This window comes from Quercus lobata, chromosome 12 (genome assembly GCF_001633185.2).
Source record: "Quercus lobata isolate SW786 chromosome 12, ValleyOak3.0 Primary Assembly, whole genome shotgun sequence".
Lineage (NCBI taxonomy): Eukaryota > Viridiplantae > Streptophyta > Magnoliopsida > Fagales > Fagaceae > Quercus > Quercus lobata.
Window position 1 is genome coordinate 5,143,746 of NC_044915.1, and position 59,251 is coordinate 5,202,996.

At 32.8% G+C, this 59,251-nt stretch overlaps 2 protein-coding genes, 1 long non-coding RNA gene and 1 other non-coding gene across 7 annotated transcripts; 3 read left to right on the forward strand and 1 right to left on the reverse strand.

Moving 5' to 3' along the window:
• The first annotated feature begins 24,391 nt into the window (after window positions 1-24,391).
• On the forward strand, window positions 24,392-27,118 carry LOC115971198 (transcription factor MYC2-like). The gene has a single exon (XM_031090954.1). The coding sequence runs from the start codon at window positions 24,606-24,608 to the stop codon at window positions 26,691-26,693; it is 2,088 nt and encodes a 695-aa protein (XP_030946814.1). The 5' UTR covers window positions 24,392-24,605; the 3' UTR covers window positions 26,694-27,118.
• A 6,651-nt stretch (window positions 27,119-33,769) lies between these two features.
• LOC115972392 lies at window positions 33,770-37,567 on the reverse strand. 3 transcript variants are annotated; one of them, XR_004087475.1, is made up of 4 exons: window positions 37,377-37,567; window positions 35,893-35,993; window positions 34,843-34,908; window positions 33,770-34,758 (listed from the first exon to the last, which is right to left on the reverse strand). It is a non-coding gene; the product is annotated as an uncharacterized LOC115972392 (long non-coding RNA). The 3 variants fall into 3 exon arrangements; XR_004087474.1 differs by having other exon boundaries at window positions 33,770-34,699; window positions 34,843-34,915; XR_004087473.1 differs by having other exon boundaries at window positions 34,843-34,915.
• Window positions 37,568-37,703: 136 nt separating this feature from the next.
• Window positions 37,704-37,788, forward strand: TRNAM-CAU. The gene is given in 2 exon segments: window positions 37,704-37,741; window positions 37,753-37,788. It is a non-coding gene; the product is annotated as a tRNA-Met (tRNA).
• A 14,886-nt stretch (window positions 37,789-52,674) lies between these two features.
• Window positions 52,675-54,710, forward strand: LOC115971999 (protein HAIKU1-like). 2 transcript variants are annotated; one of them, XM_031092131.1, is made up of 2 exons: window positions 52,675-54,344; window positions 54,443-54,710. In XM_031092131.1, the coding sequence occupies exon 1, from the start codon at window positions 53,325-53,327 to the stop codon at window positions 54,237-54,239; it is 915 nt and encodes a 304-aa protein (XP_030947991.1). In that variant the 5' UTR covers window positions 52,675-53,324; the 3' UTR covers window positions 54,240-54,344; window positions 54,443-54,710. The 2 variants fall into 2 exon arrangements, with proteins under 2 accessions (XP_030947991.1, XP_030947992.1); XM_031092132.1 differs by having other exon boundaries at window positions 52,675-54,323.
• Window positions 54,711-59,251: the final 4,541 nt, after the last annotated feature.

Sequence of the window (59,251 nt, forward strand, 5' to 3'; positions counted from 1 at the left end):
TTTGTACTTGGTTTCCCCATAGGCTTGAGTCCGAGGACCATGCAAGGCCTTGGTTCTGTCCAAAACTTATGATCTTTTTATGTACTTGGTTTCCCCATAGGCTTGAGTCCGAGGACCATGCAAGGCCTTGGTTCTGTCCAAAACTTATGATCTTTTTATGTACTTGGTTTCCCCATAGGCTTGAGTCCGAGGACCATGCAAGGCCTTGGTTCTGTCCAAAACTTATGATCTTTTTATGTACTTGGTTTCCCCATAGGCTTGAGTCCGAGGACCATGCAAGACCTTGGTTCTGTCCAAAACTTATAAGATTTTCTTTTTTGTACTTGATTTTTTTTTTTTCGACCATAAGCCCCTACACCAGGGCGGGGAAAGTTGGCTCGAGGCTGGAAGCCCCTAGAGATGCCCGCGCCCTTAGTACTGCGAGGCGTAGCCCCTAGCAGAAGTTTTCGTCGGAGCGACAACTATATGTCGCCGGAGACGGAGGAGATCCCAGAAATTTCTGCTTGCCAATGAGTTGATTCCACCGCCACCTGCGCCAACGCGCAAGCTTCCCACAGACGGCGCCAATTGTAAGGACACGATTCCTTTGCGGCCCATTAACATTTTTGGGCTCACACACGAAAGATCCCTCACAATATGATTTGTAGAGAGTGGGCTTGAAAAGCTTGGGTTTGGTCGCGGGGCGATGTTCCGATCCTGATTTTAGAGGGATTCCTATAGGAAAAAGAGTTGGGCTTGAACATTTAAGCCCTAAGGCGTCGCACCCTATGGGATGGGACTCCTCGGAGTTGATCCGAGGACCATTGAGGCCTTATCCCGGTTACCCAACGACGGACTTTCTTCAGTGAGGTCCGGTGTTGTTGAGAGGTTCTCCCCCATGTAGTCTTTCTTTTTCGGAGGTGGTATGGGGCTCCCCTTAGATTTACTTACTTTCTTCTTTTATACTCGTCTGCGTTAATTGTCCTTCGTCCACGTGTAGGGTCAATCTTTACAAGACTGATATTTGTCCCATCAGTCTAATCCCAGAATTGTTGGGGATGGTTGATAAGGCTGCAGAGTACGGCTCTGTCAGGTGTTGGGTCTTATCTGGAAGGGTAGTAAGGATAACTTCCCCAAGATATTTTGGATCTCCTTACAAATTCGTCCCTATACCAGTTTTACCCCTTTATTCCGGTGGGATTCAGGATCTGTCGAGGACTGAACTGTCCTCGACTGCCTCCCAAAATTGTTTTGTGCTCTGTATTGTAGAGCTTGGGCCACAGTTCTCTTCGGCTCGGGCCTTTGGACTCTCTAAGGGCAAATGGGCCTGGTCCATGAATTATTGGGCCCCACAGGAAACATTGTTGGTAGTAGAACTGTTTTCTGGATTAAGATAGGGTATTGCACCTGATATAATTCCCTTTGAATGGTTGAGATTGATAGTTGTAAAAAGTAACTTTCAGTCTCAACCATTGATTCAAAAAAGTTAAGAAAAAAGTTTGAAGAAGAAAAAAATGAAAGTTAAAAATGTGAAAAGTGAAAAAAAAAAAATTATGAGTGGAAATGGTGAATTGCACCCGGTGCAATACCCTAGATATTACACGGAACCCTAATCCCTATTTTCTAAGGGTCTATTTGAATACTACGTATTTTGCTGAAAACTGAAAATTTATTGCTGAAAACACTGTAGCAAAATAATTTCTAAAACACAAAACACTGTAGTAGTGAGTGATTGCTACATTTTTCATGGGTTTGGTGGTCCATGAACAGTGTCGTGGGACCCCAAAAAAAATGCAAGACGCAACTTAATTGTTGGGAAAATGTACGCTAAAAGTCTATTTGGATACTACTTATTTTGCTGAAAACTAAAAACTTATTATTGAAAATATTGTAGTAAAATATTTTTTAAAAGACAAAACATTGTTCACACATTTTTCAAGCATTGGCTGGTCCATGAATGAAAGAACAAAAAAAAATAAAAAACGTAAAACGCAAAAACATCTCTCCGCAAACGCACGCTAAGTACTAGTTTGGATATAGCTGCCAGCGTCTAAGTTTTGGCGTTTTTTTTTTTTTTTTTTTTAGAAGAGCATTTCACGGGATTATACACTGTTCAAAATAGGTCCCATGATACTATTCACATATTTAAAAATTATTTTGTTATAATATTTTTAGTTTTTAGTTTTTAGGGAGCGTTTGGTATAATAGTTTGAGAATTGTTGTTTGAAGTTTTTTGAAATACGTGTGGGTAAAAAAGTGTGTAGAAATATGTGTAATATTGTTTAAAATGTGAAAATTATTGTTTGAACTTGATGGCCAAACAGACCCATTTTTCAACAAAATAAACAGTATTCAATCACACCCTAAATATAAGGCGGTGGTGATTCATAACTGTAGCCGTAGTACCTCTAAATAGGACTCCTTTGGACTTGTACCCTAGAACCAACCACGTGGTACTACTCTGCAACCTGATTTTTATGAACACCCACTTGTTGACTCTTGTTTGTACATTCGTGTGATAAAAATGAATATTCACATATTTAAAAATTATTTTGTTATAATATTTTTAGTTTTCAGTTTTTAGGGAGCGTTTGGTAGAATAGTTTGAGAATTGTTGTTTGAAGTTTTTTGAAATACGTATGAATGAAAAAGTGCGTAGAAATATGTGTAATATTGTTTAAAATGTAAAAATTATTGTTTGAACTTGATAGCCAAATAGACCCATTTTTCAACAAAATAAACAGTATTCAATCACACCTAAACCTGTAGCCGTAGTACCTCTAAATAGGACTCCTTTGGACTTGTACCCTAGAACCAACCACGTGGTACTACTCTGCAACCTGATTTTTATGAACACCCACTTGTTGACTCTTGTTTGTACGTTCGTGTGATAAAAATGAATATTCACATATTTAAAAATTATTTTGTTATAATATTTTTAGTTTTCAATTTTTAGGGAGCGTTTGGTAGAATAATTTGAGAATTGTTATTTGAAGTTTTTTAAAATACGTGTGGATGAAAAAGTGTGTAGAAATATATGTAATATTGTTTAAAATGTGAAAATTATTATTTGAACTTGATAGCCAAATAGACCATTTTTCAACAAAATAAACAGTATTCAATCCCACCCTAGATATAAGGCGGTGGTGATTCATAACTGTAGCCGTAGTACCTCCAAATGGGACTCTTTCGGACTTGTACCCTAGAAGGCTAGAACCAACCACATGGTACTACTGCAACCTGATTTTTATGAACACCCACTTGTTGACTCTTGTTTGTACGTTCGCGTGATAAAAATGAATTCGCTGACTGCATTGGTGGCCCAAGTGGTGGGGTTTACTGTTCATTGGTCATTTCCTGTTCTCACTTCACATCGTGTTAGCCCACACATTCAATTTTTTTTGCCAATGAAAAAGGTATTTCTGGTGTGGGTTTAATACGACTAATATTATGTGTACGGTGTACCACACATTTGTTAGGGTTATTATTTGAATCGCTCCTCCCTAAGTATTAGGATAAGAACTCTTACCATCAATCCTCCTTGTGGTAGCCTACACATTTAAATGTAAAAACATATTTTCCTAAAAACATTTACATTACCGCTTTAATCTTTTTGTTCTAGAAGAAGGGGTTACCTTTAATATTTCCATAATGTTGCAAATATGTTTCATGGTTTACTGAGCTTAAACCAAATTCCATTATTAAGTTAAGTAATACTATGTATAAGTTGCCTTTGTTAGCTAACTTCACAAATGGACATGAATCCTCTGGAAAAATCTCAGGTTGATTTGTTTTTGTCGAAGCCGTCAATCAAGATTAAATGGTCGTTAATCCACCTGTATAAATATATTTTCATGGACAGAGTCACATGTATAAAATCATTTCTCAATGACCATATGAGCCTAATGATGATATGTCCAACTAAAATCAAATTATCAAGAATCAATAGCCAAAAGCGTACCTTAGTTTTTCAAAAAATAAGTTCAAGGATATATCCAATTTCATAACATTTTAAGGTGTTAAATTGTAATTGGTCTATAATAAAAATAATGTTAATGGTGAACTTACATAAAAGTAATATCGTTGAGTTGCTCCAATCACAACTTAACACCTTAACCTATTATAAAATTGGTGATGACATGTCAACAATCATTAATTCTTTATGGACAGAGTCACGGACATAAAAAGCCCTTCCCAATGGCCACATGACTATCATAGTGTCATGATAATTAGCCACTAGAATATGTTCAACTAAAAGCAAATTATCAAAGATCAAAATTCAAAAGCCGTGCCTTATTTAATGATTCTGCTTAGCCACCAATTACTATTTATATATGGGTCTGATTAACAAGAACCCTTGAGGTATTTGTTAATGGATCATTTTAGAAATGACAAAATTTAATTACAAAATTGGTTTAACTACAATCTTACTTAATATTTTTCACATTATTACATATTTTGGAAATCTAATAATTGAATTGCATGTTCTTTATGTTTTTGATACATATCAAATTTTGTGTTAATTGGATATTATTTTCTATATGATCTATAAACTTACATTTTATGCATAATTTTAAACTATAAAAATTTGCAATTTAAAAAACTTATTGATAACACAGTTATTGATCTTTAATTTTATAAAAATTTTGCAAATATTGAGGATATAAGAAGAAAATATAATCCAACGGTAGATTTGTCAAAATTCACTCCCAATAAAAAGATATTCAGCAATTTTATAACCTTAGGCTACAACCAATTTTGTAGCCAAATTTTGTCCTTTTAGAAAAGTGTTAATACAATTTTCATGAGAAATATAATAAGCTTTCAAAAAATTAGTTTTTTTTTTTCATAAAAAGCTTTTAAAATATTTCATAAACTAATGCTTTTAAGAAATTCATTAATTTTTTACTTTATATTAATCAACAAGGGAAGATCTCTATTTTTAATTAGCAAGCTAATAGAGATCACAAAATAATAATAATAATAATAATAATAATAATAATAATAATAATAATAATAATAATAATAATAAAAGCTATTATAAAACTAATACGAGTGGATCGTATATGAAAAGACATATAATTAGTGTGTGTTTGAGTTTAACTTAAAAAAATAAATTGAGTAAAAATATAACTATATCTAAAAAGAGTAACCTTTAAAATACTGTAACTAAAAAAAAAAAAAGCGCTAAAGAAAGGATTAAAATTTTCTTGATTTATTAAAATAACTCCTTTATAATTTTTTTTTTTTAAGAGAGTTTCAATCTATGACGTCCGTTCTTGATAATAGCTATTTATTATCAAACCAAGACACTAATCGGTTTTTGGTGTAGGTGGGGATTGAACTTCAGATCTCTTATTCAACTATCAAAAACTTTACTAATTAAGCTAACAGAAACCCACCCTTTGTAGTGTCTTTGAAATCGAGTTAGAGATATTATTCCCATGTCTAATGCCTAAGAAACTTAAACTAATTGCAGTTGCAGGTCCATGTATTTGTAGAATAAACAAATAAATTCTGAATTAATTTAAGATTAGAGTAGGTTCCTCTAATGTATAATCACTGCATTAAGTTCATTGTAAATGCAGTATAAAAAAATATATCCACCATAAACTTTCTGATGTTGATATGGACCGTTCCTCCGAATCGCATAAATTTTTTACTTTTACTGTTATTTTTTATTTTCTCCATTATAGTTTTACTCAAACACTCAACAACTTCAACAAGATGCTTGAACTTTGTCATCTTAACAAAAAGGCATTAAAATAACATATCATGATTGAGAAGAGATTGAAAGTCAAGAGAAAAAGAGGAGACGCATCCGAAATCAATGACCGCGTACCAGACCGCGGAGTCCATTGACTCGTCTTTTGTGTTTGGCAGGCAGAGTGGAACGCTACCTTTTTCTAGTTTTCTTCTCTAATCTTCTAGTAGAGTAATACATGGCGGCTAAAGCTAAAGCTATTTTAGTATATTTTACAAAAGAGAGTTACTTGTATCATGTAACTTGCTCGTTGCTATAGTCTAGCCGTTAGAAAAGAAAAAGGCAATATACAATATTTTTCACACCATATGAATGGGTAAATTTTTATTTTTATTTTTTAAAATTTTGTTCTTTAACATTAAATCAAGATATCAATTAATTTTGAGTATAAACAAAAATTAAATTTTAGATTTCTTATTCATTCATCAAAGAGTTATCAATACTTTGTCAATTTTTATAGGTTTTATAGACTTTAGAATAAGTTTTATATAATTTCTTTCATTTATTCAATTTTCTTATTAAATAAGTCTCACATTATTTTAACCTCAAGATGTTTGTTAACATTTTTCTCTTTTTTTTTTTTTTTCCTTTTGTATTTATAAACTTTGCCATTAAAAAGAGGAAAAAGAAAAAGAAAAAAAAAGGTAGAGAGTGACACGGACGAGTGGTGATGTGACGACAAATTGAAGAGGGGGCATGAATCACGTGGAGTTGCCGCCCCCAAGATAAAATATAAAAATATAGAGAAATAAAAAAAGAGGGAAGACATGATTGGGTTTGTTTTTATTTTCCCCACCACTACTTTGGTCTTTGGTTTCACGTTTATCTCCTGTGCGTGTGCCACTCTGATTTTTTGTATGGTACACGCATTTTGTTCATCTATCCTATCCCACCGGGCCCTACCTCTACCTGCAATCTCTTTTTCAATTCCAGCAAAGCACAAGCATGACATTTTCTCGAAGACCCACTTTCGTCATTCTAAGAAATGGATGGATCATGCATGCATGTTGATTTTTCAATGGCCTTTTCTCTTAAAAGTCAGTATACATAGCATAACAAAAAGATAAAGACAAATTACCTTTTAAAAGGTTTTAAACAGTTTCGTGAATGAATGATTAGTGAGGAGGCTCGCTTGATCAAGATTTTTTTATATGGATAAATTTTGTGTTTGGTCTCTATTTTTTACATCAGATTTCAATTTGATTCATAATATTTCAATTATGTCAGTTTAGTCATTAACATTTTAGTATTGTGTCAATTTAGTCCCTGTTATTATTTTTTGAATGGAAATTATTGACATGACTAATAGTCCAAATAAAAAATTAGTTTCCATTGATATGGTAATAAACTAATTTTTTATTTCGGTTGTTTGCCACATCATCAATTTTCATCCAAAAGATAACAGAGGGAAGTAAATTGATATAACACTGAAATGTTAGGGATCAAATTGACATAACTGAAAAGTTATGAATCAAATTGAAATATAGTGTAAATGATAGAGACCCAATACGTAGTTTACCCTTTTTATTTTAAACATCTACTAATTTAGAACTTGGATTATTATCGATGTAACAAAAAATTGTCAGTTGAGTCACTACTCATTCAATCTAGAACTTTTGATGAGTTTTTAAGATTTGTAAGGAAAAACAGAGTTGATCAAAGAAACCATAGGATTGTGTCCGGTGGGAGCCAGTGGGAGAGCCTCCAATACTTGAGTCAGTATCAACCCATATATTTTGTATATAGATGGTGTTTTGTAGTTTCTTTGATGTATCTTAACAAGTTTACTACAGTAATCATGTAAATTGATAGTAGATGATAGTTATTATATGTGAAAAAAGAGAAACTATTAAAAAAACAAGAAAAATTGATATTTTAATGAAATATAGAATAATCTAATATAAGGTGTTTTGAAAAATGAATGTGTAAAATAGAAAAAAGTAAGCTATTATGCTTAAATAAACAAAAAATTTTGCACGAACTGATATGAATGCACTTATTTGCTTTATAATAACTTCTCTATTATATTTTGCCAATTCCTAATAGCTTTACCAATTAAAAATAGAGATCGTCTCTTGCTGATTACATATAAACAGCTAATTAGTGACCAACTGAAATGATTAACCAAGGTACGACTTTTGACTATTGATCTTTGATAATCCGATTTTAGTTGAGCAGATTCTACTGGCTAATAATCATGAGGCTCATGTTGCCATTGGGAAAGGATTTTATGTCTGTGACGCAAACTATAAAGAATAATGAAGAATCCATTAATTAATGGCCATTTAACCTTCATTGACTAAGCTAATCAAATAATCAACCTGAGATTTGTTTGAAGAGGGTCCGTGTTCATTTGTAGAGGATATATTTTCAGTTTATTCAACTTATTTGGTTTATGTATAGTTAAAGTTATATTATTTAATTTATTTCTTGGTAGAGTTATACTTTTACTCAACCTAAGGCTAAGTTCAATGAACTAGAGAGTAAAGACAATACGTTTTTCTCAAACCATAAAAGATAGTAATATTTAATAGGAAATAAATTTTCATTATAAATCAATTTACAAGTTATTATTCTGGGGGCGAGGTGGGGAAGACAACCTAATGGTACGATCGATTCTGGTGACTGTTCTGATTTCCTTTTCCTCTGAACTGTGGATATAATTTGAGTTCATTGCATGAAGAACAACTTAGAATGATAAGCTTTTTTTATATATATTAAACTTAGAATGATAAGCTAAAATTGACTTTAAATGTGGGCAAACGTCCTTCTCTCTCACACATAAGCTCCATACTTTTTATTTTATTTTATAAAGTTTCAATCTATGGCGTCTGCTTCTGATGATTGTATTTTTTATTATCAGACCAAGATATCAATCAATTTTTTGTTTAAGCGGGAATTGAATTCTAAATCTCTTATTCAACCATTAGAGACTTTACAAGTTGAGCTAACTATAACCCACTAAACCATACTTATATATATATATAAAAAGGAAAAAAAGAAATGAACTAATAAAGTTAGACGGTAGCAGGACGATAAAAGAAGGCTTCTCAGCAAAATCCTAAAAAACAAAAGACATGTTTATCAAAAAAGAAAAAGTCATGAGAAGGTGCCAAAGTTCTTTTACTGCGTATCTCTTGCCTCCATGTGCAATACTAGCTATATCACTAATTAATTATACACACATTTGAAGCATCCCCACTTGCCGTCCATTCAAACAAACAAATTGTATGTAATGACGTATAAATGATGACACTTTGTCTTTCTTCTTGACCCATACAAGAAATCTAATCTCTTGTAATCACGATATGAAATATGACCGACACTTTTTAATGTTTTAAATGAAGACATATATGTTAAAATATAATTCTTTGTGATCATGATATGAAATACGACCGATACTTCTTAATGTTTTAAATGAAGATATATAGGTCTAAATCTAATCTTTTGTGATCACGATATTGTAATCGCCACTTTTTAGTGTTTTAAATTGAGACATATAGGTCCAAATCCTTATTTTCAACAATTGAATTATAAAAAAAATATATATCATTTTTTTTTTAAAGAAAAAAAAAATATATATATATATATATATATATATATATATATCATTTACCAACTGATATATAGAAATACTAATATATTGCTTCTTTGCAGGATGAAAAATGGCGTTGCTCATTGTTAATGTGCAAGTTGATGCCCTTATATTATAAAACTGAGGTTCAATTTCAGAATAAGGATTAAGAGAAAAAAGAAGACTGCAATTTTCTATTAGAATATTATAGGAAGTTCAAGTAAGATAAGTCTGCAAGAAGATCTGATATCTCAAACTATTTATAGACCACTTTTTTTTTTTTTAATCAATTGAAGTTAAGTCAAAAATAATGAAACCGCTTCGAGAAAATTTCATCTTCCATCAGGCTGACCTCACTGCTTATCTTTTTTAACTTCAAATACCTCAATCGGAACACATATTTGAAAGCTGTGAAAGCAATTTCTGTATGTTGACGCCTAAAAATATTTGAAGGCCTCAAATTAAGATGCAATTAAATATCGGGCTTGCTTTTTCTTTACTTGGCCCGATTAATAATTGTGTTCAGATTCTTTAGTAGATATAGTTTAAAGGTCTATATATATGTGTGTGATTGAAGGTTTAGATATGGAATTGGCTTGAATGAGTGCCACTTAAATTAGTTTTTTCTCTTCTGGCTTTGTCCGTACGTAGCAAAGAACAAAGATGAGAGAGTATATGGATAAATTAGTTCAACATTAGTTTGATTTCTAGCAGAATAAGGTTATTATTATTATTATTATTATTATTTGGTAAATCAGAATTGAGGCCCATAGCATCATGTGGTTTGGCATGATGCATAAATTAAAGTTTTGAGATCATATATACTAATAAAAATTTTATAATATGGACATTTAGACAGTATAAAATATAAATTGAGGTGCCAGTATATACTATAAAATTAGTGATAACCTCAAAACGGTAGATCAAAATAGATTAGTACCGAAATATTTTGTTTTAATTAAAAAAAAAACTAAACGAAAACAAATTCTCCTAAACCAATTCCCAATTACCTACAAAAAATAAAAAATAAAAAATAAAATAAAATTTAACCACCCCCAACGAAAAAAGAAGAAGTTATAAATAGTTTTTTTTTTTTTGGTATAAGTAGACATGGTTTTGGAAATATTCCCCCTTAAATAGACCATAAAATATTATCTATTGCTATTTTATTTTTATTTTTTTAAAATCAATTAGAAACGAAATCAAGGTTACCTATTTTCATTTTTTTTTTTTCTTTTTTTTTTTTTATGAAATTAAAGAATGGGCATACTTTAATTAGTAAACAATGACCACGTAATTCCAATCACATGACTAAATTGTAAAAATCCTTGTCTTGGCACTAAAATATAAAAAAGGTCTTTATCTCCTCCGAAACTGATATAAAAGTTTGCGGCATCTTTAATGTCAATTGACTTAAATTAATAGGTGGGATCCATATTCTATCTTCTGCTTTCTCACCAAAAATAAAATTATAGTGACATGATATTTGTTATAATTTGCGTTCATATCTATGGTCAACTTAATACAGTTTGAGCCTTGTGACTATTTTAAGTTAATTTAAAATTTTCTTTTTTTATATATTAATATATCACGTAAATAATATTTAGTTAATGTTCTATCTTTTAATTTTTTTTTATAATTTAAAATTCATTATTATTACTACTAGAATGACCGGATTTGAGTTCTTGGTCCAAAAGATGGATGGACTCAGGCCCAACAAGTCAAAAACAATGAATTTTTAGAGAGTTGATTGAAAAACTGGGTTAAAATGAGTTGGACAACAAATAAAGTAAGCTCAAATGACAATAACAAAAAGATATATTGATTTAAAGTAAAGAAAACCCTCCTCAACACAGTTCGAGGAGATCACTTCTTATATGCTTCTCACAAATTTGATTACAACTTTGGTTCCTGATTGCTGCAGTGTTTCTTTCTTGATTTCAATCCCTCTCTCTTAGTGCCTCTCTCTCTTTTTATACTATCTTCCCCTTTCATCCCCACCTTCCACATGCAGATCAGATTGTAAATGTTGGTCTTTGTTCTATCAGCACCTTCATAAAGTATTTAGGTAGTAGCTGTAAGGCTGGAAATTACTGTTTAGGTATCACTTCCTTATCAATGCGGCCAGAGAGTTAGCTGCAGAGCATTTAATACGGTGGTAGCAGCTTCCCTTGAGATATTTCATGATCTTTCTCTATCCTGTTACTCTCTGATACTTATCTCCAGTTATAGAATGATCCAGAATGTTACTCTTGATGGCAGACCACACCTTCTGACCTCGGCTTAGCTCAGTCGAGGAGGGATATTTCCTCAGACCACCCCTCTGAATGACCTTAAACGGGTTTCTCCTCTTCACTTACTAACATGGATCCTTATGAAAGTGTTTACCCGTCCTCGGATTACTTAACGTCCTCGGATACATAAATGTGGGCTCTTGGGCCTAACACCTCTACAACTACTTTTTAATATGACTAATTCATTCAATAGTGATTTGATTGAAAATCTACTAATCAAGAATTTTTTTTGTCATTTTTAAAAGTGGGGGAAAAATACACAAATCACATACATATTTTTAAGTTAAAATATATATATATATATATATATAGATGGGTTCAAGTAACACCTTTTTTTAACCATTGATTTCAATTAGATCTAATGGTTAATAACACGTAAGTAGCCATTTCATCAACTTCTAAAAATAAATAATCTAATGCATTAAAAGTCATCAATTCTCTTTAAAAAAATCATTAACTCCTTCCACCTTTCCCACATTCTTCTTCTTCTTCTCTCTCTAGACCACTCACATCCTTCTCCTCCACTGACCCACACAACTCATTGGAGCTGTATGTAGAATTTAGTTTGTTAAATCTAGGAGTATAATTTAGTTTTAGATATCAATGTAAAACCGATTGAGGCCAAAAATTTAAATATTTAACTAGTCAGACTTGTTAGAGTCCTATCCCTTGGCAATAAAGTGAGATAGTTCTGATCTAAATGTCAATTTAGTAATCCAAAATATATATATATATATATATATCTATATTTCTTGAATCTCATCACTAAAGAGTCCTTTTATTTGGTTTCTCTTAAGTGAGAATACGTCTAAAACTGAAGAAAACTACAAATCAATCATATAACTACAGCCAAGCCAAATATTATCTCTCGGAATTGATACACTTGTGTAATCTGAACTTTCAAAATAACTGTAATCTACATATTTAAATCTCATGTAAATCTGTGCATATATAAAATACATCCCAAAAGAAATTAAAGGGAAGCAAATTAACTTTGCCTTTGTATCAATTATTTGTAGATCTTATAATTGTTGCCAAAAAAAACTCTCCCTCAGAGCATTAATAGAAAAGGACTAAAACTAATAAAATCTCATGTAATCACAAGGATTAAAGCTCACTATTAAATAACAATGAAAACCATTAGAAATAGTTCTTATATTAAAAACCAATATTGGAAACTACGCAAAAGAACAAACAAACAAAAAAAGACGTGGATATTGGCTAGCTGTGGAGATCAGGGAAGAGAGAAGCCGTAAGTTGGAGAAGAATGTGAAGAGAGTGAGAGAGTGAGAGAGAAAAACTGAAAAAGTAAAAAATCAAGAGAATTAATTTTCTCTCACTGCACTAAAAATGTTTTGGAATTAATGACAAAAGAGAGAGAAAATATATTCTTAATTAGACAAGCTGACGTAGACAATAGAATTTTTTTAGCCATTAGATCTAATTGAAATCAATGGTTAGAAAAATGTATAATTCTAAAAGAGTTACACTAAGTGTAACTTGAACCCATTTCATAATATATATATATATATATATATATCGTTTGTCCCCTTTAATTTGGGGGCCATCTATAGTAGGGCATAGGCCATGGCCTATTTGGCCAAGGCTTAGGACCAATCTTGGTCCATAAGAAATGGTTTGATTGGAGTAATATTTTCTTCATTTAGATATCAAGACAGTTTTTATTATACACCAATTACAATAATCATTGAAAAAATAAATTAAAAAAGAGATATATTTCTAGTTCTATTTTTTCTTTTTCTTTCTATGATTTCATTTTATAGAGACATGGTATTGGTATTTCATTCCATAATTTTCCAATTTTATGAGCTTGAAACTGTTTTTTTTTTTTTTTTCTCAGTTAGAACACACACATACAAAGGAGAGAGAATGTGGTTCTAAATAACACAAATGCACACTACAAATTCTATTCAAATGGATGTTTGTCAACACATATGAGTTTGAAACTTAATAGTCTAAAAAATGGACTTTGCCAACACATATATGACCGAAGTTTGACGTCATTGGTGATAATTTAATAGGTTAAGTTCCGACCAAAATTGGAAGCCAACCTTGCTTTTTATCTTTGCCTTTGGTGAGTGTAGCTTGTAATTGTAGTACTATTGCTGGTTTTTTTTTTAACAAGGAACCAGAGCGTAATTGGAGCAAAATACTATGTTTGTACGGAAAGTCCTGCACTTAATTAAGTCTTATAATTAGTACCAATGTTGAAGAAATTGCAAAATAGACTTAGTAGTGTGACTTTGAACTCCAACAAAACAAGCATGTGCAAATTGGAGGAAACGCGGTGTGTAGGGAAGTATAGGATCAAGTCGGATTATAGGAAAGCACAGTCAAAGTTGGTCTGTACGTACTAGAGTGCTGCTCTACAATTTCAAGATTTTGATTGAAAGTCATTAGTCATTTACTTAGAATAGAGTTTTTTTTTTTTTTTTTGAGAAACACCTAGAATAGAGTTTGTTGAATGGAAAGTCTAGGTGATATAAGAATGGTGGTGCTGGGTAGTGAGTACTTTTCGACCAAGGTACTTTTATTTATTTATTTTTTTGATAGGTACTTTTATTTTTATATGGCATGAAAAGCTGCTTTTTAAGTCACTGGAGGTTGTGTTGCTCTTGTTAAGAAGCTTTCATTTGTATTTGCAAACTTTTTTATTTTTATTTTTTGCTGGCATCCATAAAGATTGACATAATTTCCCAAGTGCCCCTAAGGAATTATTCTTTTCTTTTTCCTTTTTTTTTTTTTTCCTTTTTTTGGGAACTCCTTGGCAGTACTCTTTGTAGAAAAATTATTTTTATTTTGTAGTACTTTGTAATTTATAGGTTTTTTAATAGGGTTTTATTTCCTTATTTTAAAATTAAAAGTATTTTAATTTAAAATAAGGGGAAATATAAGAAACCCGCTGGGGTTTTCACTTAAAACATGAAATTTCCTTGAGAATTTGAGTGCAAAACACTCATGTGACATCGTATTAAAAAATGTAACTCTAAAATTTTCACATAAAATAAACTACAAAGGAATTACGAGTTACATTCAAACACCTTAGGGGTTTAAGAGTGATACAATTGATGATTTACACATAAAAGAAGACTACAAAAGAGTTAAATGTTACATTCAAAACTTACATTAATGTAAGCCTTTTAGTGAGATCAGATATTCCTCCAAACTTTTCCCCTCCCAGGTTAAAAAAACAACCGGACAATGTTTATTAAACCCTCCCCTTCTCCTTCCCTCTACTCCCCTCTCCTCCCTCTTCACTGTAACATTGTGTAAATTATGTAATACTTCATTTTGGGAGAGGTAGATTAATTCCTCTATTTGGAAAAAAAAATGCACACTTGTTCTCCTATTGAAAAATCCAGCATACTTGTATTACAGTAAGAACTGACAATTAATCAATTGTTATTAGATGAGCAAAACTAATATAATATTTGACATGTTTTAGTGGTAAAAAAATTAGATGAAAAATTATTTGCACTCAATTTTTATTTTATTTTAGCTTTCTTTCAATTGAATTAAAACCTCGTCATGTCCTAATTTACATTATTTGAAATTCACAAAATTCTCAAAGTTGGGTTATAGATTAGGAAAAAAGAAAACGAATGGAACGTACCTTATTATTTTGAAAAAGACGAGTGACTGCGAAGAAAAACAGAATACAGAAGTAATAAAAAAATAGGATAAATGATGGGTGGGTTTTTTTCACATGGGAAAGTGGTATATACACGTGCTTGGTGCCCCCAACAAAAAAAAAGAAAAAAGATATATAATATAATATAAGGACATTATTTTCACGACACGCATCAAGCAAAACGTGCATTAATAATTAATTCTATATTTTATTACTACAGTTTAAAGTAAAAAATAATTGTTTAAAACAAGTTGTGGGAATATCTTAATTTGACTATTTTTATAATAGGACAAAAAAGGACGAACAACTCAAGGGTCAGGATTATTTCTCGTGACGCCAACGCGTCCCTTACTTTTCTTTTTTTTAATATACTTTGTTCTCACTTTCTTTTTGATTTTTTGATTTTTTTTATTATATTCTGTCTCTTTGTGATAATTTTAACTTTTTTTTTCTTTATTTTTTAATTCTTGGAATCTAGAAAATAACACACACTGAAGAGAGTGGAAGTGTTAAGTTTAGTTTAGAGGGCCCCAACTTTTAGGTCAAATGGGCTGGCGATTATTTGGGAAAGTGGACGCCGAGTTTTTTGGTTTTATCGGCTGCCGTGTGGCGGCTCTTTCATGGAAGTCTCCAAAGATGAAAATGATGAGAAGTGACCGGGTGGGGAGTAGGATTATTACTTTGTACTATTAGTACTATGGCAGTGATAAAGAGATGGTATCACTCTTAGTGGGTTTGCGTGTGTCAACCTTCAATTAGATCGCTTGTATAATAATAAAAGGTTTTTATTTTTTTATTATTTTAAGAAAATAATAATAATAGAATTTTACTCATGTATGTGGCATATGTTTGTAAATTATTTTAATTTCTTTTAATGAAAATGTGAAAAAATGATTCATTATTCTCACAGTTTTTTCAATTTCTTAATAATTTTTTTAAATAAATTATTAAAGTATGCCCTAAGGGCATATGTTAACCAAACTCATAATAAAATAAGGTTTTACTAACATATATTTTTAAGACATATATTAATAAATCTTTTTAAAAAACTTTTTATGGAAAAATTAAAAAAGTTATTCATTATTTTGACAGTTTTTTCAATTTTTCATAAAATGTTTTTAAAAATAGATGATTAATGTGTGCTCTAAGGACATACATCAATTGGACCTATTACAAAAAAAAAAAAAAAGTAACATTTTAGCCCATTAAGATTAAAGTTTACTGACTCATGTAAAATTGTGTAAAAATGCATGGTTGTTACAATAGTTGTGTAAATTTATACTAAGACTATTTATTTTGCATTTATTCTTTCTTTACGTATCTCGATGATAAAAAAAGAGAATAGATGATAGTTATTGTGTGTGAAAGAAGAGAAACAATTTTAAAAAAGTCAAATTTTTTTGATATTTTAATGAAGTGTAGCGTAAAATAAATAATCTTATGTGTAGTGTTTTGAAAAGTAAGTATGTAAAATAAAAATAAAAAAGTAAATAATTATGTTAAAATAGACGTGAATTTTTACATGAGTTGACGTGAATGCATGTTATTAGAATTTGATTAGAGATCAAATTTATAAGTAACATTTCTATATACATAAAGATATGTACTTTATAGTTTATACACCTTATAAAGGAGTATAACAAATGCACGTTATATTTAAAAATACTGAAGATTGATATATATAGATTATATGTCACTTGTGGATTTCAGTTATCTTAACTAGTAAATTTTTTTTTTTTTTGGTAAAATAAGAGATTTAAGATTTAATCTCTACTTATATTAAATAACAATTGGTGTCTTGATTTGATGATAAATAGTAATTATCATAGTGAATACTAAAGATTTAAAATACTATTGTATCTATAAAAAATGCCATTCAAACTAATATTAAATAGTATTTTAATATTAAAAACCCATAAAAAAGATAGCATACCTGTTATATTATATCTATTTACTAGGCTTTTTTTATATCTCTTTTGTTAGACTCATTAAATGGTTAAATATTAGTAATTTTAAAACATTATGGTAACCATTTGGGTATCACGTTTTTTTAATGAATAAAAGACTTTATTAAAAGTGAAAATAAGCTACAAGCAGCCTAGGTTGCCATTTGTGGAGTCCAAATCTTCTGTCATTTTTTTCCTACTCCACTCTATACTCCACCAATAAAAACTTATCACATGTTTACCTAATTAATTATATCCTACCATTATTGCCTTATTATTTTTATTTTAACTACTACATAAAATAAAATAAAATAAAATAAAAACCCAAACATCTCCTAGCACCTCCAAACTTGGCCGGCACTATCAACCGCCACCCTTGGCTTCTCCAGTCACGAAAACCTCCATCACCTGATCTATACCTCACCGGACATCCAAGCCATCACTACCCCTCACTAACCACCACCACTCCACCAAAAAAACCAACAGATCTATAATCACAATCATTCAAACCAAGACTTTGTCTTTCTCAAATCCAAATCTTTTAGATCTCTCTATCTTTCTTGTTAAATTTTCAAATAATATATTAATTTTGGAAATTTTTGTACTAAATGTGTTGGATTGTTCATGGGTTTTACATCTGTTGGGTTTTTTGGTGATGGAGTGATGGTGGTTGGAGGGATTGAGAGGGGCGGTGGGATTCGCTTGGATGTCCAGTGGTGTCAATGGTGGTGATCGGCAATGTCTATGATAGAGGCTTTTGGTGCTGGCCAAGTTTGGTGTTGGACTTGGTGGTACTGGCAGGTTGTTGGATTTTTTCTATATTTAATTTAGGTAGTTAAACTAGAAAAAGTCAATAATTGTAGTATTTAATTAATGAGGTGAATATGTGGCAAATTTTTATTGGTAGAGTATAAAGTGGAGCAGGAAGTAAGACAGAAAATTTGAACTCCTATTTGTGCGACCAAAATTATAAAGCTCAACTTGAAAAAATAGTATCAATTCACAAGGTTTATATGATATAATTATTTTCAAAATTTTTGTACTTTACACGTTTTTTTTGTTTTTTTATTTTTATTATGAAAAGCAACAAGTTACTGTCTAAAGAATTTAAACTCACAAGTCATAACTCTTTTGAAAAGGTAACAATATTTAAAAAAAAAAAAAATTGAATTATAGCTTTTGCTTCTTTTTTTTTTTACTTATTTTTTTGCTATTTATATTTTTCTTTTATAAATTTAGACCCTATAAAAATTGTAATATAATAGAATATATTTATATATCAAATAAACCTGGACATATATAAAAAAGTTATACGAATGTAAAAATAAAATTAATATTATTACAGGAAATTGTCTTTTGTCGGCAAACTTACTAGAAGCTAATAATCAATGTGCAATCATCATGGAAAGTATCCTTCCTCTTGAAGGTTAAAAGTATTTGGCCCATAAGCTGTAAGATTTTCAGATTGATGAATCTAAAATTACCTTTTAATTTTGAGAATCTATTCTAAATGTTGTATTTTGTGAATGAATTAATGTTACGAGAAAATGTCTAATCGATCACTGAACTAAATTGATCGGTTATAATGCCAAGAATAACGCGTGGGGTCCACCCTTAAAATGGTATCATTGTGTCTGGACCCGACGTAAGTCCCATGTGGCGGCAAATTTAGAGAACTCCCATACTACTTTTGCCCATTGGTTTCAAGACCGGTCCGGTCAAACAGTCGCGTGGAGTAAGGTGCGGCCCCACCCCACCCAATTTGCTTTGTCCTGTTCTGGTATTTGAGATAAGTTGCAATTGAACCGTGAATTCACCACATTCCTCTCATAACATTTTTTTTTTACTTTTACTTTTTTTTTAATTAATATTTAATAGTTAAGATTTAAAATTGTTTTTCACAACTTTATATCTCAACTATTTATATCAATTCCATTAGGCTGGGTATTTCACCTTATCTCAATTCTTTGTCCTATTCTTCCATTTGACATTGATTTTTTTTAGTTTTTTTACTTGGGTTTTTTAATGTATACTCTTAGAACATACAATAATCATCCATTTTATAAAAAAATTTATGGAGAATTGAAAAAGTTATAAAAACAGTTAATCACTTTTACATTTTTTTCATAAAAAGTTTATTGAAATTGTTTACTAATATATGTTCAAAGGGCACATATTAGTAAAACTCTTTTTACTTTTATTGTTCTTGTGAACTTGCTTAATGTTAGCCAAAAATATCAATTGGTTTTTCTAATAACAGAATATCATTTGATTTTTTTACACATGATATGAGATTGAATCCAATTTATAAATTGGATGACCAAAGGCTTTTGGTTGAAGTAATTGGAATTCACGAGAATAGATTTTGTTGGTCTCATTTTAGGAAAATGATTAATGATCTCCTTCAAATCCCTCCCATTTTAGGTGGATAAAACATTTATTTTATTTTTAAATATTATATGTGTTGAGCATTTTAATATTATTTAATTAAAATGAATTCATGTGATAATATAAATGTAAAGATGTAGGAGTTAATACGTAGGATAAAAAATTAGTGAAAATGTATAATCTCACATTAAAAATAAAAGAGACTATTTTTTTTTAATTGTAGTAATTAATGAATTAATATGTATTGATTCATATATTGTGCTAAATACGTGTGCAAGGGGGAAGTGAAGGGCGGAGGTGTCAACAATGGAAATGAATCAGCCTCTTTGATCCTCCTACTTGAGTCTATAAATAGACAATTCATACCTGTACGGCACCGAGATCCCTGGCCCATACGGGCCCTGGGCCCAACCTCATGCCGTCCTTGGGCACAGGCCCATACAGGCCCTAGGCCCGGTCCTATGCCGGCCTTAGGCACGGGCCCATCAGAAAGGGCCAATTCTCCTGAGCCCTTCTTGAAGCTTCCTTGATGAACAAACAAGTGTAAGGTATTGGGGTCCAAGTGGTGGTCGGACAAAAGTTCCCGGCCATGTATATAACCCGTCCCCGGGAAGATGTGATTTGCACAGGAAACTGAATTGCCGAACATACTCGGGCAAGATGGAGCCAAGTTCCAAGATCATAAATGCCGCACCGCCTTCCCACCTGAACCTCCACTTTAATCAGAAAGTATTGGACCTTCAGTAGCACTAACGGTGGCTGTAATCATAATCTCCCCACTAACCTTGGCTATAAATAGAAGAAAGTTAGGAGAAGAAAGGGGTTCAGAAAATTTGAGGGAAAAGAGTTAAGGAGTGAATATCCACAGGGCGTTGTTTTGAGTCTCTCTGCCGAGAACGACCCATAGTAGGAAATCTTCAAACCCACCACAAATAGATTGTGAGCCCAAAGTCATCTAAGGCCCATAGGTCTTATACTTGGTTCTTACAATACCCAATACAAATTACAGCATTACAACAACTTTGGGCTATATGACATTTGTTGGACTTTTGTATCCTGAGGGAGACAAGTTAGAGAAGGCCTACACCGGTTACAAAGTTTAGCCAACCAAAGACTGGAATCTCTTTAAAGAGAGCAAGTGTCACACCTCAGTCCAAATAGTATTATGTATTTTTTTAATCTCAAATATATAATATTTAGAAGTATTATTTAGTTTTTTTTTTTTTTGGTTATTCCCATTATTATTATGTTTGCACCAACAATAGGTCTTATATTTTAAATAATAATTGAAGGATTCAGTTGAAACATATATTTTTCTCTTATCTTAAGAGTGTGTGTGTATATATATATTATTAAATATGTATTTAAATTTGTTATAAATAGAATTTAATATATATCTTATTTATAATTTCAATTTCAATTTTTTAAAAATAAGCCATTTTTTAGCATTTTGTCTCACATTATGTAAATAAGTTATTGAAAATAAACAACTACTAAACAGACACTTTCTTTTAGCTTTTAATTTTTATGTATAGTTTTTTAAAATCCCTTTTTTTGAAGTACAAGTATACTTTACGGTATTTTCAACAAAAAATAGGTAAGTTGTTCTTAAATGGACATGACACGACATGAGATATAGCTACATGTCAAAGCATGAAAAATAAAAACACGACATGTGCAAGTCCATTTGAGCGAGTAGAGGCCAATATTTTTAACCAACCCGCCAATAGTAGGTTGAAAAAATTTCAATCCATTGAAACCAATCTTTAAATCCGGCGGGTCAGTTGAATATCTTAGCAATTTTGACTTAGCTATTTGAGCTGGTTCGGCAGGTTAACAAATTCAATTGATTAAATGAAATTATTTCAAATAAATTGAATAATTTTTTATTCCTCAAATAAAAATGGAAAGAAAAATTAAATTTTTTATTAATTTAATTACAAATACTATATTATTTTTTATAAGAATGGCTGAAATATTTTCACATTGAAAAGAAAAACATCTCAAAATCTAAAATTAGACTACTACATACTGTACGATCAATAACAAAATCTTAGAGAGAGCAGCTAGAGTTTATTAGGGAAGAGAAAGATGAAAATGAAAAAATAAAAGGAAAGAGATAAAGTGAATGGGTAAGTGACGTAGAGTTTGCAACATAACGAAGTATATAAAAATATATAATATAGGTGGGCGGGTCGGATTGTGGTGGGTTAGAAATATCTTAACTCGCTATCCAGCCTGACCCACCTCACTTAATAGATACTCACGGATTAGGTTGGGCGGGTTTGGCAGATTTGGCGATTTTTTTGCACAACCCTATTAGGTATATTTTATTTATTTATAAGAATATTTTGTATTTATTTATAACTTTTCAAACCAAAAAACGAATATCTAAATCTTTATAAACATATTTGAAATTAAAAAAGACTTCTTTCTATAAAAAAATGTTTTTTTTCACTTAACATAACGATGATACGCATGCAAAAGTGTCTAGAAATGTCAAGGTTTTTGAAGTGTTTGTACTTTGTAGTAAGGCACCAACAATTTGACCCATTTTGTTCACATCCTTCCTTGGAGTGGTATCCGCTTTCTCAAGAAACAATTATTATCTCATACACCAATTAATTTTACAAACATGTGAGTTTTACCTTGTGTGAAACTAACTTGCACATTATAAAAAACTAGGTTGTAATTTGTGCTAATGCTAAAAAAACATTCAGAAGTAGTGAATTATGAGGTAGTTTCACATAAATAAGTAAGGGGGTCATCTCAAATTTCACACTATGTATCATGAATAAGTCATTAAGTACAAAAATTAAAGGAAAAAAAAGTACGTGGTACAAAATTAGATAATATTTAGAAATTAATCTATATTTAATTTGAATTCTAATTCAACTTTCATTTTAATATAATATTATGGTATAATGCAGACATATACGCAAAATACTTGTATCTACAGCTTCTAAATTTGTACTCCCATCAAAACTCTCTCCAATAATATATATATATATATATATATACACACATATATATATGTTTGTAGGTTGTATATTTGAGAACTCACTATTCATGGTTACTAAAAAAATATAGCAATACATACCTGAATAAAGAGGAAATTTAGGGTGTTGAGCATTCACATCAAATCTCTTAAAAAATTTAGCTTTTAGCAGCCCAAAAAGTCACTTTATTTATTTTAACAACTCACTTTATAATATACCCAACATCAAAGGTTCTATTTTAGCATATAACATAATAAAATAATATAAATAACACAATAATCAACAACCACAACCACTACCACCACAACCACGACCAGCAATGGGAACCACCACTGTCACAACTACGACCATCCATGGCAACCACCACCATAGCCATGAAAACCACTGCCACAGCGATAGCCACTAACAATACCACTCACAATTCCAACAAAATAACCCAAAACATCGTCAATTATGTTTAACAACATGCCCATATCCAGCTAAGCATACCCCCCCCCCCCCCCCCCCCCCCCCAACCTCATTTTAGATGAACCCCGCAAAGCTTAACCTCTATGTGAGATTGAAAATAACCATCTCAAACTTCCATTATTACCTCCCATTGAGACTACACTAGCAACAACCCCATTAATGGCGGCCCAACCACCACCCATAACAACAACTATAATAACAATTACAACTGCCGCAAAATCAAATCCAACCCAAGCCTAACTTCAACCCCCAAAACAAGATTAACCTAACCACAACCTAACCAACGAGAAATTATAAGGTCTTCATGGTGGATAAGTGATGTGGTCCACCATTCCAGTAAAAGACTCTCATTTGTTTAAAATTATGGAGTTTTAAATAAAAACTAAATATTGACTCAGTAATTTTAAATAGGTAGAAATCTATTACTGGAATGGTAGACAAATGATGTGGTCCACCATGAGAACTGTATAATTTCTCCTAACCAACACCCAACCACAACCATTGACACCCAACCACAACCTACCAAAACCCATACCGACGGCCAGCCACCAACGCGAGATGAACACCACGAGCAAATCGAACCACTATGTAAGAGGAGAGAGATGAAGAGGAGAAGTGAGAGGAGAATGCCAACGGAGAAGTGGCGGTGGGGACGTCGCCGACAAAGAACGCTACCTTTGGTTTTGGCTTCTTTAGCCATGAGAGAGATGAAAGATTAGAGTTTTGGAGAGAGTTGTGAGACAAAGGCGAGAGAGAGATAGAGAGAGAGAGAGAGAGAAGAGAAAAGAGAAAAGAGAAGTAAGGGAGGAGAGAGAATAGAGAAGAAACTTGAGCGAAGAGAGGCACGAGACAGAGAGAGAACGAAAAAAATTAATAAAAAAAAGTAGCAACTTACTACATACAGTGAGTCGTTATTAGTAGCAACTTACTGTAGCAAGTTGCTAAAAAATTTTAAGTTTGGCACCATTGATGTAGGGGATTTTTTAGTGTTTATATGGTTAAAATAGCTTATTTTGACAACCTTAGTGTTTTTTTTGGAGAGAATTGACATCCTTATTATGAATACTCTTAGTTGGTAAAATAGTAACAGAATACTTACACCCCAATACTAATACTAATTTACTATAGCTACAGGTAGCATACTCTACAGTCCACAGTCTATAGAAAGTATAGACTAAAAAAAAAAAAAAAAGTTGATGACCCCCGATTAAATCGGCGTGCCCCTTCGTAGAAACCGCCCTAACGCTGCTTCCCTTGTCCACTCACTCAATCTCCCAACTAAAATTCAGCTGAAATGCACTCTAAATAAATCCCAAACACAAATGCACCCAAAATTACGCTCCTTTCTCCTTTTATCCCCACACACCTTAAAAACTCCCAAACTCAACCCCCACCCCTACATACACTTCCTCCGCCCCCTTTTCCTTCTCTCTCTCTCTCTCTCTCTCTCACTAAACAGTTAACAGTTAAAAACTCTGTTAATACCATCATCATCTTCAGAGCTGGAAGAAGGGTGGATTGGTTGTAATAAAGTGCATGGAATGACAGATTACCGTTTAACAACGACATCAACAACGCCAATGAATCTTTGGACCTCAGACGACAACGCATCGGTGATCGAGTCTTTCATGAGTTCCGATCTCTCATCTTTTTGGCCACCACCTCCTTCGCAACAACCTCAACTCCATCACCAGCTATCTTCTGCAGCTTCGACCTCAGCACCCACACCCGCCCCCATCGTCTCTCAATCGCAACCCTCCGTTGCTCTCTTCAACCAGGAAACCCTCCAACAACGCCTCCAAGCTTTAATCGAAGGCGCTCGCGAGAGCTGGACCTACGCTATCTTTTGGCAGAGCTCCTACGACTATCCCAGCAGCGCCTCCGTTTTGGGTTGGGGTGATGGGTACTACAAAGGCGAGGACGACAAGTCCAAATCCAAAGCCAAGAACAAAGCTTCGTCGTCTGCGGCCGAGCAAGAGCACCGGAAGAAAGTCCTCCGGGAGCTCAATTCTTTGATTTCTGGGTCGGCAGCCCCGGTTACTGATGATGCTGTTGACGAGGAGGTCACCGACACTGAATGGTTCTTTTTGGTGTCCATGACTCAGAGTTTCGTTAATGGCGGCGGTCTCCCCGGTCAGGCTTTTTTCAATTCCACCCCGATTTGGGTCACCGGAGCCGACCGCTTAGTGAGCTCGCCGTGCGACCGGGCTCGCCAGGGTCAGGTTTTCGGGCTCCAAACTATGGTTTGTATACCCTCTGCAAATGGGGTTGTGGAATTGGGATCCACGGAAGTGATTTATCAGAGCTCGGATCTGATGAATAAAGTCAGGGTTTTGTTCAATTTCAATAGCCTGGAAATGGGTTCTTGGCCGATCAACGACCAGGGTGAAAACGACCCGTCTTCGCTTTGGCTCAATGATCCGACATCGACTCCGCCGGTGACGACGGCGACTGAGATCAAAGACTCCTTGAATAACGATAGTACTGTTACTGTTCCATCGGTTCCGGGCTCCACCGCAACCACCACCACCACCAACAACCTCCAGATTTCGAAGGGGATTCCGTTTGAGAATCCTAGTTCGAGTAGTTTAACGGAGAATCCAAGCGCGATTCATATCCAGAACAGCAGCCAGAGCCGCCAGCAACAAGCGCAGAACGAGGGGTTCTTCACCAGAGAGTTGAACTTTTCGGATTATGGGTATGATAATAACAGTGTTGTGAAGAATGGGAACAATTCAATTTCGACGATGAAGCCTGAATCGGGTGAGATTTTGAATTTCGGGGAGAGCAAGAGGAGCTCCTACGTTTCAGGTCATTCCCAGTTCGCGGCGGAGGAGAGTAACAAGAAGAAGCGGTCGCCGACATCAAGGGGTAGCAACGAAGAGGGAATGTTGTCTTTTACATCGGGTGTCATTTTGTCGAGCGGTGTGGTGAAGTCTAGCGGCGGTGTCGGCACGGCCGATTCCGATCATTCAGACCTCGAAGCATCGGTGGTGAAGGAGGCTGATAGTAGCAGAGTCGTAGACCCGGAGAAACGGCCCCGGAAACGTGGTCGAAAACCCGCTAATGGTAGAGAAGAACCTCTGAATCATGTGGAAGCAGAGAGGCAGAGAAGAGAGAAGCTTAACCAGAGGTTCTATGCCCTCCGAGCTGTGGTCCCAAATGTTTCTAAAATGGACAAAGCATCACTCCTCGGTGACGCTATTGCGTATATAAACGAGCTGAAAGGGAAGCTCCAGAGTACGGATTCGGAGAAGGAAGAGATGCAGAAGCAATTGGATGCATTGAAGAAGGAATTGGCAAGCAAAGAGTCACGCTATCCGGGCTCAGGGTCGCCACCTTCGCTTCCTGATCATGACCCAAAGATGTCGAAGTTGATAGATTTGGATATCGATGTGAAGATAATCGGATGGGATGCGATGATCAGGATCCAATGTAGTAAGAAGAGCCACCCAGCAGCGAGGTTGATGGTGGCGTTGAAGGAGCTAGACTTGGATGTGCACCACGCCAGTGTGTCGGTTGTGAATGATTTGATGATTCAACAAGCTACGGTTAAGATGGGGAGTCGGTTTTACACGCAGGACCAGCTTAGGCTAGCGCTATCAGCCAAAGTTGGCGATTGCCGATAAGTCTTTTGAAGCCTGGAATGGATGGATTAGAAAGAGCTCAAAAATGAGGAAGACTAATAGGATCAGAGATTCTTTGCTAAGTGGTGTTAAGGGGCTCTGGGACATTTTAAGGCTCCCGAGAGCTGATTGCAGCTCTGTAATATACACTGTTCTACTTTGTTATTTTTGGTAGTCTTATGATTAGTATAATTTGTGTTGAGAGATTTTGTTTTAGTTTGAGGAGCTCAAGTAGTGAACAGTTTTTAACTTCCAAGGATGAACATGTATAGCTCCCATCAAGGTGAAATTAGCTAGCACTTTTTGGTGTTTCATTTTTCTTTGTTGTTTATGTGTAGTGTGTATATATGTATTATGTCAGTAAATTGAAACTGAATGAAGTTTCTGGGCTTAATGGATGTCTATCAGTGATTATACATTATTTTTTAGGGATTTTCTCCATGTTATATCCTCATGTTTTCTGTGTCCAGGATCATTTTTGTTTAGATTCTATCATATAGCTCGTTTCAGTTTTATGTTGGATTGCAACACTGTTATTTGGTGTAGTTCTGCATGTATATGAACCGAGTTAGTTTTTAATAACTGCATAAGTGGGAACTTTGTGTTGCGCACTTTCTGTGGTTCTCATTGTAAAGATTGCATAGTGGTCCTGGTAATCAGAAAATCAGAATAGCCAAAGTTGTGTTTTTTTTTTTTTTTTTTTTTTTTTTTGAGAAAGAGATTAGCCAAAGTTCATTTGTGCCTTAAAAGCCATGTGAAAAATGGACTAGTTAGTGATTAGGTCATTTATTGTACTCTTATTTTCTTTTGTATATTTTTAATGAATATCATTAAGGAATGTGGTCCGAACTTAGTCTAAAGCTTTGGATTGAGTTTTTGATTGGCTGAACAGACTCATTATAAATTATAACACCAGATTTTTGGGATACGAAGCATTGTATTACATCTAACTTTCTTCGTTTATTCAAACAAGGTAAACGGAAAAAAGTCCCTTTCAAAGAAGTTCAAAGCTTCATTCTGGTTTGAGGTGTGGTAAGTAGGCTCCCTTTTTTGGTAAAAGACTTTGACAGATGACACCCATGAACGTGCATTAAATGTTACAATTCGATACTACAGTTACACCAACTTTCATCATTATGTAGGAAATGCTAATTGAATTCTATCATTTTACTGCCTACTTTATATTTTAATGGTGTACGAATTTGGACTCGTTAAACATCAAAAACACCGGATGAAGTTGGTTTGCCTGATCTTTACTCTGCTGGTCTTCACTGGGGCTTCAAAGTAGCTTAAGTAAAGATGCTGCTTATGGATCTATCTTCTTTTCTGTTCCAGTTTGCTATTCTGTTCTGTTTTTTGCAAGAAAATTTGGAGGTGGTTATAGAAGTTGAGATTGCCCTCAAATTTGGAGGAATTGAAGCATTAACCATTGCATATTGAGTGCCACTGTTCACTAAGTACTAATGCTGTTTAGTTTGATGTTAAGATGCAGGGTTTATTATTATTAGTGTTGAAGCTCCTATTTGTATTGGCCATCTTTGTTTGTTGAGCCTTGCTATTTTTCTTTGTGTTTTTTGGTTCTTTTTTATTGCGCTCTTGCTGGGATGTGCAAGTGTATAGTTGTGTTTGCAATATATATATATATATATATATATAAAAGCTTCTATTTGGAATAATAATACTTAATGATTCACCAAAATAAATAAAAGAAAAGGCATTGCTTGTGTTTACTGTTTATGGCTCTTCAGTCTCACTTGAAACAGTTAAGCAATTTCCAGCCCAGTTGTGCAAGACAAGTAACTCTTTAATCTAAGTATACATGGTAGTGTGAGGTACATCAAATTTCATCCAAAACTCCTATTTTTATTTGTTGGGCGTTAATAATAACCCTTGAACAGGGCTATTAAGTAGTAGAATGGAGAAAAATTTGTGAATTTAACACTCTTGTATGGTATGGGGGAAACTTTCTTTGCCAACCATGTGGCTGTTTTTATCAGTTTCTGCTTTCTTGCTTTAGCCCCTACTCCATGTCAAAATTGCCTTTTTTCTCTTCAATCTTCTTGGAAAGAATGTTAGATTCCTGCTTACAAGTACGCGCAAGAATGTTAGATGCCTGTTAACAAGTACACCGAGAACAAAATGAAGAAGATACTGAATAGTGGACTCAGAAGTCAGTGTGACACAAAACACACATGTAAAAACAATGGCTAAAACAGGTATCCAACCCAATAATTACTTTCCCAGCAAATATGTCCTAAATCCTTTGTCGATTCCAATCGTTGCTTCCTTACCTCTCACTCACTAAAGGACTCTGTTCTAGTTTTCACTCATTTACTATAGCGACAATACATCCACCTCAAATGATAACTCTAGGTACGTAATCATTTCTTGTTGTCACGTAATTCTAACTTTCAGGAAAATTGTTGCATAGTGTAGATGAAATAAGATAACATAGCTCTCTCTCTCCAAAAAAAAAAAAAAAAAAAAAAAAAAAAAAAAAAAAAAAGAGATGCCATAGCTAACTCCACTGCTGTATAATGTGGAGAAAGGAAGGAAATATAAATTTATGTTCCACCAATCACAACTTATTATGTGCTTCTTATTTATTTTAAACTTTGGCTATTTTATAAAGGAAGTTAAACAAATACATCGCAAGTTATGATTAGTAGAATATAAAGTGAAATACAGAAAATGATACAGAAGATTTGTATTCGGATGAGGGGCTTGATGGCTTTGTCTAATAATAATAATTGCCACGTAAAATGGCACAACTTGTGCCACAATATGGCAAGTTGTGAGTGGTAACATCTCTATCACTTACAATGCGATGCGTGAACGAGTTGTGATACAAATTATGCAATTTTACGTAACTTCAGCATCACTCATAAGTCATATTGACGTGAATGTATACTACAAAAGCATGCGTGGCTCCTAGTGTTTATAAGAGGTAATCCTAAAAAATTAATCGGTGGTCCAAAGAAAATTAGGTACAGATGGAATTTAATTTTCAAAATTGTAAAGGTGAGCGATCCCAGTCATTTGATGGTTGTAAGCTCAAGATAATGCCGCAAGATTCCACTATTGAGTAATTACTACTAATTAGGAATCTCTCTCATTTTTATTTTATTTTTCATGGGGGCTCCAACAATAATAATAATATATATTTTTAAATACAAAAACCTTGCAAAAGAAATAATTCTATTCACCTCACACGTACAGAAAACTAAGAATTGATTCTAAAATAAAGTAAAATAGAGTTGGTCAGCGGATATTGCGGACCAAAGGTATTTTACTATTTTTGTAATATTAATATAGTCATATACTAATCTTGATTATTCCTTACGTTTTTTTTTTTTTTTTTTTTTGAGGAAATGATTATTCCTCACGTAATGAAGTATAACAAAACTAATAGTTTCTTTTTTAGACGGGACAAACTAATAGTTTTTATTTCAGAACAATGAGGTTAAAAAAGAAAATAAACAATAATATTTATTTTTTGCAATTGATGTCTTAGTTTGATGATAAAAAGTTATCGTCAAAAGCAAATGTTATAGGTTGAAACTCTCTTAAAAAAACGTTTTTTGAGAAGAAAAATAAACAATAATATAAAATATGGTCATGACTAATCATAGTGCTTTATTCATCAATATATATATGGAGAATGTTAACGAGTGCCCTTAGGGTACTGGTTAAGAATCCAATTAAAGAAAGTTTTGATATTACTTTTATGGGAAATGAAAAATGATGTCAAAACATTAATTGTTTTTTTTTTCTCATAAAAACTTTTTTTAACTGGATTCTTAACTAGTGCTCTAAGGGTACTATATATATATATATATATTTTAGAATATTAAGTATTTTAACACACATGAAGAGAAATTTTTTTTTAAAATCTGATAATAATATATATTCAAAAATACCTAACTTTTAGATACACTTTAAATCTCTTTATTATATTGATGCATATATCCTTGACGCGTGAAAATATTAGAGTCCTACTTTGAAAATTGCAAAGAATTTTATCGAAAATAATAATAAAGACAACTGGAGCAAAAGCAGAACAAAAAGTTAAGGCTTATCCTCCACCGAGGTAATACAGACAAAACTCGTGGGAAATGACCTGGGCCAATTTATGGGCCGCTTTATTTGCTTTGCAATGAACCCAACACAAGGAAATAGATTCGTTGTAGTTTAACATCAGCTACAGAGTTTAGTATTCTCCAAAAAAAGCCCCGTTAACCTGGGCCTTGGATCATTCAATGCATAGCTTAGAATCACCATTTTTTTTTTTTTGAGGTAAAAGATAGAGAATCACTTTCAAATTTCAATCATTAGGTTAATAAGGTTTTAGGATAAAACTTAAATACAAATATACAATACCTTAGACACAATATATTAGATTCTCCAATTGAATTCAAACATTTGGTTATTTTGAATTTAACGAAGTGTTTAAATTCTTATTTTATTGGTTAATGTAGAGTCCATTTTGAAACAACTTATTTAGTTGAAAATAAAAATTGTTTGTTAAAAAAGATAAAACTAAAAGCTAGTTGAAATAGTACATTGGACCCATGAATAATACAAAAAGTGCAATGGAACCCATGAATAGTAGCAAAAATAAGCTATATAGTAAAAAAAACTGCATTTTTTCCGTTAATGCAAAACACAACCGTAATCAAGTATTTGAATTCAATTAGTTATATCCACATTATAATTATCATTCAAATTTAGTGAGTAGATTAATCTCAAATTAGGACTATGATTGTCTAAATTTTGTATTTAATTTAGGTACACCTAATAAACATCTCCATACTTTTATGATATATATAGATAAGAAGATAAATATAACTACCCACTAATCCATTATATTTAGATTAGACATTGATTTGAACAATGGTTAGACATCAATGATAAATATTAGCCTCGATTGGATGAAGTGTAGCACTAAAAATTACTTGATAACTTATCACATCCCACAAATGCCAATGCCACCTGTACTCCTGATATTATTTGACATCCTTAACTTATAACTGCAATTCTAAGCAACCAAATGGATGATCAGCACATAACTATACAATTGGATAAATTGATCATTGGTTACATATTAAGTAGAAACAAAATTATCGGGATCAGCCCAAATTAGAATCGGATAAGCTCTCTTTCCGGGTGTCAATAATAGGAGTTCGAATGCTCCGTAACCATTTTTAGTGCAAAATAAAGCGGAACACAATAAGTGGTATATAGGATTTGTATTTTAATAATAGCAAGTAAGAAAGAAACAAATATTTGGTCATAGTTTTTCCAACCAAAAACCGCAACGAAGACAGATATCTATATATATGTATTCCAATCCCTTCATCCTCTCCTATTCTCGCTTAAAAGCTTCAATCCTCAAACTATAATGTGATTTCCGACCTCACTCTCCAGAACCTCCGTGCGTTCTCATTGAACGACCCTTGAGGAAGCTTTTAATCTTCAAAGAGCTTAATATAATTTCTGGGGAGACATATACAACTACAAAAACAACAACATCAACAACAACCATGAATCTAAATTGCCTTAACTGCAAGTTTATGCATGGTAATAAATCGGACTCGGATTGTGGTGAACATGACAGAGACAAATCTGGCAGAAGACTATTTAACTTAAAGGCTGAGGGAATAAGCTGGTCAGGGTATTTGTACATACCTATGAGTATTCCACCACCCTACAAGAAAATGAGAAGTAATACAAGTAGGTCTACAAAGATGAAGGTGAAGACAGGTCATTGTCAGAAACATAAGTCAGGACCTCTTGAATTTAAAAGCAGCAATGATGAGCCGAGGTTGGTAAGGAGCCGTGGGATGAGGAGGGATTGGAGCTTTGAGAATTTGAGACAGGGGGATGAGAAGAAAGGGAGAAAACTCGGATTACATACCTGAATATTTCTCTTTTGCTCATCTTTCTTCTTTTTTGGTTAATTTGTTGGGCTTTCGTATTATTTATTTATTTATTTTTTGAGGAGAGGATGTTCTTTCCTCTTATAGGTGTGTTGTCTATTTATTTGTTTGATTATTGAAGATTACATGCAGATGCACTGTTTGCAGTCTAATCAAGAGGATGAAATGGATGTACTTGTGAAATTGTCTAGTTTAAATGCAGAACAAGTGCCTTTGCAAACATTTCTTGCTGGTTATTTGTGTTACTTTCTTCTTTTTTCTGCTTTCATATTTTGTATATTTATTTCCATCTTATCCAGACCATCCCTTTGGATCATGCATAGGAACAAAGATTTTGGAATATTATATTGGTTGATGAAGAGTTTGACAATTATATGCGATGTCTAATAATATATGTATTATTTCTTTGATAATTTGGGGTCTTTATAGTTTTGTAGGATCCACACGTTATGAGAGACAAGATGCATAAGACACATTCTTCTAGATATGGATATGGAGAAGGAGATACACACCTAATCATGATTCCACTATCATTAGCTATGAGATAGTCTTGGACAACACAATACACCTGCATCTAAATCTCTCCAATACCCAAGGAAATTACATTTTACCCCTTAAAACTATATATCATTTTACACTTACCTCCCTAAACTATGAGAAAACATACTTACCTCCTAAATTATGAGAATGCACATTTTACCTCCCTAAACTATACTCTCTTTTACACTTATCCCCTAAATTATGAGAATACACATTTACTTTCCTAAACAATTACCATAAAGTTTTACACAAATAATAGTTTAGGCCTATAAGGGGATAGCTACATATTATAATTTAGGAAGGCAAGTATTACACAGATAATGGTTTAGGAGAGGTAAGTGTGCATTATCATAATTTAGGAGGGTAAGTGTAAATGGGAGTATAATTTAAGAAGGCAAAACGTAATTTTCCCCCAATACCCTTGGTCCATTTCCCACATAAAAAGATGGATGAAGAATAAAGCAAGGGATGCATGGAAAGCACATCATGCTTCCTTAAGATCAGAGTTATGGAAAGGGAGTATCATAACAAGAAGCCTTTTACTAGGAAGTAATACAAATTCCAGACGACACCAATTATGCACTAATATAATGACCAAAATTTGACATTGAATGGAAATTTTGTTTCCCATACACACACGCAAAGATATGCAGTCAGATGCGAAATAAATGTGAAATCCACAACAAACATGAACTACACTTTAACATCATGATGGACAATTTTCATATTTTTCATGGACAGATCTTACATTAACATCATGCATTACGATCATTCTTGATTATTATACTGACATCTAACTAATGCGGACTCACAACTCAGATTGTCATTGGCATTGTTATCCTTCTGGCAGTAACCTAGTGGTACCTCTTCTAGGCATATTTTAAATTCCCTTCTTCATCTGCAACAGCAATCGCAATGGCTGTAAAAGTGACCAAAAAAATAAAAGAAAATAACAAAAGTTTTCTTCAAAATCATGACTGGAGTCGGCACAAGAGAATTTTTTTGAGCCATTACAACTTCAGAAAAGAAACATATTCGGGAGGTCTCTGATACTCTAGCATTTTTTCTTTCTCGCATCTGCTTTCCAGTCTCTCCGGCCAACTATAGTTCTATGCGTTTCAGAACTGACCAGGCTATGAGATATCTCAGAATGACATTCTCTTTTTAATGATGTTTCTGCCTTGATTCCATTTGTAGAGCATGGTGTCTGACTTTCACTAGTTAATGTAACAGTAACATTAGATATGACATCTTGATCCTTAGAAGTGTGGGCCTTTCTTGCATCTTTTTTCCAATCTCGTTTACAATGCACTCGGGTCATACAAGGGCCATGAATCACATTTTGTTGCAAATCTACCTGTGGGGGAGTTGACTGATTTATAACACTAGACTTCTTGATTTCTTCTTCTAGCCGTTTCCGAGCCCTGTACCTACGTTGCCGTTCTCGGTTCTTCAGGCGACGAGTTGTAATGTCAAGACGGCCTCTAGTAGTGCGTTGTATTTGATCCATGGGCTTCATCATAAGGTTATCTAATGTTCCAGTCACATTCAAATTTTTCCCATTTTCCATTTTGGATAAAGGTTAGCATCTGCTTTAAGAAACTAATTAAAAATCAAAACCATAAATCTTCATATCTTTCCCAATCTGTTAAAAAGCACTTCACATTTCTTACCAATGAAAATTAGCTTTCTGGTCCATGCAACTTCCGTTTGAAAGCCCTTCCATCACTCCAACGTCTCTGTCATCTAATATATTAATGAATAAAACACGAAAAGTATTGTTGTTCATAAACCCAAAAATCACACCATTCAAGTGGTCTAATAACTAAAAAAAGAAAGAAAAAGAACAACTTTATTTATGAGCCCCAAAAGAGGGGCAAAAACATAAAATAAAATAAAATAAACCACACAAGATCCATGAATGTATAAAAAAGCATATAAGGCTTATCTCCACCTGGTCAGAAAAATATATAGAGCTTATAGTGAAGACCACAGAAACTGTTGCAAAGAAAAAGTTCAACTTCTCCTTTTCACAAAAGGTAAATTCTATTTAAAATTTAGTTAAGCAAGCATCTCCATGCTGTAGAATTCAGAAATGATCTCATAATTTGACTTTAAATACATTGCTAGTTTTGAAGTCCACACAGAAATGGGATAGTTTGATTTTAAATTAGAATACATCTAAAACAATTTATTGTTTGTTACATTGGTAAATTAGAAACCGGACCCAATAGGCCTTGAAATTATGACCTCATCCTCCATCTTGTTCTTATGGGAGGAGGGAGTGCCATATATACTAAAGTTTGAAAAGCTCATTGGCACATATAAAACCCTTCTTCTTATTCTGTTTTTTTGTTTGCACATCGCATTAAACTGTCTCTTTTAATGACATGATGTGCTGCACTTGTCCATTGTGGCAATGGCTTCGGATTGTTTTCCCAGATACTTTATACAAGAGGATAGATCAATAACTTCAAATGTAAAAAAATTATGATGGAATGATTCCATCCCAAGGGAAATCATAACATAGAATCTGCATTAACCAGGGTTTGATATGCTTATTTTTTTATTGCTATGATTCTTGCTAACATTTAAGATTATGTGTCATGGACCAATGCAGCAATGCTATATTTGGTATCTCTAATGTTAGTATGTCAGCTTATACCTATGTTATCTATTCAGGAGCTGATTAACAAAATGACTAGCCCAACCACTGAAGTTACCTTAACAAGAGGCCTCTCAATATCTTAAATCCAAGACCGGAATGGAACCCCCTCTAAGCTTCTGCAGCCTTCAAGTTTGAGGTGTCTTCAGAATTCTGCAACTGAAAAAGTGCATTAGTCCCTTTCTATATTAAATATCAGTTATTCATATCTGATGTGTATTCATAATGCAAAGTTCCTTCACTCGCAGAACTTCTATCAACCCATTTGATCATTGATTAATGCTAAGTAGACCCAGAAATTCTAATACAAAGAACCCTCAGTAGTAGCTAAAGATTAAAAGCTTACCTATTGCTAGTAATAGCTGAAACATTGTTCCTAAATACTTTTTTTTTTTTTCTCTAATCATGATAGCTATCAAGAAAAAAAGAGTCTTGCCAATAAAAAAAAGACAATCAACCAATTCAACTATGAAAGTATCAGTTAGATATATAAAAAATTACCAATTTTCCTAAAAGTTTAAGCAGCTAAGAAATGATGAATTTAATCATTTAACTATAATTCTAAGAGAAGTGCCATGTTCACAATATTTTCACAACAAATCATAGGTGGTAAGTTATTACTGGTTATAATTTGTAGCTAATACTAAAATTACTTTTTTGCTCACTAGTAACAACTCGTCATCTAAAATTTGTTGTGAAATTGTTGTGGGTGTATCATTTCTCTCTCACACTTCCCCTCATATGTAGGCCCAACTCCCCCTTAATTAGTGGGATACAATATGTGGTTTTTTTTCTTTTTAATTTTTTTTTTTAAACTTATTAAATGGGAGGTAGATTTGAGACTATAGTCAAACTCAAGACCACCTGTTATTATTCTGATAGTGTGATAAATTACTGATTATCTAAAAGCTGTTGAAAAATGGTAAATTTAATCCTATAACCGTATTCTAATAATATATATTAAAAATGACTAAACCCATTAATTCTAACAAGACTACAAACACAGTAACCCTAGGTTAGGGTAGTAATATCTACCCTTTAAAGGCACATTGTAATAAACATTAAGAATCAATAGTAAAGGTAACCGTTTATACCATTTTCTTTATCATCTTCTCTTTATTTATTTCGGAATATTTTTTGATATTTTAAAGATAAGGAATCCAATCTCGTGGGATTTTAAGGCAAGGGTTGTTGGTAGCCCATAGGTCCAATGGGCCTCCCAGTGGATTTTAATTTTAATTTTAAAGAAAAACATAATTCAACAGAACAGTTGAGTTGACAGTTGAGCAAAACACCTAAAAGAAAGAAAGATAACGAAACTGAAAGACAATAAATAGGTTATGAAATGATTCAACTTAAGTTAACAAGTTAAAGATAAGGATGAAAGAAACAGAGACAAAACAGAAATTTAGAAAAAAATAAAAAATAAATAAGGGCAGTGAATTGTGAAAATTAAAGCTGGATTTAAGAGCAGCAAGCAAAGTATAGTTAGGAGAACAAAACAAAACAAAAAAGAAAAAGAAAAAGAAAAAAGAAAAATACCTTTAGGAATGCAGATCTGTGTTTGTCAAAATAGTTCCTAGGAAGTAGGAAGTTTGAAACTTTGGAGAGATGTTTGTGAAGAAGGTAAAGAGTAGTGAGAGTGTTTGGACTTTGGTCGAAGGACACAGGTGTTGGAGCTTTTAAGGACGATGTTAACCAAGACAGGTAGCCTTTCTCCTATGGCTTCTTATTCTTATTATTATTATTGCCCATTTTTAATTTATTACTCGAAATTAATAATCAAAACAGTATCTCATTCTCATCAGAAGTGCGCCACAAAATTTTAATTGGTTATTATTAAAATATCGTAAGTCCTGTAACATCATCGGGGTGGTGGCGCAGTTGGCTAGCGCGTAGGTCTCATAGCTTCTGAGTTATCCTGAGGTCGAGAGTTCGAGCCTCTCTCACCCCAAATCCTTTTTCAACAGTCTAATAGTTACACTTCCTTCTTTTTATTTTTATTTATTTTAAATTTTTTACAAGATAGAAATTCTATTATGACTTAATATAAATGTATATGTGCACCACCCCAAATCCTTTTTCAACAGTCTAATAGTTACACTTCCTTCTTTTTATTTTTATTTTTATTTATTTTAAATTTTTTACAATGACCTAATATAAATGTCTATGTGTGTGAAACTCCCTTCTCGATACTTAAATCTCGGCTCTTGCCCCCTACACTCCACAAGCACTTATTTTTGTAAAGTGATCATCACGGTAAGGGTATGCAGTGGTAGTGTCACCTTTTTTTAACATGTTGGCTAGCTATGTGAATTTTTAAAAAATAAGTTTCAAAAACAAAACATAAAAGGGTTTTTTCAGTTCTCAAAAAAAAAAAAAAAAAAAAAAAGTTTGTTTGGACATACTGAATAAGTGTTTTAAATTTTTTTTAAACAAACATTATTCCACCAAAAAAAAAAAATTAAAAAAAAAACTTGTGTTAATAGCCTTGTAGCTCAATCAGTTTGGTGGTGTTTAACGACAAATTTTATTGTTACTAATTTTGCAACATCAAATGGCATTGAATTTTTTTTAAACACATAGGATTAAATTAAAATTAAAGGGTCTCAAATTTTTCTTTCTCCTTGTACACGGAACTTCAAAGATGAAGTAAATCATTATTAACATGTTGGCTAGCTATGCGAATTTTTTAAAAGTAAGTTTCAAAAACAAAACATAAAAGTTTGTTTGGATTTGTACTTATAATAAATTTTGGGATAAATTCTATTTTTTGCCCCATAAATTTTGAATAAATTCTATTTTGATTTTCAAATTCAAAAAGAATTTTATAATCTCTCAAAAATTTTTTTTTTTTGATACAAGATAGAACTTCTATTCTTTCCTGGAGACTTAAACCCTGGTCCCCCCACACCTCGCAAACACTTACATTTGTGCAATAACCATTGCTGGTTATTGCATCAAGAGTGTGCGGTGATAGTCTCTCAAATATTTAAATTTATAAAATTTAGTCCCTTTATTAATTTAAGTGAATTTTACATACTTAACTAAGAGTAAGTGTCGACAGAAGCATATCACTTAACAAATGGGTAAGGACAGAACCAGGATTCAAACTTAGGGGGGGGGGGGGGGGGCAAAGTTCTTTGTTCAAGAATTTTAAAAAGTTGAAATATTAATACTAGAGGTTGACAACGATGCATTATTAGCATTAATTTTTTATTTTTTTTATTTTTCTTTAAAAAAAATAGTAATAGATATTTATAATTAAGAATTCAGTAAGTCAATTGACACGTCTTAATATTTTCAAGATCTGACTGAGGTTAGACCAATTCTTTATTCTATCCACATTATAAATTAAAAAAAAATAAATCTATTTATTCTTTTCACATAATTCTATAACTAATAACTTCATAATGATATATATATATATATATATATATATATATAAGATTCTAAAAAAAAAAAAAAAAAACAAAAACTATAGTTAAAAGTTCAAATCCATGTCTAGTATTACATTAATAAAACAGCTAAAATAATGGTTAATCAATATCATGCACTAATATTTAGCGAAAAAAGGGTGAGACAATTATTGGTGTCTTGGTTAAGGATTTTTTTTTTATTTTTATTATTATATAATTACTTGGTTAAAGTTGCGGTAGCATAAAGATGTGAGATCTTTTCATTTACAGTGGTCCAATATTCTGGTAGGTCCTTAGAGTACATAGGGGTTATTTCATTGTTGGTTGTAGGTCAACACTCTTCCCCTGCATATGCAAGGATGCAAAGTTTATTTATTTATTTATTTTTTTAAAATCAATCTAGAGGTAGATGTTCATATCTATATAGATATAACAACCATCATTAATTAACCAAATCAACTAACATGTGTAACCCAATTCACGAAGGCCCTTTGCTCATGAAAAAGGTGGGGTTGAATACCTAATCTTCTTGCAATAATTGTTTCTTTGGTTTATTAATGATTCAATTGGAACAATTCTGACTTTCCATGCTTAATTTATTTCAATATGGGAACATCATATTTTGGGAAAATGAAAAAGAAGGAAACAAAAAATAGAGGAAATCTTACTACACAAATGGTAGTAAGCTTTTCACACCATGCAAATCTCTTAGAGGCCTTTGGTCAAAGACCTAGCAGATATAGCCATTTGATTTTCTACACAATCTTTTTGCACAAACAGGGTAAGTTTTTAATGCCTGCAATCCATGGACCATGGCATAACAATTAAATTGAAAAGGTTAAATGATAATATTAAAAAAAAAAAAATGATGTTTGGAGCTTTATACAGCAAATTGAACATTAAGTTGTAAGTCTTCTCTGACATGCCATTCCAAAATCCCAACTGCTATCTTTAAGCTTCTCTCGTCCTACGATATGTGTTGTTCTTCCTGAGCAATTCCACCCACTTCTTTCCATGGACTTGAGTTCAATACACTTCTAAATATAATATATTGATTGAAAGTGGAACAATACCATGTTTGTGCTACAATTATGGGAGACGGACGAAAAACCGTGTCATCTGAAACTTTCTGTCATAACATTGAATTTTCTATGGTTCTATAGTTTCAATCCGGTTTATTTAGTAATGAAACTTAAGGGCAAACATCAGGATAGGGAAGGACACTGAAAAGACACAATTAATACTAAATAGAGAGACAGAGAAGACAGAAATTCCAAGTTGAATTTGAGGTAAAGAAAGATGGAAAAAAAGAAAAAAGAAAAAAAGAAATATGATGGGATCGCTGATGTGGCTCAACAAGTACGTAACAACGATAAATACTTTGTTTCAGCTTTTAGATATAATATGGATTGAGATCCTCTAGATTTCTTAGGGTACTCTACCAAGTAGATTTTCTTAAATCATAAACATTCTTTAATGATTTAATGGTCTAGATTCTGCCATGTCAGTATTTCACTAACAATAATCTTAATTATTTTGTTTGCAACATTATTTTATTAAATCATTAAAACATTAAATCAATAAATGGAATTTGATTTTAGGTCTTTTATTGGACAAATCAGGTTGAGTTTATTGGAAATTTGGAGCCCATATTAAAATAAATAAATAATTTTTAAAAACCCTCACTGTTTAAGGAGCGGGACTTAAATGAGATATTTACCGACACTCCCTCAAATAAATCTATCAATCATCATCACTCACGTCTTAAAACCCCACTAAGTAAAAGAATGGTTCTTATCAAAAACTAAAAGAATGGAATTATTTAATATTTAAATCTTGTGTGGATCCAAGTCATATTTTGATCTCCTCACACCAATGTTGAGGCTTAAACATTCTCACACAAGCATACAATTATGATAAGTAATACATGTTCCAAACTCTTTCTTTCAGGAGGTTTTGAATAAGAAAAGAATAGTTACCGTAACTAACAATAATTTGGGTTTGGGATAGTTTTATACTTATATATATATATATATAAAGTCTCTTAGGGTCGTATGCTCAATTCTACTATTATCTTTATCTTTATTTTTAAGAGATTAATACTTAATATGAATAAGATTACGTCTAGTTTGTATAGCTTATCTAGAAAACTCTAAAAATCAACTATTAGGTAGAATTGTAGAAGTAAGAACACAATCTTAGCACAACTTAAAAACGCTTGCACAATGACTTGAGTTTCATGAATTTGATAAAATAAATTCACAAATTCTTAAAATTGAAACCATGAATATCAAACCATGTCTCAACCAAAGACCATGATAAACACAATTATGCTGAAAATTCAAACACCAGGAAAACAATTTTTTTTTATTCTAAAACCCAATCAACATGTTATACAATCATGATATTGAAGTAGGTTTTGATACCAATTGTTGGTTTTGCATCTCATACAAAACAAACAGCGGAAGTAAACACCACAACACTACACTAAGAAATCAGAGTCACACAAAGTCGTTGGAATCACACAAGATAAGACCTAGCAATCAAAAATTCAACACACTAAGAAAAATGGTTTATAAAGTAAATTCAACATAACAATCATCCACACCACAGCACGAAAGAGGCAATAAAAAGGGGGAAAAAACATCGTGCAAAAGAATAGAGCACAAACGAAACTGGGATTTAGAGATACCTCAACTGAATCATCCAGCTGTTGTCAGTATTTATATACGGTAAGGAGAGGAAGACAAGAAGGAAGGAAAACAGAGAAGTTGCCATTAGAGGGGAGAGAGGCTGGCAATGAGTAAATGTGAAATCGTATGAAATCGTAGAACAGAGAAGGTGGGGAAGGGGAAAGAACTAAAATGTGGGAGACAGGAAATTAAAACCGTGCAACAAAAGGAAAGGAAAAACAAAAAGTTGAAATCGTGAAAACAAAGGGTTTCGGTTGAAAAGGCTTTGGGTTTAGGATTTATGGGATATTAAATTTATAAGAAGTGGGCTTTATGGTGAAGATAGGGATGAAACTTATTTTATAATTATTAGTATTTTAAAATTGATAAAAACTATTTTAAAATTGTAGGACAAATTTAGAAAAGATGATGGAAATGAATATGAGTAGCAATATTAAATGCTACGCTTCAGCTTTTAGTAATATTAGACATCGCAAAATGGGTCAAAATTTTCTGACCCAACCCGATTGGCCCGCAACCCGATTACCCGTTTAGACTTGCAACCTGATTGACCTGACCTGACCCGCCCTTTTTGCCATGTCTACCAATGTTGAGTAGATTGAGATTGAGGTGCAATTTTTATAAAATATTTACTTATTCTTCTTTACTTAATATGTTATGTACTCCATTATAGTTTGTCATTCTTTACTTGTCACTTCATTTTCTCTTTACTTTAAACAGATTGAAGATTATACCAAGATTAGTTTCTAGAAAGTTGGAACAAGAGTTGTACCAAATTTGGGTATCAAGTGTTTAGTGGTAATTGGTAAGTGGTAACAGTATGACCAGTGAGAATCTAATCACAGTTAAGGAATTTAGAAACAATTGACAGATTGTATTTATTTAAAAAAAAACAAATAATTGTTTGAAAAATACAGGTCAACTCGACTTGTCCCCCAACCCGACTCGACCTGCGACCTGATTGACCTGTTTAAAAATGACTTATTTGACTTGCGACCTGATTGACCCGACCTGAACCCAACCCGACCTACCCATTTTGCCACGTCTAAGTAATATATAGAATATAGATAAGATATTTCAATTAAAAAATTAATTTATGTGAATTTTATTTTATTTTATTTTTCTTTGAGAATTTAAGTGAATTTTACATATATAACTAAGAGTAAGTGTCAATGGAAGCATATCACTCAACAAATTGGTAAAATACACGTAAGAGGTCAGGTGATTCAGTAAAAATAAGATATTTCAATTAAAAAAAAAAATACCCATAAGCAATTGAAAGCCAACTCAACAATTACTATTGAGATAAAACCAAATACTAGTTTTTATGTTCTCTCTATCACGGTTAATCTCTATAGCTTCACCTTCTTCTCAGTGACCCATGATACCCCAACCTTCGAGTAGAGACTCTTGAAGACAACGCTAATTTATTAGTGTCATGGGACCCAGCCTAGTGTAGGATTGGAAGTGGCAAATTACAAGAAGTAAAAAGATTGAGTTCAACCCCGAAATCACCAAAGGGTCTAAAATCAAAGCTCAAAAATACTTTATTGAATCGGTATCACTTCTTGGAATGGAGGAGGCCAATAGTTTAAAATATCTGGCCTCCCAATGCCCTTTTTTGTCTTTTAGGTGGGTCCCCAGAGAAGCTAACGAGGCAGCTCACTCTCTTGCTAAATGGAGCTTGATGTATATGTGTTTGTTTGGATAGCAACGTGTATGTGTATGTGTTTGTGCTGGCTATTGCATTTTTTGTGTGGGTCTTGTGTACTGTTTACGGGACCCGTAAGTATGAATTTTAGTAAATTTTTCTTTAAAACTGGGTTTTATGGCACTATTTACACATTTAAAAATTATTTTATTATCGTGTTTTCAATTTTTAGTTTTCAGCAATAAGCGGTATCTAAACATACCCATAGTTTTCTTTTTTTTGGTTCTTTTGACTTTGATAACAGCCCATCCTGTTTTGTTTAAGGTTATCAGGAGGGAGGCTGGGTGCCTTGATGTTTTGTAGGTGCTTTCTTCTTGAATAAAATTATTCATTCATCAAAAAAAGGTGGCCAAAAGTTTCGATTTCTCAACATCGCTCTCTGACAATCTTTACAAGTTTATCATCGTCCTTCTCATCACCACCGTTTTCGCTCTCTTGTTCCTCAGTAATGTTGTTGGTGCCAATTTCAATGCCATCTTCAAGATCCTCTCCAAGGTCAAAGTATCATGGGTTGTTGGCAAGAAAGTGGAGTTTTAGAGATTGGTAGTGGCTTTAATCTTTATGTGTGAGAGACTTCGATCGTTTGGCTACAGTGAGAAAGGAAGATGTATTAGGTTTAGTGTGAATTATAATTGATGAGTTGGCTTTTAATTGCTTAGTTGAATTTTTTTTAATTCACATGTTTATTTTATGAGTAATTATACGTTCAAAATATTTTCAAAATAAATCATAAATCGTAAATAACAATTTGAACCAATAATTAAAATTATTTTTTTACTCACTAATAATAGAGAGAGGCTTGGATTTCTTTCCATGGATTATTAGCTATAACATAGGTCGCATCCTTATCTGAACACTCTTTATATCTAGCGAGTGTTTAAATAATCTATTCCATTACCCTTATAAAACTAAGGACACTGCCCACATGGATGCTAATTAGGCTCAAGCTATGGCCTAATAGCAACACATTTCAATAACTAAGAGAGTAATGGATACATTCTCAAAAAAAAAAAAAAAAAAAGAGTAACGGATAGACACAATTTTTGCCACAATTTACTGAAGTAGTTGATTATAAGTGGTGGACAGTCACTTTTATGTAGATCCACAACTTTTTAAGTTTTTTCAACTCTCATAGTTGACAACTTTAGCAAGTTGTAGCAAAATTTGTGTCCTTAAACTTTTTTAAAGAGTAATGTTATAAATACAAAAAATTTCACAATTTTTTTTTTTTTCACAATTATTGATAAATGATAAATTATGATTGGAACATCATTTTTATATAAGCCGTTACTGTCACCATTCCTATTAGCACTAATCACAGCATACAATGCCGGTAATTGCAGAAAAAAAATTGATTTTCTATGTTCATTGATGTGTGTGTGTGAGAGAGAGAGAGAGAGAGAGGATGTGTTGGTAATCGTTCAAAGTCAAACATTCTTGAATGAAGTTCTTGTTTACTTGTTGAAACCCTGAAATTAGTTGAATTTCTGGCGCAGTCTGTTGACAATATGAGCTTTGGCTGATTATTTCAACATTGAAAATTCAAAATGTTCTACTGGGTAGGATTTAGATCTTTAGGCTAATGAAACATGTTCTCAGTTTTGCTGTGTTAAAACTCTTGAAGTTAACATATCAAACATTGATCACCTACATAAAGTTGCCATCTTAGCTATCTATCAAAAAAAAAAAAAAGAAAAAAGAAAGAAAAAAAGATTGCAATCTAAGCTAGAATTCAATTTGAAATTAGAATGATGGAATATTTGCGTATATCTTATATCATTTTCTTTAATTTTCATTCTCAGGAAACCAAGCCTTATTTTTAACAAGATTAATTTTTTTTTTCAAGAGTAGACAAAATTTGTAAAATGATATAATTGTTTTACTCTTTCATCCTTTACCAAAAAAACACAAAAGGATTTGGACCATCATTGCATCAAGGCATTATAAATGAATAAAAACATAGTATTCATATCTATCTTCAAATGCAACAAAAAAAAAAAGTTTCTCAAAAAAAAAAAAAAAAAGCAACAAAAAAAGTACTTTCAATTTGGAAAATAATTATATAGAAAAAATTCTTATCTATTTTTGGGAACTTATGTATAAAATATGTTTTTTTTTATTATTATTATAAATGATTACTTAGAATTTAAACTTATGTTGTCTACTCCATGATGATTGTTCTTATCATCAAGTTAAGATACCATTTGATTTTTGGTGTAGGTAGAATTTGAACCGCAATTATTTATTTATTTATTTATTTTTGTGTGTGGAGAAACTCAAATTTCTTATTCGATAACACACGACTTACTAGTTGAATTAGATGGGTATAAGAGTAATTTTTGTCACAAGACGGTATAATTATAAGAGTATTAAGAGGAAAAAAAATAGTAATCAACTAATCATTTACATAAATATAGTATAAATTTTTACAATTTAGGAAGGAGTTTCTTAAAATTTACATATAACTTCATATTCTATAAAAAGAATACAGGAGAGAGAAGGATTTTGAAAAACCAGTTGAGTTACAAGTTTCATAATTTTTTTAAAGAAAGAAATATAGAAATTCTTTTCTCCATAATCATATAATCATGATGGCTTTGAATCAACCAAAAAAAAAAAATCATGAAGCCCTATTCATGTGATTGGTACATTAATCAAGTGAGGGTTAATTCCAAGTTATGATCCGTTGTTAATGGAAGTCGTACGTACTAGTCCTTTGGTAACTACTTTAATGAGATTTTCCAAACATGCATTAGGGTCATTCAACACGTTGGCTGCTATAAAAGCTCACGTGACTCAATTAAATTGTGGTGCTCTAAACTCTAAACTTTGTGCCTAACCAACAAGTTGTGGTGTGCTTTGAAACTTACAGGCAATTCGAGGAGATCTAGAATTGTGTAATTTGTTTACGAGGGGAAAAACGAAATAAAAATATTTACATAAACATATGCGAACTATTGTATATTTTGATAAATTTAAGTAGGTGGTAATATGAAGAATAAGATAGAATTCAATTGTGAATGTGAAGGAAAATCAAATTTTGTATATTTCGCTTTCCTCACTTTTGATGATAGTTCTTTATTATTAGACTAAGACACCATTCGGTTTTTGGTGTAAGTGGGGATTGAATTCTAATTTTTTTATTCAACCATCAAAGACTTTATTAGTTGAGTTAATTAAAACTCATCGATTAGTCAACCAAAATTTAATTAACAATCATATAAAATTTTATGTTAATTTTTTTTTTTGATTTAGTATTAGTTCTTGAATTAGTGAATTTCAAGTGAATTTTGGGCAAAAGTGATGCGCTATGTTTTTCTACAAAATTCTTTCAATTTTTTTTTACCCATTTGATATGTTATCATGTGCCTAATGGTCTAAAGTATTCCCAATTGGTTTTTTAAAAGGGTGTAACACCTAACTAGTATCATTGCATGATGTCTAATAAGTTGGATCCTCACTACATCTATAAATATTAAATAGAGAACAAGTTTAGTTGTTTCTTGCGTCTTTCATTATTTTGCTGCAAAACATACTTCTGTAAATACTCGGGCTTTGTTGTATCTTGAACACAAACCTGTATTATTATTTATTAGTTCCAAGATTATTATTCTTTTAAAATCTAGGTAAAAATTGGACTTAATCAAGTTTTTGAATGATACACACAGGTGTGACTCCCCTTGTATGATCAAACATATATTCGTGTGTGCAAATTTTTTATTTTCAATTGCATGCCTTAGGTGACCAAACTAACTTAGCGGACCTTGATTGGACATGCCCAAAAACACATAGTTAGTCTCTAAACTTTAGTCCATGAGCAATTTTAGTTTCTAAAATTGAAACTGATTGTTTTTAGTCCTTTAAATGACATGGTCAAACTAAAAACTGATACATCATTACTTCGTTAGACATATTAATTAAGGACCAAAAAAGATAATTTTAAATTTGTCCAGGACTAAAAGTAATCACTTGAAACTTGTTAGGGTCTTTTTGTGGCTGGTACATGAGTTGCGCTTGGATATTATGGCTAGACCTAGGTTATTGGAAGGTCAAGCTCGAAACTCTTGCCAATGGATTACCTATTGGCCACTACTGTTGTATTTCCTCAAGCTGATAAAATAGCATAATGAGTATTTGAAATGGGGAAAACAAATCGTTTGGAAGAGTTTATTGATTTTATTCCTTTGTGCAAAAAAATTAAGTCAAGGATACAAATTTATTAGCTAAATAAAACAAGTGTGACACTTACAATGTAAAAGAAAGTTGAAATAATGTTGCACAAGACCTATCTAATAGTTTTTTTTTTGGGTTTTTTTTTTTTTACAATATTAGAGATCATATTAGGCATTTAATATAGGACTCAGCGGGATGATAGTCTAGCTTTAGTGGGAAGCATTCGACAACATGTTGAGCTATTTTGCCATGGTGGGAGGCATTTAGTAGTGGCACCTTGAGATTTTCAGTTGCACAATGTGTGACATTCATCTGTAATAGTGAAGAGAGCTACTATAAATGGCAATGTTCTAAGACATTTAGAGGTGCTATTAGTAGCTATTGTCACGCTTTGAGCATGATATATTCAACAATGGGAAGCTTTAGCTATTCAACAACGGGAAATTCTACTATTCTTGCGGCAGAGGATCACATGTATGTAACGAATAGAGTTAGCTAGCTATATTTAATCAATAAAGCATAAGAGAGAGAGAACACAAGCTGAGTTTGAGCTAATTATCGAATAAGATTACATGTTCAAGACTTCAACCTTGACTTATTTCTTGTCAAACAAGCTCTAGTGAACAGCTTGTTCACTAGCTACTTGATTAATTTATTAATTTCTTACGTAGAGTAAAACCATGTCTAAAATTTTTACTCTTTTACAAATTTATGAATTTTTATTACAAATGAATTGTTTATATTATCAATAACCTACAAATAATAAGTTGATATCATATGGACATATTTACAACTTACACAATACAATCTCAAGTCAAGTCTACATATATGCATATTTTTAGACAAGTATATATACAAAAATATATTATTTTATATAATTAAATTGAGCATTATGTTTACGAGCTTGTTCACATATATTTGAACTTGACTTGTTTAATAATCAAACACAAACTTGAGTTTGAGCTTAACTTGTTTGCTAAATAAACAAATGTAAACAATTGTACAGAAGAACTATGTGATTGTCAATAAAGAGCGTGATCCAGGAGAATATGAATATAATCTTAGGTGCCTTAATCCTTTCCCCCCAAAAAAATCATGTTGTGGGGGGGGCAAATCTCCAAATCTTCGGCCATGAAAGAATTTGATTACACTTTCACTCTGCCATTATGGAATTGTACGGAATTGTGGGAGTAACTGTCAGGCCAAGGCCATATATAAACACTATATATGCAATTTGATGGGAAGAATGATTTGTAAGGAACTGAGTTAGCCAATATGTAATTAATAAAGTATGGGAAGAATGATTTGATAAGAAAGAGAGTAGGATATGAGTGATGCATGACAACAATAATATGCAATTTTCTTGTATTTGTGGTGATGGCCTTGATGGAAGTGTGAGAGGAGAGTTTTGAAAGTTTGGTGATGAAAGAACATTTGGTTTTATGATTATAAATGGAAGGATTCTTTACCACTAAATTGTTATGGGCTTATGGCACATCACCTAGTTTTACTTTTACATTAATGGCGTTACATATAAAGAAAGTTAAGTGAGGTGAATTAAATGTTGTGGAAACCAGTTATCATGGCTGATTTTTTTTTTTTTTTTTTTTTTTTGAGAATCAAGTTGAAGAAACTTTATTAAATCAACCAAAGTCGGTTACAAGAGCATGGTGAAGTTGTGGTGGAACATCCTCCATCCACACTGTAAGAGCATCAATATGTCTAGCGTACTGAGCTAAATTATGAGCTAGAGAATTACCCGACCTACGGGTGTTCGAAAAAAAAAATACAAGAAAAAATTCCAAGACTCTGCTTAATAGAGGAAATCAAATGGCCAAAGGAAGTAAAGGACTCCTCCTCACTTCGTAAGGCTGAAATAATCAACTCCGAATCTCCCTCGACAATAACATAGGGTAGATGGAGTTCAAGAGCAAAAGAGATGGCTCTCACTGCTGCCAACGCTTCCACTTTTTCTGAGGAAGATGGTAACCTGGTTTTTTCAGACATGGAGGCCATCACCCTTCCTTGGTGGTCACGAACAACAACTCCCAGCCCCGCTTCATCTGTCTCATGGAATACGGCACCATCGAAGTTGATCTTCAAGCTCGTTGACGGTGGAGGGGTTCATCTGACGTGCTGTTTTGGTAAGGCACCTAACTGCATTCTTGGAACCGATAGGGCCTGGGCAAATGTTTGAAGGGTCTGTTAGGCTGAAGGGGCCACTTGGGAGAGTGGGAAAGGCTTGGTGCTGGTCCGAAGCATGTTACGTTAGGACCAAATAGTCCATACCAGAGTAGCAAAGAGAGCTGGGCTTATATTCTCCTAAAAAACGTGACTCACCAACTTAAAGAAATTCGAAAATTTCTTTGTTCTTCGAAACAACCATAGTGAGTCAGCCTCCCACAAAGCCGACAGTTCATGACAATCCCACAGTGCATGATGGACATCTTCAGTGGCCACTTGACAATGATCGCAAATATCCTCGGAAAGTTCCTTACGAGCAACCAGGTTCTTCTTTATAGAGTAGCAACTAGTTCATGGCTGATATGGTTGAGAATATTAAGTTGAAAAATGTTAGGATTATGATTTTTGTCACAACTTGCTCAAATGATAAGTCATGAGTGGTGAAGTATAAGTAGTGGGTTCACGACTCTACTACTTACAACTTATTATGTGAGTAAGTTATGTTACAAATTGTGGTCTTAGCATTACTCAATTAAGTTAGCTAGTATCATTCACGCATAGAACACCTTTCCCTTAAAAGTTATCATGAATTTTGGGTAGAATTATAGTGTGTCTTTATGTTAGAACTCTTTTTGCCCTTCTTTGCGTTTATTTTTGTTTTTAAAAAATGAAAAAAAAAAAGAAAAGAAAAAGAAAAAGGCTAGTATCATTCACGCGTAGCATAATGGAGCCACGTTCATTGGTTGACGTGTTCCAAGCTGACACATTGACCAAGGGCATGACTGCCAGCTCAATACCTTAAAACCTATTAATGTTGAATTTGAATTTTCCATGGGCTTGGGCTATAGATCAAACGTTAATTTAACGACCATGGTGCGTATCGTCGGTAGCCGAATAGGATTGCTATTTTGATGGCTAAGCTCTCAATTTTGTCCGCCTTAAAAGAAAAGGGAACTATTGTCCAACGGGCCAAGTTTTTCTCGTCAAACTTGGACTTCAAGGTCTTGATGCATTATTCGACCAAAAAAAAAAAAAAAACAAAAATGCCCTCAACAATTAAATTGGCTAATGAGTCAAAAGTAAAATTTTAGAGACTATCACTATATATATATATATATATATACTTAAAAAAAAAATGGCCTCAACAAGAATATGTTTAGATATATTATAATCTATAATTATGGTTAAAAATAAAGTTTGGATCATGCTAATGGGTGCTCTTAAAACAATGGTTAACATTCTATCTTAGAAAAATTTTGGCATTACTTTCAGGGACGGAACCAGGATTCATACCTTGGGGGGGCCAAATCTTAAAACCGAAAAAAAAATTATGAAAATAAAAACTAACATCTATTTCATATTGAACAAAATACTACATACAAAATAAGTATTTCTTAAACATTTCATATTATAAAACACATCAACAAAGTATAACATACAAAATAAGTATTTCTTATTTTGTGTGCAATTTTTGTTTAGTCCATATTTATTTTTTTATTTCGTTTTTGTAGTTAAAGGGGTATAAATTTTATTTACTTATTTTCTTGTAGGTCAATATCTAAATATTTTAGAGGTGGATAGACAAATATATATATATATATATATTTAAGGGAAAAATCTTATTTATTTATTTATTTTGGGGGGGGGGGCGGGGGCAATGGCCCCCCTCTGCCCTGGGGTAGGTCCACCCCTGATTACTTTTATAAAAAATGAAAAAAGTTTCTCAGAACATTAATTACTAAAATAATATCCATAAAGTTTCTATTATAAATAAGTATTTTTTTTTGTTAGCATTTTTCATAAAGTTTTGAAAAAAAAAGAAGAGATATTATTGATTTATGAAGAAAAGAAATAGATTTGGGTTCCAAAAACTAATTGATGTCTTGATTTGATAATAAAGAATTATTATTAGGAGCAGATGTCACGGTTTAAAATCCTCTTCAAAAAAGAAAAAAAAAAAAAGAAAGAAAAGAAATAGATTAGTTTGACTAAGACTCAGTCTGGATCGCGTGCACTCGTAAAGACACAGACCCTGCTAGTCTGCTCAAACCAGCTGTTGTTTGGTTGAGGACAAGTCAACGTAAGTGGGTCGTCACAAGGAATTGGTCCCCACACTCAAATATTTTTTTTTGGATATGGTCCCATTCTCCTAATAGATAGGTACCATATAAAATAAATATCTATACTACTATTTAAGGATATTTGAATTCTTTATTTATTTATTTTTCAAAAATGTTTTTACACTCTTATATTTATGTAGAGACAAAATTAAAGGATAATTCGATAAAAATGTAATTCTAACTTTCACTAAAACATTGCGTAAAAAATAAGATCACTCTTCTATTGATTTTTAAATTATTTTATCCACTTATCAATTAAATCCTCAAAATAAAAATTAAATATAAAAAATAAAAATAATTTTTGTTTTTACAATAAAATAAGACCACCAAACCCAATGTTTTTACTAAACTAAAAAAAAATCGGTCGCACACAAAGGGCGTGTGATGTGACTAATAAATATATAAAGACTTACCATTACTATTAATAATAAAAAATTTATTTAATAAAGGACCACTTTAGTATACTAAAAAAGTCTAGTAATGGATTAGTAATTCATTTTAACATTGACCATTACACGCATTAATAGTCTCTCTCTACTCGTCTGTTTAGCTAAAGCTCCACCCTTTAATTATTCTCCTTTCTTCTAGAAAAAAGAAATTAGAGAATGAGAGATCCAGTTGGACTTTTCTTCTTAAGCTTTGTTCCACAAGTCAAGGCGTAATTGTTCCCATTCCATTTTCTCTTTTTTCTTTGTCTCTTCGCGTTTACTTTATTTTCTTTCTTCTTACTCAGTTATATACAAGGATCAATTCAGCTTTCAGATTATATTTGGAGTAGAAGAAGAATCTGGTGGGTGATTTCAGATTTGTCTTTTTAGAAGCTTATTGAATCTGGGTTTTGTTGCTTGGACTGAACCAAGAAAAAAGGGTATGTTCTTCTGCTTCTGAATCTCAGCTCTATTGGGGTTTTGATATTTTTGTTGCTTTTGCTTTTGGGTGGGGGGTTCATTTCTTGTTCTATTTGCTTAGATCACTGTGAATAGTTCGGGGAAGATTGTTTTGAGCTTGGAAAATTGAGGTTCTGGGTTTCGTCTTGAAGCCCTGAATGAATTTGACCATGGCCCATGGGTTATTTAGTTTGTCGAAGTAGTTGGTGATTGTGGTTAAATTCTGTGAAAGATTGACATTGCAAAAACGTGGTAATTCTTTGTTGAGGAGTGATTTTTGGGATTTTCAGTTTTTTCCCAAAAATGGATAACATGAAGAATAGGAATAATGAGCATTTGGGTGTGAATAAAATGGGGAAGAATATAAGGAAGAGTCCTTTGCACCAACCGAATTTTGCAAACAACAATCCTGCTAGGCAACAACCCCAGCCTCAGGTTTACAACATAAGCAAGAATGACTTTAGAAACATTGTTCAGCAGCTCACTGGTTCACCCTCTCAAGAACCGCTGCCTAGACCTCCCAATAACCCGCCTAAACCCCAGAGTATGCGGCTGCAGAGAATTCGGCCTCCCCCTTTAACACCCATCAATAGGCCTCACATACCCCCTCCCATGCCACTCCCTGCAGCCCCTCCCCCTATGATGTACAATAATAACTTTGCTAGACCTGGTCAGTTTGGACAGCCATCGCCCACGCCGATGCCACCACTGACCCCTGGGGACTCATTCTGGGGGAATACAGCTGAGTCTCCTATCACAGCTTACATGCGTTACCTTCAAAATTCAATTATGGATCCTGGTTCAAGGGGAAACCAAGCTCATCCTCAACAGCAACCACAAATTCATGGTCATCCGCAGTCATCTGCTTTACTTCCTAATCCTCACATGCCTGCTCTTCCTTCCCCTAGAATGAATGGTCCTAACCAACCTATGCCTAATCTCCCTCCCCCACAAATGAATGGTCCCCCACTTTTACCTTCCCCAACTTCTCAGTTCCTCTTGCCTTCCCCAACTGGTTACTTGAATTTGTTGTCACCGCGTTCACCTTATCCATTGTTCTCACCTGGGATTCAGTTTCCTCCACCTTTGACACCCAATTTTGCATTTTCACCGGGGATTTTAGGACCGGGACCTCAGCCTCCACTTTCACCAGGCCTATTTCCATTATCCCCTTCAGGGTTTTTTCCTGTCCCAAGTCCAAGATGGAGGGACCACTAATACTTGTCCTAGCATCCTATGCTTTGAGCTGGTTTTTCTTGATCAGAGGTGCTTATCATCATTATGTGGAGTCATCTACTTCTCGTAAGAGTTTCTCTTGAAAATGTAATGTACACTGCTGTTGTAAGAAGTCCTTTGGTCATTGTAGTGTTTGTATCTCATTTTCTTTTCTTATTTCTCATTTGTTGATACCCATCTTGCAGCTTGTCTTGAAATAATAGATCTGTAACAGCTGCAATCTTTGTTTTTTGGACAAGTTTTTACATTAGGCAATGTAGTGAAGACCAGACAACTCAACTGAACAATTGGACAGAGCTGTAACATGAAAGGAGGTAGGATTACAGACATCAAAAATTTTAATGTAGGTTGCCTAGTGCAAGGACTCATGCTTTTGTAATATTTTGACTGTAATATTATTCACTTTCAGTTTGAAGTTAAATTCATCTTCAGTTAACTGGCTTGTGGTTGAAATTCTCAAACTGCTGGTTTTATATTAAAGATCCATATTGGATGACTGGTTTAAATTTTTATAAATATATTTTGGTTATCGAAAATTTATATTGTCAACTCTGTACTTCTAATACATACATGCATACGTAAAAGTATATTATATACTGTCTTTGATGATTTTCAGTTTGTTTTCCCTTTAGAAAGCTATTAGCAGGGTAATTTTGAGCTTTTTATGTAAGAGTTTCCGAGCATTATTTGAAATATGTATATTGTATGTTATTCCATTGTGATGAATCTGACATCCATTGTTTTCATTAAAAGTTGAATCCCCCCCTCCCCCCACGGATGTCTGCCTGGGGCTTAATATTTATAGCATTGTTTTTGGGTTTATTTGTTGAATATATTGTTACATGTAAATACGAGTTTTACACTTTTGTGATAAAATTCAAGGGTCTAATCTCTATGACCGATTGACTACTTAGCACAATCCTAGGTACCATGATTGTCAAGAGAATGTCACAGACCTTGGTTTGATTTTAATTTGCATTATGGGTGTCAGTAAGATCTGGTGGTGATCCTATGTATATGCCGAAATTCTATTAATGTCTACCAACTTCTATTTATTTGCAACCACCCCAGTGCACCATTGTTCTTCCTCTACCCATCTTTTTCATCCTCCTCAACTCCTATATGTGCTTCAAATAGATATCCTCTGACATTGCGAGAGTTCCAGTAATTATTTTAGCCCATTATCCTTTGTTACCCTGCAACACCCCCAGCACATACACCAATAAAACCACTTGCTTGCTGCCACCCTCAGCCTTTCAAACAACAATGGCACCATTTGAGTAATGCATGATATTGACATGAACCAATTGCTGAAGACCTATGACTCAACCAACATATAAGCTAGGGTCAATTAAATTTTCAGACATATATTTGGATTTACCCAATGATATTGATCAGCTCAGTTTCTTTCTCAATATAGTTAAACTTTGCATAATCCTTAGTTGCATGCCCTGTATTCATGTATCACTAATTATCATGATTAAGTTTTGTGTGGTCCTGCATTATCTCCTTTTCTATTTAAGACCAGGACTTTGTAAGTTGCATCTAAATTGTCAGTATACTATTGGAAATCCATATAGGAATCTGTATGGTCTGGTTATAAGGGTTCTTACTATTTGTGTTGCACTTGGTCAATTCTCTGATTAATACCAAAGAGTACACAATTTTAAGGTTAGCAGTAGATTGGAGGTGTATAGTTTTCGATAATGGACTGAAAGTAATGAAATCTTAGTTTTGCTGATAATTTAGAAGTATGACCATGAATCATCCCGTGGATATTTTATTTGAAATTTCTAAAGCTTATGAAACTTATTTTTATGTGGTCGAAAAATGTAAGTAATATATAATGACAATCTGAAGACTCTTTTATAGACATTTTCTGTGCATAATAGCAAAGTTGAACAAAGAAAAACAGTATGTTATATTCTGTATACTAATATATGAAGATTGTACATAATAAAACAAACTCAACAGAGCACATAAAAGGAACTTGGTTGTATATAACCAAAAACAATGTAAACTAACTGTATCATTTTCTCATAATATAATCAAATGTGATGTAAAAACGAGGTAATGATTATGATGATCTCTTACGGAAAGAGAAAGGGCTTAAATAATGGTCACATTAGACATATGCATTATTAACAATAGGGTAAAAAAGTGCATCTTCAGAGATGCTTAATCTTTTTTATTTTTGGGAATATCCTTGCAAGACTAGATGATGCATTACAAAATTCTCAAGGAATTTGAGAACAAACACAAGCACTGAAATATAAAAATAGATGTATGAATCGACACCTAGGCTTGCTTGGAATCAACACCAAACAAGAGGAAAAAAAAAACCTAGGAATTAGCACTTAAGGTTGCTTGGAATCAGCAATAAGCTATTGAAGGAAAATAACTCAACAATAAATTTTATTACTTAAATTAAACTATAAACAATATTGAGCCCTAGGTTCTTTAAATAGAGTTTCAAACATATTATCATAGTAAAGAAATAAAACAATTCTAACCAATGATATTAATTCTACTAACCTAGTAAGAAAAGGAAAAAAATTTCTAAACCATGTAGGAAAAGAAAATAATGTTAACCAATTACATAAATAAGTACTCGAAATTAAGTGATTAGGCCTTAGGCACAACTAGTAGCAGGCTCCATCTATAAGGTCATTCTTCTTGCGCCGGTGTCAATAAGTATGCGTAATTGGAGGTCTGTATCTTGTGTATGCACCGCTAGACTTAATTGCCTCAATGTTGTTTGAGACTGCTTTGCTGTGGGGAGAGCCCCAAGGCAAGCTTTAAAAGCTTCTAAATCTGAAGTAATAGGTCTAATATGTTCTGTCTAGTTGCTTGTGGATCATCTGACTGATGTCGAGGTTTAATCACTTTATGCCCAAGTTAAAATTTTAGGTCAAGTTGATAGAATTATGCTCTGAATTCTGTGGCAAGTTAGAAGCTGAGACATCAACTACCAGCATTGAGTATTGGCTTGAAATTAGGCTGCATTTTTATTTTTTTTATAAAAGTAAAGAAAGAAAACAAAATCTTTTTTCCTTTTTCTCATTGGTTGGTTCAGAAAGATACTGGGTCGTGTTATGAAGCAGTTTTGTAAATCGGTGTTGGTCAATGATATTATGAATGCAATGCTATTACCATTGACATGTTGAGTACGTATTAACTATGCTGTGTTTGGAGACTAGTTCTATTTTGTTGGGACAGTTTGGTGTTGCTGTGTTGATACTTAGACAAAATTTCTCCAGAATTCAAACTTCCATTTGACTTGGGTTCCTTTTGATGATTTCAGTGTCTTCAGTCTTTCTTTTACTACTTCTTTTTAAAACAATGGCTGCTGTTTTAAAACAATAGCTGCTGGTTAGAGTTATGCTTTCTAATGTGGTAGAATATTATAAACCCAAGGTCACCAGATTTGAAATTCTGTATAAATAATATTATGCTTTTGCTCTATGAATTGAACTTTTCATTTACCTATATGAATTGGAGTTGGAGTTGAGTTGTGTATTTCTTTTTAGGTGAGGTCAAAACTTTGAAGTCAAAGAAATTGATCATATAGGAATTCCTATGACCTTCCTTTCATTTTCCTGGAAAGAAGGAAGAGTTAGTTGATCTTGACTCCTAAGATGAAAAGATTCATTAGCTTATGTGCTATGAAGGTCAACAATTAAACAGGTCACACCTACCTTAAAAAGAGAAATTAATGAAAACAGTAAATAAAAAGTAGGAAGAAAAAGAATTTCAAAGATTAATGTGAATTTCTTCATTTGTTTTTCCCTGCTTGAGTTGCGTCAGGAGTCAGGATTGTATAATTCTTGATTAAGCTGCACTCCACAGGGAAATTTATTTATTTTATTTTTCTAGAAAAGTCACTATCATTTCTGCCAAAGGCTATTTAATAGTCACTTGACTGTAAGTTATAAGCTTTGTGTTTGAAGGCAGTGTTAATATATGAGCTGGAAGTTTGATTAAAATTGAATTTGAGAAAGCGGAAAGCAGCATGTTATGATATCATAACTGACTTCAGGTTGAATATTTCTGTGTTGAAGTTCAGTTTTCCTAACCTTGTGGCCGTGTGGAATTGAAAACCATTATCATATTTTATATATTCTGATTGTACTAACTTTTTTTTACTAGATTCTGATTGCACAAACTAATAATTCATATTGCTGGAGTTAATATAATAATTGCTTCAAAATTCGTACAAATATCATTTTATCAAAGTTTTGTAGAGTATGCTTTGAGAATATTTTTTTCGTGTGCTGGCATTGCAAGACTGCTTGTTGGGCATCCTGCATCTATTGGTTAAATTTATTGGTCAACCTTGGCCTTAAGGGGTTTTTTTTTTTTTTTAAAATAATTTTTTAATTATTATTATTATATTTTTTAAATCTGAAGAGGGATACATATAGATAATGCAATATATTACATAAAACGCATAGTGCAGTTATGGTGTCACAAGTGATCAAAATGCATATAAAGTATGATGAATTGTGTCAAAAAAAAAAAAAAAAAAAATCACAAACGTTGACCTAGAGTTTTTACATGAAAGGAAATTTTCGATGTAGTGATATAAAAAATTGTCAAGAGCTTTACAGTTCAACTGATCAGAACTGATTGGTACATTCTGGTGTTCTAATGGATTATCTAAGATTCAAACTCCCAACCTCTAACAATCGAATTGTTTTTTTTTTTTTTTTTTTTTTTTTTAAATTAGTTCATTAATATTTTTCAAGTAATAACTAATTTACTAATCACATCAGAAACCGATGGGTCAGGGCAAGTTCTCTCCTGTGGCCTGTTGGTTCGAAACCCATTTAAGAAGTGCAAAGATGGGAATAGAGCAATAGGCCCAAAGGCTTATACAACCAAAAGCCCAAGTGGCAATACTATGGACAAAAAGTTAACAGAACTACGAAGTACAAACAAAGACAAAATCCCACGCTACAGAAATGATGATTTGGATTTTTTTTTTCTCGGTT

Coding starts and splice junctions, on each gene's coding strand:
- LOC115971999 (XM_031092131.1), top strand. CDS start 53,325: ATGGATAACATGAAGAATAGGAATAATGAGCATTTGGGTGTGAATAAA.
- LOC115971198 (XM_031090954.1), top strand. CDS start 24,606: ATGACAGATTACCGTTTAACAACGACATCAACAACGCCAATGAATCTT.